Below are 72,089 nucleotides of genomic sequence, written 5' to 3' on the forward strand. Positions count from 1 at the left end.
GGACTCAGGGCGGTTTACAGGGTAATTAAAAACCAAGATACAAAAGTTAAAAACAAATTTTAAAAAAAATTATATTTGTCCCTGTATAAATAAAACCCCAATTAAAATAAGATTAATCCTCAGCCTGGGCCAGAGAGCTCGAAGAGCCAGGTCTTCAGGTCCCGGCGGAATGAACGGAGGTCGGGGGCAGTCCTCAGCTCCACTGGCAGCTGGTTCCAAAGTGCAGGCGCCCCCACTGAGAAGGCCCTATCCCTGGGTGTCGTCCGCCGGCAATCTCTTACCGGTGGCACCCTGAGAAGACCCTCCCTGTGTGAACGCACTGGACGAAGGGAACTTGATGCCGGCAGCAGGTGTTCCCTCAGATATCCTGGACCCAAGCCATGTAGGGCTTTATAGGTCATCACCAGCTGTTATTCTATTATGTCAAGAACCATTCTGTGTTTAGATAGTAGCTTAATTCAATATCCTGGTTCATACAAAAGCAAAAGCAGAGGTTGGATTTATATAACATCTTATACAAGACTAACTACAGGGTTCAGAATAATGAGGAGCTATGTTAGGACGGCCATCCCACACATTTTCTTGAATGTACTTGGATACCAGGAAATCCTATTATAACTTTCCATCAATGGACAAGACAAAAAAAGGTCAGGCTAATTAAGGCCATCCAGGAACCCATTCTCATTTTTAAACAAAATAAATAAAAGACATCCTGTTGCCTATATTGCTCTATGGCTAATAAAGAACAGTAGATGAAATGCTTTGAAAAATCACAAACATGCAGCACAGGTACAAGATAACATGTTCCATTCTTCCATTCTAAACTTTATTCTGAGGCTATTGTTTCAGAGCTCTCTAATATCCTCTGCTGCCATTGTTTTAACATTATCAATCTTAAAACATTTACCTGAGAACAAAAACAGAATTAACAGAAGTGGTTCTCTGGATTTTTTTTATTCTTTAAACTCCCGTCCAAGTACTAAGTGGATCCAACTGTACTCAGTTTTGGCTGTGTGTTACCAGCTGCCATAGTGGCCTACCTGACTGGACATAATAATAATAATAATAATAATAATAATAATAATAATAATAATAATAATAATAACAACAACAACAACAACAACAACAACAACAAACAACAACAACAACAACAACAACAACAACAATAATAATAATAATAATAATAATAATAATAATACAGTTGTTAGGGACCTTGGAGGTCATCTAGTCCAACCCCCTGCTCAGTGAGGAAACCCTATACCGTTTCAGACAAATGGATGTCCAGTCTCTTCTTTAAAACTTTCAGTGTTGGAGCATTCACCCCTTCTGGAGGCAGGTTGTTCCACTGGTTAATTGTTATAACTGTCAGGAAGTTTCTCCTTTGAGAAACTTCAGAAATTGCAGAAAAGAAGGTGACATTTGTAATTCCAGAAGTGCAATTTGCAATTCTAAATTTTACAATTCTAAATAGCAATAGCACTTAGACTTATACACTGCTTCATAGTGCTGTACAGTACTCTCTAATTCAGTGGTTCCCAACCTTTTCTATACCCCACATCCCTAGAACGCTTCTGATATATTCTCGCACCCCTTAAAAAAGTTTGAACTAACGGCAATGAATTATTCATATACACTATAATTTTGAAAACCCAAGTTTTCGCACCCCCTGGAATATCGTCTCGCACCCCTGGTTGGGAACCCCTGGTCTAAGTGGTTTACAGAGTCAGCATATTTGCCCCAACAATCTGAGTCTCATTTTACCAAACTCAGAAGGATGGAAGGCTGAGGCAACCTTGAGCTGGTGAGAATCGAACTCCTGGCAGTGAGCAGAGTCAGCCTGCACTACTGCATTCTAAACACTGTGCCATTAGGGCTCTTGGTTTACTTGTGAATTACATTTTTTTTTTAAATTCAGATGGCAGGTAAAGCCACAGTTAAGCAAATGCAGAAATGATTTTGAAAGTCGTCATTATCACCAAAGGAAAAGTTAGCTTTTCTGTGAAATCCAAATCAACCAACTGCTTAACAGATATTTGTATCTTCAGATGAAGGAAGCTGAATCAGTAACTCTGCTTGTATAAAATAATTCAGTCGTCTCAGAAAATTTATTCCATTGAAGTTAGATTCCTTATTTTAATTAATTCCTTTTTTTAGAATATAATCTTTTCGCCACTCACACTTTTTTCTATTTAGCATTTTATTTAAAGGTATCTTAGGCCATTAGAAATGGGGGTAAAGATATATTAGAAATGTTCCTTCTTTAAAAAGAAAGTTAGCAAATGTAATATGCTTCACTAAAATTGCTAAGGTTAAATATTCATAATTTAAAATCTAATGGACCAATTTACGTAAAATGTACATGTTTAAAATTGCCGTAGAGCCCGGACACAGTGAATTGGTTTTTGAGTTGTAGAAAGTTCTACGTATTTCAAAAGAACACCTAAACTTCAAGATTGAGAAAGGAGGAAAAAGAATACTTAGCACACACTTCCCGTAATATGAATAGATTAAAAGGGGTGCAGTAAACATAATAATATAAATTCCCACTCCGTTTCCTTTTGCTTCAACTCTAATTATATTTGGTTGCAGAGCCAGCCAGATGTTTAGACTGGATTTGGCATTTTTGTCCACCCACCAAGTTTTCCCCAAAGTCCTGGGATAGGCAGATGTTGTTGTATGATGTGTTAAAGAACATAAGCTTTTGCAAGTAAAGTTGGTTTTTGCAATTGACTGACTTATGGTGAGTTTGTTAATGTTCAAGTTTTTTTTAATATTATCATGTTGGATTTTTTAACATTATCATTTCAACGCACATGCTGATTGAGTCCCAGCAACTATATTTATTAGGGATGGCAGGTTCAGTCACACAAAAAAAAAAGGCTTTGGAGTATTCCGAAATACAAATATAGCCTCAATCTCCAGTATCTTAAAGCAGCTTCACCTTTTCACAAAACTGTACAGCTAGTGAACAAACCAAATTGAGTTTAACAATCACCTGAAGTTTAGAATGATTAGGGAAAACCCATACGATGGTAGAATACAGAACTACTTTCTACCAACGTGGTAGAAAGTCTGTATACCACTTACCACACCAATTTTAATATGCCACTTACCACACCAATTTTGTCCATATCTGGAAAACTGAAGCATATTTCAGATACTTTATTTCATTCATTAAACACATTTTTCTCCAGCCACAATCTTAAAGATTCTTAGAAGCTTGCAAAGAACATAAAAAGCCACTTAGAATATCCATGGTGCAAACTTCACAATAGGCACAATAAAGACAATACCAACCAGGTACAAAAATGAAAAGAAGAAAAACAGAATAAAGATGGCATTATAAAATTAATAGATATTTATGCACTAATGATTTCCAGGGTGAATGAATCAAATTCCCCTAATGTACTCCAAGTGTGGCTGACATTAAAGATGCTTAATCTTAAGATGTTCATTTCATTTGAATGAATCAAAGGAACTTTTCAATCATGGTGTATTCCCTTGATCTTGTAAATTTACTCTCTTAATGCTCTATAGAATATTCCTCCAATAAAGCATATCCCAAGGACCCTGATAATTGACATGCCTTTCTATCCACTCCAGCATTTGAAATCCTATGAAGATACTATTGCATTACTTAGGGCCAAAGGCGTATTACTGGTTGGACTGCATTTTACCTTTTTTGTATAGTATTCTTCTTCAAAATGTTGAATACCACACTGAGATTCATTGCACAATAAGTATGTCTGAAATAAATAAATCATGGGTCACAACCATAGGGTCAGACTTCCCTTGTCAGAGATTGAAGGACACAACTCTGTGATAATGTATGTTTACTGCAGATATAGGAGAGCTTTTAATTATGGAGAAAGGTAGCTACCACAAACTAGGATTCCAGCCATTTATATGTCTAAAGGTTCAGATAATTACTCTTCTCCTGGCCTCATAATGGACTGAGAGCCACTTGGTCTGCAAAGTGAGAAGCTGTTGTCATCTTCACTTTGTCACTTCAGGGTCTCAGTTTCATCTCACACCCTTTCTCCTAACCTTGTTTGTTTTAATTCCCATTTATGTATGTCTCCGTGTGCCTAAAGAATCCGATTAAAAGAAATATCTACCAAAGGACATTCTGTCCCTGCCCCAGGAAAGCAGACCTTCAACTGGTGACATACACAATGGTTACAAGTGGCATTTAGTGGCCTCGATTCAAAGTAGGAATAGAATTATTTTACACAGGCATTCTGTATCTGCGAAGACTAAAAGAGCTATTTACGGTATATTTGCAAGCCCTCCTCCCTACCACAGCTTCATCTGAAATACATCACATTTTTAAAGTTATGATAATAAAATCATACATTCACCAGAATGTCTAGTGAGAGAGAAGTTCCCCGAGGATGGGCTCCAACACAAGTTCAAAAGCTCAGAAGACTAAACTTCTGGTCTCAGTGACCAACCCAGATTGGATCCTACAAGTCTCATTACTCAACAGGTTGCTACATATTCCAGCTTGCTGAGTAAAGGACTTGAAAAGGGACCCACATACTTTTAAACATGAGCACAAATATTCCTTACTCCCACATTTTATGGCTGCATTGCTTTCCTATCATGTTGTGTAAGTTACCAGTTAGCCTTTCTGTCTCATAGTTCAAGATGGATGGATGACCTCCCTATAATGAAAGCTATTAGTTGAAGACAACTGGGAGGTGATCGACCATCCAAGCTTAGGCAAGTTGACAAGCTTCACCCAAATTATGTGTACTTGTATGTACAGGTTTTATATTTCAGCACAAGGACAGTATTTTATGGAATCAACCAAGGACCATAAGCCATAGCTCTTCTTCTCCTTGCTCACCTTATTTTGTGGAAGAGAAAGATTAAGTTCTGAAGAATTTTCTGTTCATACTTCCTTTACTTGAAAGAGCAGGCTCTTATTCACACAGGGGCTTTTACATTCATGCCAGGGTGTAAAAGAGCAGCCAGAATTGTATAGGCAAAAGAAATGTGTCTGCCTATAAGAACCTAATACAGTAAAGAGTTTTTCAAACTTGGTAACTTTTGGCTGGGAATTTTGGGAGTTGAAGTCCACACAGTTGCCAGGTTTGAAAAATACTGACCTAGTGTATATTGCTTAATGCTATTTGCTGTCAACAAATTAAATGTAGTGCAAGATCAGAAGATGTGCAGAGACCTGGCTCGCAGAATCGCCAAGAGTCGGACACCACTGGATGGATAACATCATCATACTCAAGTGAAATTAACATGGAAACAGGGACCGCAAATTAATGAAAATCATTCTCTCTACAAATGGATATAAATAAATGAAATCTCTGGTTTTCTCTTATTCAAAACATTCTAAACCTTGAGTGTTCTCTTTACGTCTCCAGAAATGTGACATATTCAAAATATACACCTTAAAATAATTCTAGAAGAGTTATTATTTTTAAAAAGTTGAAGACTTTTTTTACTTTTTTAAGTAAGTCAAAAGTTTACCAGCCAATCAAACTTTAAACTACTATATATTTTTCTGTAAAGTAAGCTGGTATTTATTAAATAAAGAATGAATGAATGAATGAAAACAGTAAAAACTGACACCAAACCAGTAAGTGAAAAACAGATATCTCCTATACGGGAAAAAGCATTTCTGGCAATACAGACCTACCATTTATCATCTACAAGCTTCACTTATTCTCACTTTTAGCAAAGTGTTACAAATTCATTCATCCCCCAAAATGTAGCCAAAGTCCTTTTCCACAAATAGATTTAGATTCAGATTTTATTAGATTTATATACCGCCCTTTCCCGAAGGACTCAGGGTGGTTTACAGGGCATTTTAAAATCATACCAATACAAAATACAAAGTTAAAAGACAAATAAAAGATTAAATTATCCCTGAAAATAAAACCCAGTTAAAATTCTCAGCCTGGGTCAGAGAGCTCAAAGAGCCAAGTCTTCAGGTCCCGGCGGAATGAGCGTAGGTCAGGGGCAGTCCTGAGCTCCACGGGCAGCTGGTTCCAGAGGGCAGGTGCACCCAAAGAAAAGGCCCTCCCCCTGGGTGTTATCCGCCGGCAATCTTTTACCGGCGGCACCCTGAGAAGACCCTCTCTCTGCGAGCGCACTGGACGAAGGGAGCTTGATGCTCACTTGCAATGTGCTCAGAAATAAAGAAAAAAAATGAAAGCAATACTGTGGTAGAATGGAAGATAGGGTGCTATAACTCTTCCCCCCCCCATCATCCTTCTCAAACAATTGCACTTCTAGGGAACAGGATGATATACTCAACACAAAGACCACTGTAAAGATAACTTACAGCCACATAAAACTTTCCCTTGCACTGTGCTTAGTAAGCAAGCACATCTCTTTAAAGAAGACAAGCAAAAAGTTATAAAATATGCTAAACTCGACATGAAAACCGCTAACGTGCATGAGTTTTTCATCAAAAGGAAATCCCATTCCTCACTAATTATATTGTATAGATACCTAGTTAAAGCTTTGTCAAAATAAACCTTTCTATAACCATTAACTATTCAGCCGGAATTGTACATTTATCTTTATAATATATGCCTTGCACAGCGTCTTGTACAATACAGAAGAGAAACTGCATCACAGTTGCTAAAATTTTGCTTCGTTTCCATAAAATCTTATTAGATTATGCTAGCTTGTAAAATATGGGCCTTGCTTATTCACTCATAATAGTAGTATATGTCTTGCTGAACTAAAGCCATTAAAAGAGATAACTTATATATTTACCACCTTTATATACCCCTTCTCATTATTGCAAATTCAGGTGGTCCTCAACTTACGACCACAATTGAACCCAAAATTTCTGTTCTTAAAAGTGAGTTTTGCCCCATTTTACAACCTTTCTTGATACTAGTTGTTAAGTGAATCGCAACAGTTATTAAGTTGATAACATGGTTAGGTGGATATGGCTTCCCCACTGACTTTGCTAGTTGCATCACAAAAGGAGATCGAATAAGCCCTAGGACAATGAAAATATCATAAATATGAACAAGTTGCCAAGCATCTGAATTTATGATCACACGGCCATGGGGATGCTACAATGGATGTGTGAAAAATGGTCCCAACAGCACTGGATAAAGTGAATAATAACTTCAAAAAGTCAATAAATGAATTGTTGTAAGTTGAGGACTACCTGTATTGAGGGGGTTTTTGCAATCAAGAAAAAGAAAGCTCCAAATCCAAAAATTTAGTATAAAACAGTATAAAAAAACAGGTTGAGTTTAGATAATGAGAGAAAGAAGAAATCATTCACAAAACAGTCATAGATGGTCTAGGTCAGGGATCTGCAACCTTGACAACTTTAAGACTTGTGGACTTCAGCTCCCAGAATTCCTCAGCCAGCTATAATAAATTGGATAAATGAATACAGATGACACCAACGAAGGAGAATATTTGTAGTTCAGGGCTGAAATGAGGGGTCCTTGGTGCTTTCTGAGCTTGCTTGTTTTCTTGCAGACTTTTCATTACCCTAACTAGGTAACATCAGTACTAGTAAGGAGTGCTATCTGCTGTCAGTTTATATATAAAGATGACACCTACTACAAAACTCGAGGATGTCCAGTTAACTCATTTGGATATTAAACAATACTGGGGATAATATTAACACCAACCAATAATACACTTCAAGAACTTCAAGAACTCCGCTTCATTGCAGTGCTGTGCTCCCAGTTCTCAACCACAGATATAATCCAGGAGGATACTGCTGCATTGTGCAGTATAATACAGCAGCCCACCTTTTGGGCACCAGACACCAGTTCCATGTGGGGTGGTTTTCCCGAAGATCAGGGGGCAGTGATTTCACGTTCTTCCTGTATCCCGCATAGGCACGGATGTAGCTTTGCTCGCTTCTGCAGCCCAGTGCCTGAGGCCACTGACTGGTGCCGGGTCTGCAGCCCAGGGGTTGGGGACCCCTGGTGTAATATATAAAGCCACTAGGATATCAAGGATGGCCAATCCATCTGACTCTATCCACCAGAGTGCTATCTGTCAGATTGATGATGGCTGATTCTGCCCTAAAATAAAGCCTAAATGCAAAATTTAAATATTGAGATCATCAGGGTTTCTCCAAAAACATCTGCATCAAAAGTACATATTTTGTCCTCTAAAAGGTATATTTATGACAGGATAAAAGTTAATGGAACTATCTGGATTCAGCTTCTTGATGAATTTCTCTCTGAATGCCCCCAGGCTGATCTTCTGCGGTTCAACACTGAATCTTTTATTAGACAAACAGGCATAGTACATGGTGGGCTACTATGTTAGCCCTTCTTTTCCTAACTATAAATAATTCCTTAGGTATCCCTAATGACTGGCTTACCCATTACCCGAAAATTGTATGCCACGTTTAATTACGAGCACTTGGATCGGATGTCCTTTGAGAACTTCTTAGTTACTTTAGGCCTCGTTGCTTTACTATAGACCAATGCATTAAAGAACACATTAACAAACTTACCATAAGTCAGTTTTGGAAATTCATAAGGCCAAATAATAGTACAGAATTGAAGAGAAACACTTTTCGACATAGGTAAATTTTCATTAATAGCAATAGCACTTAGAAGTAGTAGGTAATAGCACTTAGACCTATATACCGCTTCACAATGCTTCGCAGCCCTCTCTAAGCAGTTTACAGAGTAAGCATATTGCCCCTAACAATCTGGGTCCTCAATTTACCGACATCAGAATATGGAAGGCTGAGTCAAACCTGAGCCGGTGAGATTTGAAATTCTGGCAATCAGTAGTCAGCAGAATTAGCCTGCAGTACTGCATTCTAACCACTGCACCACCACAGTAAAAATGAAAGTTTGTCCCATAACAGAAGCTTGCATCCGAGACTTTTTGTAATCCTTGTCACATATTAGGGAGGGAGGCAGAGATAGCAAAGGAATGCAAAAGCCATTAAAAGATAAAAGAGACAGCAAGCAAAATCTCAGTCCTGCGAAAGTGGTAAGCATAAGAAAGAGACTCAAAATAATACCATCGATTCTCTGTGGTATAAGAGTGAAGCAGAGGGAAATTCTGTCACTCTTCCAAATTTCTGTTATTATAACCTACTACAATAAAGCAGAGTTCTAATAGTCCTTGAAGGGTCTGATTTTTGTCAAATGGTAAAGATGCCCTCAAGTTGACTTTGATTCCGAATGACTACACGGATATAACTCTACATTTTATTTCACAACAGAGGTGGTTTCCCTTTCAACCCAATGTGGTTAATGAGCTAATTTACATCTCTGAATTTTCAGGACAATTAAAAACACACATACTGAAATCCATTCTTTCCAGAAAGTTGTGACATGCTTTACAACTCATAAAAAATATCCCATATAAATATAGTAAGGCAGTGCAAGCACAAACTATCACCAACTGTGCAAGCTAGGAAAAAAAATCTTCAGAAATACAAACGTTGATAAAGAGGTATGAAAAATCATTTGATTTGAATTCTGGGTGGATTTTTAGAATGTCACAGAAATAAATAGGACTTGTTTTTCCTGTTTGTTAGGTAAAGATTAGACAGTAAATGAAAGCAATGGCATTAAGATTAACCCATCTTCACCCAGGAAACTGCTACAAATCTGGATATTGAATATATTTCCCCAAGACAAGGACAGTCATTGCTTTTTTTTAGCATACCTTCTTTTAACATTACTTTGAAAGGGAGCTACATTTAGCCCTTGTCAAACACATCTAAAAAGTCATTCTTTTTGCTCTTTTGACCAACTCCCGCATACTATTTCTGTGCAATCAGCCTTCTCCAATCACTGCCTTGTGATCTTAAGAGCTCAGAACACAAAAATGTCAGCATCACTTAGCAATCTGGAATGACCCAGGCATATTTCATTTATCTCAATGACCTTCTTCTGCTTTACTATGGCTGCTAAAAGTCCTCTCCAGAGAAAAGTGAAGAATTCATACAAGACACCTAACAGCTTATCTGACTTCACCTTTCAGCTTGATTTCTGTTCTGGTTGTCAAACTTTAAATGTCAAGAAGTAGTTTAGTGAGTCTTATTCACAGTCCTTCATTTTTTTCCTAATTCTGCTCATACTTTCCACCAAGTGAAAGGTTCTCCTAGGAGTGTGCTAAAGGTATGTACAAATGGATGTAGCTCAAAACAGAGATGGGTTTCCAATACCTTGTTTGCTAAAATTTTGAGAGCCCTTAGTTCAATTCAGTGTCTGAAAGCTTAGAAGATCTGGTTCCTAGATTTATGGGATTTAAGAATACAAACTATTTCTAAAAAAAATAAGAAAGTTCTTTACTACTAAAACAATACATCCTCCCACCCATCCATTCACTCAATAACATATGCTCTAAATGGCTGAAGTTCTCCATGGATGGAAAGTAGAACTTTCTGTTGATCTGTGGTGGGAAAACTATTGACAGGTGCTGGGAAAAGAACCCTGTGCTTCAGTCACTGCCACTTTGTCATATGAATGATTAAGGTAGATATGTATGTGCACTACAGCTGCAATCAGCCAATGGATGCTCCTGACTCATCATCACTATGGTCACTGCTGCATCTGCAAGGCTTATGGATGGAGAAGATGGAAAACATTACTTTAACAATGCATCAAATAAGTAAGAAGCTAGGAAATCTCAGCTATGGACTTATGTATCATCCATCCATCCATAGGTAAAGTGAAAAGAAACCACTGATGGCAAACACATTGCAATACAAAGTCCTGCATCCAGTTTGTGGATTTCAAGATGGCAACAACAGAGGAAGCATGGTTACATCGTGGGGAGAAAGTCTTCTCCTTATGTTCTATGCACAACATTGAACAGTGGCCAAAATCACAAGATATATCAAGAGGCAATAAGCAATCTAACACACAAGACTGACTCCATCAGTAATTATGAAAAATAGCTGCACTTCTTTTCAGATGACAGGACTTCAAGTGACCACACAGCCCTTGAACATGCCATGCTTTGTGAGGTAAAACAAAAGTACTCTGTGCATTTATTTTCTCAGCAAGGTCATTCCTCACCTTGATTGGATCCTACCTGGAAGAGGCTCTACTTAACAGCCACTGTAGACCAGCTTAACTCCTTTTGGAACAACCGTGCCTCCTGAACTCTGTATGCACAAAGCCCTAAATCTTTTGTCTACCAAAACCTTGCCACTTTGAACACTGACTGATGAGTAATCCAAAACACATTTGTACATGTAGAGAGAACATGACCTTGACTAAGAGGGGTAAGATCCATTACCAAATCAAGAAGAAGAAAAACATGGCTTAAGTCTAACACAATTAGAAAGCACAGTGGTACCTTGGTATTCATTGTTAATTGGTTTCTAGAGGCTCAATGAATACCAAAACCAATGAGTACCAAACAATTTTTCCCATGAGTAATAATTTACTAAGTTACAAGGCAACCGGCAGTGACAAGTTCTAGCTTGTGCGTTGATTACCAAACTAACTATGAGTATTAAAACATTTTTGCTTCAAAATGTGTTGAATATTAAATTTGATGAGCTTCAAAGCAGTTGAGTACCAACTGTAAGCATAAGCAACTCACACAGAAACCTCGCTAACTCAAATGGGTATAACAATAATAGGAGGCAATACATATTCCAACTGGCAAGATTTGGCTGCTACAGCCATTTTCAAGAAATGGCTCTAATGCAGGGAAGGTAGAAGCAAAGAAACAAGAACAACCAGCTGCAAGGTGAATAGACTTAGGAACTGTGGAGATTCCAACATTGTTGGAAGACCTGAAAGATCAGACTAGGGATAAAGCACCATAGAGAAAATCTATACGGTTGTGTTGGGAAAAACTCAGCCAGATAGAGAGGAGGTCTCAAGCAGGGAATAAGCCTTGAATCATTTCATAGCTGCAAGAAGTCCAAGAATGATACACACATCCAAGCTCTATGAAGTTTTATCTAGCTTTTCTCAAAGGAAGGCAAGTATCTGGGGACAAAGAGCAGTTAGCTTGAACATTAAATGTGTTATGCTGTTAGCTTGCATCCTACAGGTTGCTATGAGTCAGAAACAGTGCTATGATAGTACATAACCAAAGCAAGTCTTAGTTTGTCTGTGAAATTGATTCTTGGTCTGGTCTACCCAGTGGGGCTGGCAGTATATGCCCTAGCTACATTTGTTGCTTTGGACTCTTGCTACTTGGAGCTTGTTTGCAGGCCAGCTCACGTGTGATTGGGACTTTACTGAAGCAATGTGTTGGTTGCACAAATACTCTGCCTGCCATTGCTTGTACTTGTTTTAAGCCTTATCTGTGTGCATGTGTTTGCAGTTGGCTTGCAACAGGGCAATGATGTCACGACCTACATTTTGTCACTTTGACATCACCCAACTTAGGAAAAAGATGCCTACCCTCTAGCCCACAGGTCTGCAACCCACGGCTCCGGAGCCGCATACGGCTCTTTCAGCCGTCTCCTGCAGCTCCCAGTCTTCTGCTACGTGTAGTCCAAAAAAAAAAAAAGTGGGACTAAAAAAGTTCAACCAATCAATTTAAATATGCAGGGTAGGTGCATATCTCGCCTTGGCTCCACTCTTCAGTCAAACCCTGTTCTGCGCATGTGCACATGTACACGCATGCGCACACATTTTTTGCGGCTCCCAGTTTTTCCTTTTGTGAGGGAACCTGTTCCGAGTGGCTCTTTCACTGTTTCAGGTTGCTGACCCCTGCTCTAGCCATAGGAATTGAGGCTATATTCAATAGTGTTCTGCACTGCGATAGAAAATGTTTCTGTTCATATCATTTGAAGAACCTATATTTTCACACGTACCTTCTCCCATCAATTTAGAATCCTCCTGCAACAAAATAGAATATGTAACATCTATCTGCAGAAGATAAAAGGATTTTGGGTGTAATAGACTCAAGTTGTATAAATAACAGGAATATTGCCTATTGAAGGAACCAATGAATAGCACAAACAAACAAATCTAAGCTTACTTTTTTCCCATTCCTTGTTTAGGCATAGCATGAAGCAACAGGATAAACCTAACATATATGAAAATCCAAGAGTTCTTGAAAGTAGTGAACTGAAATGCAGTCAAGACTGAATTCACACAAACATGCCTGCCTCTAGATTGTTCTACAGTATTATACATAGGATGATTGACCTCTAGAGGAGTGTACAAAAGCCCATGAAGAGCATTGGCCAGATTCAGATAACAGAGTAAATCTAGGTTAAGAAAAACACAATTGCAGTGCTCCCAAAATATACTCTGCCCAATCAAATAAGATATACTATCTGTATATCTTATATGAATGGGTAGAGCATTCAATGTTATAACAGCCCCCCCCCCAAAAAAAAGCTATTAAAACCCAGTTTTGGTTTTGATAGCGTGTCAAGTAACCGGGCATAAGGGTGCTTGGCAACTGGCCTGTATTTATAGTCATTTGCAGTGTGCCATAGTCACATGACTGAGCGCCAAAGAATTGAAGCCTTTGAACTATGGTGCTGGAGAAGACTCCTGCGAGTTCCTTGGACTGCAAGGCCTGGAGGAACATTGTCCATAGGGTTGCGATGGGTCGGACACGACTTCGCAACTAACAACAACAACAACAACAACACAGTCACATGAATACAATTGATGACATTTTTACCAGTGTTTACTTCCGGCAAAATCTGACCCACAGTGAACAATGGATTTGCTTAACAACTGCAGCATTTGCCTAACCACCCTGATGGTGTTCACTTTACAACTGCCACATTCACTTAATAACCACTGGGGGGAAAAATCATAAAATCAGGTTGGTCATGTGATCACCTACTTTACAACCTTTGCAACATACAACTAGAATTGCCAGGCTTAATTTTGCTTGTATGTTGAGGAGTATCTGTATTATGACTTAATAGGGTTGCTTGTTTGATGAAATATTCTCTTATGCTTGCTGAACATAATACTATTTTTGCCTAGCCTAGCCTATTATATAAACCCAGCCGTTATGAGAAGTAATGAATCTGTGTATGTACTGGTGACACAGGAAAGAATAATGAATAGGAAGTTTGTAGGAAGACCACAGAGTAGAACATTTTTCTACTGCTGTTCTGCAATTTTCTAGATAAAACAAAAACTGATACAGAAGAATATTTGTAGTTCAAAGTTGAGCTGAGCTTGGTTATTTTCTTGCAGACATTTCATTACCCAAATTAGGAAACATCATCAGTGCACTGGGTATGTACTAACATGTTACAGAATAAGGCATCAAAAGCATACTGAATCAAAAGCACTTTCTGAAAGCCTTAATATGAGCAGGCATCTTTGATACATTATCTCTATAAAACTAAAAATTCTGAGGGACAAACCTGTCTAAATATTGCAACTATGCTTTTTCTCCTAAACATACTGTTGCAATGATAATATTAGAATCTAGGAATAGATTCTTAATAACAGAGTGGAGGGTAAAATATTCCATATTGGATTTTGATGACAATCATGATGAAAAGTTTGAATTTACTACTACAAAATACCTTGGTTGTGGTCAAAGATCACCCAGGTGCACAAAACTGGAATCAGTGTCCATGTGAACAGTGAAGGAGAGGTTGATTGGGGTTTTGGATATGTACAAAATGAGGAAAAAATGACTGGTGATTCTAGCAATTGTTTATCTCTGCAACTTTAGCTGAAAAGAGTTAGAATTATTTTTCTACTCTGGCAACCTGCAGTTCATACCTATTATAAGTAAAAGGAGCTGAACAATGCAGAGTCTAATTTCCTTCCTCACCAAAAGAAGGATTCAATCTTGTTCATCCAAGCCGTGTTCCACAGGTCCAGCTGTGGGAATTTTAAATGGGAAGAGGAGGTAAATGCTGAGAAGATTGCAACAAGCATTTGTTTCCTCTGCAAAACTTCAGCACATTCAGTGCTATAAAATAATAGCCCTCTCAAAATACATTTCCTAAACCTTTGCATTTGCATTTATTTCAGTAGATATACTATTTGTGTCTGGTCTAAGAAGTTGCAAATAGATGCAACATAAATGTTCTTGTACACTCTTAAGAACTTTTGCCATGCAATTCTGAAAAAAATTAAAAGTTGCACACAGGGACTATTTGAGCACTCTCACGCACTCCAAAGTATTTTTTTGCCTTTGAGTATCAAGCTGTACAGCCCTGAAAGTTGGTATCAAACTTGGGGGTGGGGAAGGTTAGTTTGTTATTTTTTACAATAAAACTTTCATCAACCCCATTGCTTGGATTAGTTTGTGCCCCAACGTTTTTTTCTTGAGAACCCAAAACAAAATGAGTTAATTCAATCTTCAGACTGTCTGCAGTATGTACAAATCCAAAAGGGAAGCAAAAAACACACAATGCAACAAATAAACCTTCCCACTGCAGCTGTTAAACCATGGGATTGTCCGCCTCTTAAAATCATCATTTGGAGGCTTTCAAGTAAAATTTGGACAACCATTTGTCTGGTCCACATGAAGATTCTATTTTGAGCAAGAAGATGCACTAGAAAATCTCCAAGACCCATTTTATGTTTCCATAACTTGGTACCCTCCAGATGTGTTAGACTGTAACTACTATACTGTTTGGGAGTGCTGGAAATTGTGGTCCAACACATCTGGAGGGTAGCAGCCTGGAGAAATTTAACCTCGTCTATAATATTTGTTATGCCACAATATATATTAACAAAATGAAATTCAGTGTAGAGAAAAGTAAGGTTTTACACTTAGGCAAGAAGAACCAAAAGAATAGGTATAGAAAAGGTGGAACCTGGCTCAATAGCAGTAACTGTGAGAGAGTTCTTGGAGTCCCAGCGGACAATCACTTAAATATGAGCCAACAGTGCACGGCAGCAGCCAAAACAGCCAATGCAATTCTAGGCTAGATTAACAGAGGGATAGAATCAAGATCATATGAAGCATTAATAGTGCTTTCTAAAGCCTTAATAAGATCACACTTGGAATACTGCATCCAGTTTTGGTCATCACAATATAAAAAAGATGTCTGGAAAGAGTACAGAGAAGAGATGAATGAAGTCCTTAATGAAAAGAAGGACTAGGGGTGAGATGAAAGCAGTGTTTCAACATTTGAGCGGCTGCCGCAGAGAAGAAGGGATCAATCTATTTTTCAAAGCACCAGAGGGGCAAGACAAGAAACACTGGATGAAAAGTAAACAAGGAGAGAAACAACCTAAAACTAAAGAGAAATTAACCAGTGGAATGGCATGCCTTCAGAAGTTGTGGGTGCTCCATCACTGGAGATTTTAAGAGACACGGCAGCCAGCATTATTATTATGACTAGCTGAGCTTACATCCCAACCAACCACCTGATTTCTAAAAGCAAGAAAGCATATTAAAGGAATAGAGAAAATGGCTGCATTTTCATCAGTTGTCAGAGCGGGAACATCCAATGATAGCAGCGTTGACACTATACCTGCAAAATATTTAATGTAAAAGGCTACATTATCAATTGATCATTATTTGATCATCACTTGCACACACATTTAAAAACCATAACCCAAACATATTGAAAACAAATAATTAAATACTTTTCTGGACGACTAACTGAAGACAATGATGTAAAGAAATAAAGTCAAAATTATTACGACAAACCCACCAATCATATTACCATGAAGCCTATTTGTAAGTTGTCAGCTATACGGTCTAATTTTAATGAATGCAGGACCATATTAAAATCCAGCATATAAAAAAAGAAATACCATATTAAAAATAACATGCCTTTGTGCAGGATGAATCACATTTATTTGCATTACGCAGATTAATACGTCAGACCAATTATTTTCCAGTTTTCTCAGAATTTAATAGAGCATGAAACAGAACCAAGCCAGCTACATAGCAAGTTGGTGTCAGTAGCAAACAAAACTCGGTAGTAAATCACGTTCTGAATGCTGCAAGCATTTAAGAGCAGGATCTTGCAGACTTAAGTGTTCTTATTAAGGAGTAGCTTTAACTGCACTCAGATCAGTATTTACTTTGGGAATAAACTTCCACTGAAAACTAAAAGCTTTGCTATTCCAATACCATGTCATTAAACCAATCTATAGGCAGAAATGTAATCAACTGGAGCTTATGAACCACATTTAATGAGACTATTTCAATCACAAGGAAATGCAAATTCCAAGCACATTACAAGTAGGTACAAACAGGTTATTCGCATATATAGGTAGTCCTCAATTTATAATAGTTCATTTAGTGACTTTTTGAATTACAACGGCACTGAAAGAAGTGACTTATGACCATTTTTCACTTTTTTTTTAAAATCCCATTTATATCCCTCCCTTCTCCAAAGACTCAGGGCAGCTTACAATCTCAGAAGCACAAATCAATGTGCTTAGCAATAGCCTTCATTCTATGTATATGCCTGCTTATTAGGGCTTTCGCCCCCCCCCAAGCAGCATTTTTACAAAGTCAGCTTATTGCCCCCAACAATCTGGGTCCTTTTGAACATTGCAGCAACCCCCCCCCCCATGGTCATATGATCAAAATTCAACACTTAGCAAATGACTCATATCTATGATGGTTGTAGTGTCCTAAGGTCATGTGATCACCTTTTGAGACCTTCTGACAAATAAAGTCAAGGAGGGAAGCCAGATTCATTTAACAACCATGTTACCAACTTAACAACCGCAGTAATTCAGTTAACGACTGTGGTGAGAAACATCGTAAACTGGAGCAAAATTCACAAAATTAACAACTCTCTCACTTAGCAACAGAAATTTTGGGCCCAATAGTGGTCTTAATTTGAGGACTACCTGTATTAGCTGACCCTATTTCATATCTCAATCAAAAAATAGGATCAACTATGTAAACTGACTCACCTTATTTCTATGAACTTTACTCTCTACACACTCCCAAAGCACATTCCTTTGGAGATCTGTTAAATTTTCTTCAAAATTAGGTACTAATTCGTTATATTCTAATTGATATCAAGTTACTGCCAAATAAATTTCCTTAAGGGTATAGCTTTATTGCTGCATATGCTCCTAAAATGGTTTTGCTGAGCTTAGTTGGGTTTACGGCTTAATAAAGCTTCCACTGAACCATTAAATCCAGTGTCAGGTTTATTTCTGTACAGTCATGTCAGGCTAGAAGTCTACTTATATTACTTTATTTTTTTTATTTTAATTCCATTTATATCCCGCCCTTCTCCGAAGACTCAGGGCGGCTTACAAGCTTAGCAGTAGCCTTTATTCTATGTATATGCCTGCTTGTTAGGGCTTTCACACACACAACCCAAGCGGCATTATTACAAAGTCAGCTTAATTGCCCCCAACAATCTGGGTCCTCATTTTACCTACCTCGGAAGGATGGAAGGCTGAGTCAACCTTGAGCCTGGTGGGACTCGAACCTGCACTAATTGCAGGCAGCTGGTGTTACTTAAGGAGGCATTAGCCCACTGCTCCACCAAGGCTCTTTTACCTAAATATGTTCGTATGATAATATCATCTACACCAGATAAAACTGTGTTTTATACTGTCACATTCAATCATAAACTAGCCACAGATCTGTACACCAAATGCTAAATTGTTGTTGGCTACTTTACAGTTTAATGTATTATGCAAAGAGCAATTGTGTTGGACAAAAGGCATGGCAAAACATGGTTCCACTGGGAATTTGATAAACCACAAACGTTCTGGTTTCCATAACCCACTAAATCACAAAATATGGCTAGCAAACCACCATTGATAGATTGTCAAAATCTAATAAAATATTAATCCCACTGTGGTTTGGCATGTTGAGTAAACCCAACTTAAACCGGTCGTGTGCAATCAAAATCCCTATCAAAAAATGCCCAGGATCACAGCGGATTGGCCAAAGTTGTCGAACTAAACCTAACCAGGGCTTCCCCAGGAAGATTTTTCTGCAGCTCCTGTAAAAGTGAAACAAAAAAATTCACCTTTACTGCAGCAGGAATTCTTTTATGTGCAAAAATGGAAAGATTGATCCATCCTCACACGGAAAGAATGGATGGAAAAAGTAATGGAGCTAGGAAAGATGGCAAAATTAAATGTTTTAATTAAAGAATATATCTAGTTAGGGTTTTTTTTTTCTTTCTATTTGGAAATTCTTTCTAAACTTTGTGCTAGAGACGGGGAAAAATGAGACCCTGACTTTGGGATTTGCCCATTGATTTGTTGTTACGGAAATGGCTAGTATGTAAAAGTAAAAACCAGAGGCTGTAATTTTATTCTTGATCCTATTATGCTGAAAACGTTGGACGTCTATGCTTCTCTTTTTCTCTTTTATCCTGCACTTTTCTTTTCCCATTTTTTCCCCTATTATATCCATACAAATGAAAATTTGTATTTTAAATAAAAAATAAAGGTGACACCGGGTAACCGGCGTGGTCCAGTTCAAGGCTGGTTAAACGAACAAAACCCACAAGAGGACATTGTTCCTATTATTTGTTTGTTTTAGCGGAGTGATTATAATGCTAATTGTATGCTATTTGGAGTATCGGATGTAAATAGCAAGCCTTTTTCTTTTCCATCCATAGTACCTACCGGTAATCCTTGGTCTACTCTATACTACAGTAGGTGGCAGCACCTGCCCACCTTGGCTGATCTCAAGAAAGTTGTGCAGCGCCAGCCTTGCTTAATATTTTTGATGGAAGACCACTAAGAAACCTCGGGATATAAATTAGTCGAAAGATATCCCGGAAGAGTCCAGCAGACAACTACTTCTGAACTGTTGCTAAGCAAGGACCTGTATTTTTTTTTGGGGGGGGTAGGAAAATCGGGAGTTAACCTCTGGAAAACCAAGCTCAGATCAGCTGAGAGGACTGTTTCCTTTCCCGAATTCTGTTGCACAATCGCGCCTCGGTTTGGCCAAGAGAGTCTCAAGTAATCTCAGCGCCCGATTAAGTCGAGAAGTCGTGCCTTTTCCTCTCTAATCGAATCTAGTTTTCTACGGTGTGCTGGACAACTCCCACCCTAACTGTCCGGATTCGCAGAGCGCCTGGTCGCGGAAGGCTGGCTTACAAGGGACGCGTTGTAAAATCCAGAAGCAGTTTGTTAAAAAGTCGGGGGTGCACTGCCTGGATCTATCCACAGAAAGAGGAAACTTCAAAACCTTACTCTCTTTCAAAGTCTTCGCAAGAAAGCCCTCGGACCTCCCTCTGTGCAAAAGAGTTCCGCCGCCTGCATTGGCGGGGGTGGGGGGAGCTCTTCAGAATCTACACCTTCTCTTTTCTTTCCCTCCTTCTCACGACCGGGTCAGCCCATTCTAGGAACGGAGGGGGGGGAAGACGACCCAGCCCCATTGTGCCAAAGCCCCGGCTGCAAACGCTGCTATCTATCATCTATCTATCTATCTATCTATCTATCTATCTATCTATCTATCTATCTATCTATCATCTATCTATCTATATCGGTATCTATCTATCTATATCTGTATCTATCTATCTATCTATCTATCTATCTATCTATCTATCTATCTATATCTATCTATCTATATCTGTATCTATCTATCTATCTATCTATCTATCTCTATCTATCATCTATCTATCTATCTATATCTGTATCTATCTATCTATCTATCTATCTATCTATCTATATCTGTATCTATCTATCTATCTATCTATCTATCTATCTATCTATCTATCTATCTATCTATCTATCTATCTATATCTATCCCTATCCCTATCCCTATACCTATCCCTACCTACCTACCTACCTATCTATCATCTATCTATCTATCTATCTATCTATCTATCTATCTATCTATCTATCTATCTATCTATCTATCCCTATCCCTCTCTCTCTCTCTCTCTCTCTCTCCCTATCCCTATCTATCTATCTATCTATCTATCTATCTATCTATCTATCTATCTATCTATCTATCTATTTATCTATCTATCTATCTATCTATCTATCTCTATCTATCTCTATCTATCTATCTATCTATCTATCTATCTATCTATCTATTTATCTATCTATCTCTATCTATCTATCTATCTATCTATCTATCTATCTATCTATCTATCTATCTATCTATCTATCTATCTATCTAATCTATCCCTATCCCTACCTACCTACCTACCTACTATCTATCTATCTATCTATCTATCTATCATCTATCTATCTATCTACCCCTATCCCTCTCTCTCTCTCTCTCTCTCTCTCCCTATCCCTATCTATCTATCTATCTATCTATCTATCTATCTATCTATCTATCTATCTATCTATCTATCTATCTATCTATCATCTCTATCTATCTATCTATCTATCTATCTATCTATCTATCTATCTATCTTATCTATCTATCTATCATCTCTATCTATCTATCTATCTATCTATCTATCCATCCATCATCTATCTATCTATCTATCTATCTATCTATCTATCTATCTATCTATCTATCTATCTATCTATCTATCATCTATCTATCTATCTATCTATCTATCATCTCTATCTATCTATCTATCTATCTATCTATCTATCTATCTATCTATCTATCATCTATCTATCTATCTATCTATCTATCTATCTATCTATCTATCTATCTATCAATCTATCTATCTAAAAAATGTGGCTGCCTCTGAAGAGCGGCGGCGGCGGCTGCAGCAGCAAACGGCAGCAGCGTCTCGCGCGCGCCCTCCTGCCGATCCGCTCCCGGAACATCGCGCGCCGCTACTGCGTAGCCCTTGCCGAGGGAGGGAGCGAGCGCGCGCCTCGCCTGGAGTTCTTCCAACTTTCCGCCCGCCAATTACGGTCTTCGGCTCTTCCCTGCCCCCCTCCCTCCCACCCACCCATCCCTCGGGGTCGGCTGCATTTACCTTAAAAAGGGAGGAGGCCGGACGCGGTACGGCGACACTGGGCTCTCCGGGCAAGGGAGGAGGAGGCGGGGGGGGGGAAGCAGAGGAAAGGGGTTTCAGCAGCCGTAAAGCGGGGAGGGTGAAAGATGCGCTTTTCCCCTCGCTCACCCTCCCGCCGCTGCCCCGTGCTTATTACGGAGGCTCGAATTGGCAGGAAAAAGCCCAGCCGCGGCGAGGGGCCGAGCGGCAGCGGGGAAGTTTCCTCAGCGAGCCGGGAGAAGCTGAAAAGCAGGGAGGGGAACGGCTTGCGGAGCAAAGCGGAGGCCGGAGCAAGGGAAAGAAGATGCCCCAAGTAGCAAAGCCTTGGCTCCTGAAAATGGAACACGTTGATTCTTAACGTGGGAATGTTCGGAGGGGTGGGTGGGGGAGACGACTTGATCAGAGGGACGGCACGGGTGGGATTTTATTTATTATTTATTTATTTATTATTTTTATTTATATCCCGCCTTTATTTTTTTATTTATTTTATTTCATTTTGTCTTTAAGGCCTCTTTAAGGAAAGGGTGGAAGAGTCAGGATCAGAAAAAGGAAAGAAGGTGAAGTTGTCAGAATACAAGCGAATTTGAGGGCTAATCCACATGGAGCCCCATTTCCATCTGTCCTGTTTGCCATCCAAGAGACTAAAATGGACAATGTGAAATTTGAGCGGGCCCCGAACGAGGACTATATACCGAAGGTGTGGTGACCCTTTGAGAGCTGTACGCAACGAAATTTCATTTTGATGTATGCCGATTGGTATACATTCAAAGTGACAATAAAGTTATCATCATCATTATTATCATCATCATCTTATTTTATTTTAATTTTTTTCGTTTTATTTTTAATTTTTTAATGTATTTTTTTTTAAAAAAATGATTGATTTATAAACGTGGCTTCTGTAAGGAAACTGTCTAAACCAGGTCTTGAGCCTTTTGGAACCCGGCCTCAGAAGTGCCAGGTGAGGGTGTGTACCAGGGGTAGGCAACCTCGGCTCTTTTATGACTCATGGACTTCAACTCCCAGAATTCCTGAGTCAGCATAGCTGACTCAGGAATTCTGGGAGTTGAAGTCCATGAGTCATAAAAGAGCTGAGGTTGCCTACCCCTGGTGTGTACAAATAAAGCGGCATGTCCGCTCGCCTGCCACAAGCACAAAACCATCCCCTCCCCTCATCCCCCCCCCACTGGTCCTCAAGGCCGAAAAAGTTGGGGAACTCTGCTCTAAAAAAAAAGTGTGTCTTTGCTATGAAGCATCCTTACCTGTATTGGATTGACACAGCTGTAGCATAGAGTCCCATTCGGATTGGTAAAAGAAAAGGACAAATTACTATTATTGTTGGTTACAACGTCGTCTAGGATGTTTAGACCGGATCTAGCGTTTTTCTCCATCTTATCAAGTCCTTTCCAGTACCTGGGATAAGCAGGTGGTCTGTTTGATATTATTATCAGAGCAACAAAATACAGTAAGTGGTGTGGAAATTAAAACATATGAGGAACGGTTGAGGGTATTAGCTATGTCTGGCCTATTGAAGAGTAGAATTGGAGGTGGGGGCGGCGTAAAAACTGTCTTCCAGTACTTGAGGGACTGTCATAAGAGGAGAGGGAATTGACTTATTCTCCAAAGCTGTAGAAGGCAGGACATTTAACAGCTGGAAGCCTGTTAATGAGAGATCCAACCTAGAAGCAAGGAGAAATTTTCGGAGTGAGAAGAATTAATGGACGCTTGCCTCCTGGAGTTGTGGGTGCTCCACCACTGGGGGTTTTCAAAACTGGACTGAAGAACCATTTGACTGGGATAGTATAAGACTCCTGTCTTGAGCTGGACAGAAGACCTCTGAGTCCCTTCCAACCCTACGATTCTATGAATTTCATAAGATTGTATGAACTCTTCATATTTGAAAGAATAATCGCAACAGAGATTTTTTTATTTTTATTTTTATTTTTATTCCATTTATATCCCGCCCTTCTCCGAAGACTCAGGGCGGCTTGCAAGCTTAGCAGTAGCCTTCATTCTATGTATATGCCTGCTTATTAGGCTTTCACACACACACACACCCAAGCGGCATTATTACAAAGTCAGCTTAATTGCCCCCAACATTGTCCTCATTTTACCTACCTCGGAAGGATGGAAGGCTGAGTCAACCTCGAGCCTGGTGGGATGCGAACATGCACTAATTGCAGGCAGCTGGTGTTACTTAAGGAGGCCTTAGCCCACTGCTCCACCAAGGCTCAGTAATACATTGTGGAATGGAGAAGATGGATCGAATATATTCAGAATAAATACGGGACTAAAAAGTTTCATTTAGCATTTGAATAAGTATTAGTTTTATATGATGTATTATTAGTTATTCATTATTTGTTAGTAATTTAGTTATGTTTAAGGGGAGATAAAAGTGCGATAGAATTTAATGTGTTTTTTTAGTTAGTTAGCATATTTTAGCTTAGGTTTGTAAAGTTAATACCCTGTATTCAGCTCTGGGAAGTCGGGGGGTGGGGAGGGGAAGGGAGGGGGAGGGAGGGAGTTTATGTTATTAAAAATGTATCTTAAAACTTTTCATTAAAAAAAGATTCTATGAACTCTTGTGAGGCACTATCTTAACATGGTTGTCAGGCTTGCATGCTCTGCGGAAGATGAGAATTGTGCCAGAGGGTCAACCATACTGGATAGGTCTCAACAGAGCCAGGAAAAGGGTGTCTCCCATAAATTTATTTATTTATTTATTTATTTTATTGCATTTATATACCGCCCTTTCCCTGAGGACTCAGGGCGGTTTACAGGGAGTTAAAAATCAATAAACAATACGGTGAAAAGTAATTTACAAAAACTCATACTGGATGGTCATTGTCCAAGGCAACAAAGACCAGGCTAGATGATGGAGTGACAAACAGGCTACTGGACTTAGGAGCTGCAGGACTACTGGAAGAAAAAAGTGTTTATCCGTCTCAAATAAATAACAACAAAATAATGACGTGCTATTACAAATCAAATCCAATGAGAAGAGAATATCTGAAAAGAATGTGTCAGTTCTGGAAAGAACAACATTGAGAATCAAATCATCAGATCTGACTGGAATAAATGCAAACTTTAAAGACGATATTTGACAGAAAAAAATACTACGCACACAAATGTTTCAATTACTGGAACAGCACGCAATAAAGTTCAACTTCTGTTTTGCTACTCCCCGCTCAGTTACTATTTCTTCATCTCCTTTTCTTTCTCATGTACTAGCCACTGTCTCCTACATACTCCAGTCTGTTTTATCCTTTAAAATCTTTGTACATAATTGTTACGGCCCATAATTTCTTCAAACTCTGAAAAAAATAATAAAAAATCATGGAAAATGGCTATATGTGGTGCTCTGGGGCGAAACATTTTTTAAATGTAAAAGCAAATTCCTTTGGAGTCAGTGAAATTTATTCCCAAGTAAATACAGTTGCTTTAAAATAAATTGTGAACTACCTCAACCTACTGGATCTTGATTTACAATTCCGAATGCCTTCTGTTTTATAAATTTCATTCATTGCTGCTAAAGTTGCTATTCAAACTTGCTACTTATAATGTACCTTAAATTTTGAGTGACACAATGGGACACGTTTAAGTAAAATGAACAGTTATATAACTAAATCAATACTTTAAAAAAAAAACTACCTACATACATTGATTTCAGTGAAGCAAATTAATTTCTCACTGCATGCTAAAATAAGGCATTCTTATTTGTAAAATTAATTGGTCTCACCCCCTTCCTGCCTCCAAGGAACCAGTATATTCTTTCTTGTCTGAAAACAACTGGCTGACTAATCACTGGATATCACAGTGTGTTGTTGTATCCTGGAGTTCACGTTCCTTTGAGAAAAAGGAAGTTCTTAGGGACTGAAGGAACAGTGAGACTGAACAGTGGAGTTTGACAACGGAATTCAATAAATGGAAGGGACAGACGTGTGACCCGAAAAAGCAATATATTTTTAGGGATTACATTATGTGCTCACTGTGAGAAATGAAAATGTCCTTTCCTGGTTAGCTGCTGATTGTCCTCCCTATCCTATTGTCAATTGTGGAGCTGCTTAGCAAGCTGAGGCTGCTGCAAGGCTAGGACTGTTTCAAAGGAACAGTTGAAGTAAGAATATTAATAGGAGTTTGCTAGGTGATTTTAAGTGAGATATTATTATTATTATTATTATTATTATTATTATTATTATTAAAATTTATATGCTATTCCTATCATTGTAACAGTGACTCCAGGTGGTTTACAGCAGGGGTCCCCAACCCCGGGTCTGTGGACCAGTACCAGGCCCCGGCATGCCAGCAACTGGGCCGCACAAACAAGCAAAGTCCCATCCACGGGATGCAGGCAGCACACAAAACCATGCACCTTCCAGTCCATTGAAAAACCTCTTTCCACGGAACTGGTCCCTAGTGCGCAAAAGGTTGGGGACCTCTGGTTTACAGCATAACAAAAAGATAATACAAAACAATTAAAAATTAAGAAAAAAAAATAAAACACTAAAAGGACAAGGGGTAGAGATCTTTTAACCCATCAATCGCTACAAGCATTGAGCACCCTGACAGTATAAGATATTGTGATATTGGACCCTGTACTAAAGTAGTACGAAAATGCTAAATAAAAAATACGAAAGAAAAAAGCTAAAAATGAGAAGTAGTAATACAAAGTTATAAAGTTGTGACTTTAATGTCTATATAAAATTAGAAAACAATTTTAAAATATATATATAAACTTCATGTTAATACTGTAGAAGTGCCTATACATTTTAAACGGAATACAGTGATACCTCGGTATTCAATTGCTTCAAAACACCTCGAATTTGGTTCTTGATGCATTTTCACATGAAAATGTCCCAGTACTCAGCCTTTATTTAGTACTCATTGCACTACTATAGAAAGGGGGGGTCATCCTTTTTAGTACCCATTGTACCTCTTAGAATGAATTAACCTGACTACTGAGGTACCAATGTAATAAATCTTTGGAAAACTATATACTAATAAAAAGGGAGAAATTTGTTAAAGTGTTGACAGTACAAAATACTAAAATAATGCCAAATAATACAATATATGAGTATAGCCTTTATTCTGATTATCATAGAGAGTAGTTCATTTCATACATTACTGCAAAATCCTGGCAATCTTATATATTTTTCACCTGCTGTCGGCGTCAACTTCCCTCCGCCCTGTGCGTTCCCACAGAGAGGGCCTCCTCAGGGTGCCACCGGTCAGAGAATGTCGGCTGGTGGCACCCAGGGGGAGGGCCTTCTCTGTGGGTGCCCCGGACTTATAGAATCAGTTGCCGGTTGAGCTCCGGATGGCGCCTGACCTTCGCTCCTTCCGACGCGATCTGAAGACCTATTTATTTGAACAAGCTGGCCTGGCCTGATGGGGGATGTGTTGGGGTTTTTATTGTGGTTTTTTTATACTATTATTTATTGTTTTAGCTTGGGCTCCTGTTTAATTCTCTTTTAACTTTTGTATTTTGCATTTTATATGTGCCCTGTTCACCGCCCTGAGTCCTTCGGGAGAAGGGCGGTATACAAATATAATAAATAAATAAATAAATAAATATTATAAAAGGAGAACTTGGCAGCCTTGAAAGTCATGGAAAAATCAGAGTGCTTTGAAATTTGAAGAACTGGAGAAGGATATATTCAGTGGATTCAGCCTTTCCAGATTCGCGGGGCATCCAATGATCCAAATAAGGGATCTTTTGATGTCTTGTGTCAAAAATAGCCAAAAGAAGAGCGTTAACAGTGTGCCCAGCATGAAATCTCTTTTGTGCTTAGAGACGCCTAACTTCATGTAGTAACCAAATGTATCTACAGTTGTCAATGATAGGAAATTTGGAAAGCCTTATTAAATGATTTTAGCACTCTACATCCACCATTTAAAAAGTATTCTTTGCTGCATATATTGGAAAATAAGCAGGGAAGGAAAAACCCTGCTTTCACCATCGATTAGTTCCCTGCGAATGTTAATATGGAGGACATTTGAATTAACAAAACGTGAGGAATAAATATTTATTTATTTAGTGGATGACATCTACAGAGGTCCAATCCCTGATATACAAATGTAGTTTAAAGAAAGCATCAGTGTGTGTGTGTGTGTGTGTGTGTGTGTGTGTATAATACACATACACACACATATATATACACACACACATACATACAATACAGTACTATACAATACAGTACAATACAATACAATAGATAAAATATTACATTAAGATAAAAGCATAATATCACCATAATATGGAACCATAGAATTGCAGTGGGATAGATGTTATCATCTGGTATCTAAGGAAGCTAACCATTTGTCTGAAATGGTATAAGGTTTCCTGCTTGAGCAGCGGGTTGGACTCCAAGGTCCTTTCCAACACTGTTGTTGTTTGTTTTGTATCAGCCTGCTACCGGCCCTGCAGAAAAGGCAGGGACAACCCCTCCACAAACGGCAAGAGGCTGGAACTACGCCTGCCAAATTTATAGCTACAAAAACAAACAAGACACGAACCAAGAAACCGGAGCTTTAAGAAGCATGAACCATCCGAGCGGTTGCCTTCAGCAAACCAGCCCTCCCCACACATTCCCTTTATAAAGAGTTCAGGGCGTGGCTTCTCTCTGCCTCCTTCCGAGAAGCCCCATTGCCTTCCTCTGTTTACTCCTAATTGACTGCCTCCTGCGTCGGGCGTCCTTGACCCAGCTGTGGGTCATCGTCATCCACACTTTCAGGCTCACACAGCTGGGTCTCCGTGGTGACCAAGTGGGAGGGGCCTGGCTGAGGGCTATCATCAGCAAGATCGTCAACCCCCTCAGCAAGGTCTTCCACACACCCCTCCTCCTCTGAGTCGTCCGACCCAACTGCCGAACCCACAGGCAGACCCTGAATCACAACATTGTTATCTAACTGCTTCTGTTGTAGCTACAGTGAGATCATCCCAGGTACCTTGAAATTTCCTGAGGAGATGTTCTCAAACTATAAGTGTTATACTTTGTTCTGGTGCATCACAGTCACATTGCACCCTTTTGACCATTCCCCACTTAAAAGAACTCTGCCTTAGTTCTGGCATGGCCTATCCTGATTCTATACCAGTGGCTCCATAAGAATAAATAGAAACAGTGTTGTTGGTGTGTTTTATCACCTTCTCAACGAAGGAGAAGTTGTAAATAATACTTTCAAAAAGCAAAGAAGTATGAAATCGCAGTAGGAAAATTTAATTACCTTGACATCTCCCGTCTGCCAGGAAATCTTCAAGAAATTCTTGCTTTACTTACCCACAAATTTTGTCTTTCACACAGTGAAGGAAAGTATTATGCTTGAGTGTTTGAGTTTTGAAGAAAAGTAAAACTGAGTGTAGCTAAATACATGTTTGGAGTTCAAGAAACTCAAAGCAATCATAAAGAAGATTATATGGGGGGAAAATTAGAAGGAAAAAAAAAACCCACGGAACCTGGAAAGAAGCTCCTTAAAAAGAAAGCACTAAAAGCAAAATTGTAAATTCTTTCAGTGAAGACAAATGGAAAGCAGTAGAAGAAACCAATGACATCACAAACACATTTAGTAAAATTCTGAAAATGAAAAAAAAAACAGCAACAAAGTATAGATAATGTAAAGTGGGACAGATCTCCAAGGAAAAGTAGACAAGTAGCCTGGAATTGTACAGATGGTGTTTGGATGAGCTGAGGTTCATGAAGAATAATAAAAACAACATTTTAAAACAAAAAGGAGAGAAATAGTAAGTATACCAGCTGCTCAGCAAAAGAGAAAGATGCTAAGAAATTGCAAAGAAAAGCAGGAAGTCCTCTTATTTAACACAGTTCTGAGAAGAGAACACACGCTCTAAACAGAAATTTAATTTTAAAGAAAAGGACTAAGGGTTGAAATTAATAAACATAAGGAAAGCATGTCTTCTTGGATAGCTCTGACTCTAGATGCCCTTTGAAGTTCCACAAGATAAGAAAGTAGTGCAGGGTGATGACAGAAATAATTCAAGCTGACTTTGAATGTGGGATTATTGTATAAAGGGAGCCAATGATGTAATACTGATATCCTTCTATTAAGGTAAAGGTAAAGGTTCCCCCGCACATGCGTGCTAGTCATTTCCGACTCTAGGGGCCGGTGCTCATCTCCGTTTCAAAGCCGAAGAGCCAGCGCTTGTCCGAGGATGTCTCCATGGTCATGTGGCTGGCATGACTAGACGCCAAAGGCGCACGGAATGCTGTTACCTTCCCACCGTAGTGGTCCCTATTTTTCTACTTGCATTTTTACGTGCTTTCGAACTGCTAGGTTGGCAGAAGCTGGGACGAGTAACAGGCGCTCACTCTGCTACGCAGCACTCGGGATTCGACCCGACAAACTGCCGACCTTCTGATCGACAAGCTCAGTGTCCTAACCCACTGAGCCACCGCCCCTTCTATCCTTCTATTACAGACACCCAAACACAACAGCAAACAATCAAATTGATGAGAACTTGGACCCAATGAAATTATCTTTTGAACCACATTTTCATCTCCCTTGTTGGTTCAACCTAGATACTAGTATATTATGAAATACAAGAGACTTTTTCAGCCTACATGAAATTCTCAACTTACCACCATTCATTTAATAACTCTTTGAAGTTACAAAGGTGCTGGAAAAAATGACTTACAACCAGTCTTCTTACTTACAACCATTGCAACATCTCCACCTTTGCATGATCAAAATTTGGATGCTTTGAAGTGCGAGACAGTTGGGAACATTCTGGCTGGTCTGATGAACCACATATATATAATGGTTGCAGTGTCCCAGGTTGTGATCACTATTTGCATATTTCCCAGGGAACTTCTGGCAAGCAAATCAATGGGTGAAGCTAGATTCAATTAATGAGTGAATGATTTGCTTAATAACCTTGACAGAATAAACCTCATAAAATCTTTTGTGACTCACTTTATGACCACATCAGGTAGTGGCCAAAGTTCCACTCTCAATTATGATCATACGTTGAAGTCTACCTGCAGTTACTTGTACATTTCCAAGATAATAGACACTGCCAACAAAGTAAACACGTTCCCACTATCCACAAAGATATTTAAATATAATTTATTTGGTAATAAATTTCTTGCCATTTATGTTTTTATGGACTGAAGTCCTTAGTTTCATGTGATAGGTACAAAAGTAGAATTTGAACACAGTAGGATCCAAAACTCCACCCCTAAGCTTATTACCATGAACCAGTTTTGGTCACCACAATATAAAAAAGATATTGAGACTCTAGAAAGAGTGCAGAAAAGAGCAACAAAGATGATCAGGGGACTGGAACTCATAAAACATATGAAGAATAGTTGCATGAATTGGTACCTTTAGTCTAATGAAAAGAAAGACTAGGGGTGACATGATAGCACTAAGGAAAAATTTCCTGACAGAACAATTAATCAGTGGAAAGATGCTTCTTCACTGGAAGTTTTAAAGAAGAAATTGAACAATCATTTGTCTAAAATAGGGTTTCCTATGTGAGCAGGGGATTTGAGTAGAAGACCTCCAAGGTTCCTTCCAACTCTTTTATTCTGTTATGAAACACAAGGACACAACACATGCTTTGCTAGCAGACGTTTCTTTGTCAGGGTGGAAAAACCAGAAATTACGAACAAAAGTGAATTGGATGAATCTATGATCTGCTTTGTTGTAACGAAGCTTCATGTGTAAATGATACATCTGGGAAGGGTTTTTGTTTTGCTTTGTTTTTACAAAGTGCAAATGTAGAAAAGAGAGCGATTGCAATATCAATAATTAACCGTGGCACAGTTTCAAAAATGATATTTTGTTATCTGAGACTTAGTAGGAAGCAGCACCTCCATTCCAACTGAGCCCTTAATGGCTTTCTAAAACCTAATATCCACTCCGGCAACTGTTGCTGAAACAAAGCAATGTTACAATAATGTAACCCGCATGTCTCCAGCATTTATCACTTCTTAGGCCAAAACAGCTGGAGAGAAGCTTTCAGCTCAAAGAAACCTAAGTCGAGCTAAGAAATGTTAAAATCTCTTCAATTGCTTTGAAGGCTGACAGAAAATACAGTGCTTCTTTCTTCATTTGAAATCAATTACCCATTAATCAATTGTCACCCAGGTTAGACAAGGCTTAGAAGCAAATGCAGGAATGTTTATACTATTATAGCAACCCTCCCTGCAGTATATTTATTAACTATTAGCAAGAATTTTATTTATTTTGTGTATTTATTCATTCAGTTTAAACAGTTGTGCATCTCTCCGCCCAGAGATGTATGACACATATGACTTTGGGCCTGTTCTGTACCAGCCTGCTACCGGCCCTGCAGGAAAGGCAGGGACAACCCCTTTTACAAGAAGGCAAGAGGCTGGAATTAAGCCTGCCAAATTTATTGATACAAAAAGAAACAAGACACGAACCAAGAAACAGGAGCTTTTCAAGCGGTTGCCTTCAGCAAACCAGCCCTCCCACGCATTCCCCTTTTATACAGTTTAGGGCGTGGCTTCTCTCTGCCTCCTTCCGAGGTGCCCCATTGCCTTCCTCTGTTTACTCCTGATTGACTGCCTCCTGTGTCGGGCGTCCTTGAACAGGGCCAGCTGTGGGTCATCTTCATCCACGCTGTCAGGCTCACACAGCTGGGTCTCCGTCGTGACCAGGTGGGAGGGGCCTGGCTGAGGGCTCTCATCAGCAAGCTCTTCAACACGCCCCTCCTTCTCCTCTGAGTCATCCGACCCAACTGCTGAACCCATAGGCTGACCCTGAATCACAACAGGGCCACTAACAGAGATTAAAACAGCATGATAAAACCATTATAGCAAAAAATAAAAATAAAAGAATAACAAATATAAAAGCCAACATAAAACTAACAACACAGTCAACATAACCAAATAGGGGCTCAACCACATATCCTTGGCCCTAGGATCAGCAACAAAATCCAATGTTAGGATTGTACAGAAGGCCAGTAGGGTTAGGTTAAGTCTAATCTTTAATTCCAAAGGGCAGCATAGAAGAAGCCCTTTTGTTGAACCTGCCTAATGGACAGGCTGTGGGACATTTCTGTTCTGCTAGATCTCACATGAGGGGAAGGTACAACTGAGGAGATACATTTCTCCAAGAAAACCACTCTTGTGTCATGTAGAACTTTACAGTTCACCACCAACGCCTTGAATTAAATCTGAAGCATACTGACAATGAATGCAGCTTGCAGAGTAATGGTGTCATGTGCCCCAAATAAAATGTGCACCCAAAATCACCTGTGTTGCTGCGTTTTGTACTAGCTGAAGCTTCTGAATGGTCTTCAAGGGCAGCCCCACAGATCCTGTTGCAATAGTCTAATTGGGGAATAATCATGGCATAAATGAATGGACAGCCTCTCCTGGTCTAGGAATAGGCATAAATTGCATATAATATACAGGCATGCAAAGGCCCTCCTAACATGGCTACCATCTGCTATTTGAGCAGGAGCCATGAGTCTAAGGACACCCTCAAATTGCTCACAGATATTATTCGGTAATTCATACAGTCCTATCCAGAAGAAAAGATGGACGTTCCCTAGATCCAAGGCATCTAAAACTCAAAGCCAGGTCCCCAGAACCCGAGTGAATTTAAACAGACATTGAAATGGGACCTCCATAGCATCATCAGATATCATCTGCATACTATAAAGAAATGCTGGAATGACATTAGGAGACTGGGCAAAGAGATACAACCAAGTCTGGTAAAAGACAGTGTAGGCCATATCTATGGGGCAAAAGACTCAGAAGAGATCCTCCCAAGTTTCTCAGGCTATACAACAGATGGAGGGGAGAATTATACTTTCAGACTAGCCAGATTCTGTTTCACAATAAAGTAAAATTAACCCATCTTTTTGGTTGTTGTCTTCTATCTGATCTGCCCTGCAAGGCCAACATATACATACTCATTCTAAACTATTGGATAGTCTCACTCAGCAGCTTCATGGAGATGTTTAATTAGAGAGGATCGTACCCCTTACTATAAGCAGGATGATTTGAGTTACAAACGTGGAGACACAGAAAACCAAACAATGGAAAGCAGGCCCATTACTGCATAGCCTTTTCCAATTTGGCATATTTAGATGTGTTGAGCTTCCATTTTCATAATTTCCAATTAGTATAGGCAAAGACCAGCTGGCTGGGACATTATGTCTCGCTGAGCTTGTCGATCAGAAGGTCGGCAGTTTGGCGGGTCAAATCCCGAGTGCCGCGGAACAGAGTGAGCACCTGTTACTCGTCCCAGCTTCTGCCAACCTAGCAGTTCGAAAGCACGTAAAAATGCAAGTAGAAAAATAGGGACCACTACGGTGGGAAGGTAACAGCATTCTGTGCGCCTTTGGCGTCTAGTCATGCCGGCCACATGACCACGGAGACGTCCTTGGACAAGCGCTGGCTCTTCGGCTTTGAAACGGAGATGGGCACCGGCCCCTAGAGTCGGAAACAACTAGCACGCATGTGCGGGGGAACCTTTATCTTTACCTATTAGACTTTCTAGATGGCAGTGCTTTTTTTGGTAAAAGAAAAAGGTGCCGGAACTCGCACATGTCATACAACCTGCCTTGCCTACCCTACAAGGTTCCATCCAAAAAAGGTGCTGGAACTCCATTCTGAGCGTTCTATGACAAAAAAACCCCTGCTAGATGGATTAGAAGCTTTCCAATACCAGTACAGCTTTAACTGAATCTTTATAATAACTGTTGATGGCATCTGAAATTTAAGGCTGAAGCTTCACTTTATATCCTCCTGACTTAAATTTGCACTGAACAATGTATCCCATTTTGCATTTTCCATAATCATGTTCGGTAGTTTATAATCTCTACATATCTGGCCTGGGAAACTCTAGTTCCTAACATAGTTCTGATTAGCATCAAATAATATATGGTTCTTATTATATGTCCAAATTATTGATTCTCTTGGTGAACTAAAGTTGCCTTTGATTTGCACAAGAGTCCTAATGACTGCATCAGTACCGCATCAATCAACATTATAGAAATAGTTTGACAGTAACTTCTTTGAGGATGTTTACTTATCAGTTTAAATTTTACTCCCAGTTTAGGGTGCAGCCTTGGGATTTTCTGGTGGTCTCTTATTATTATAAACCAGAGCTGACCCTGCTTACCTTTGGAGATCACTGAAAGTTGACTACCAAAGGCAGGTGTCCAGCCAATTAAAACTTATTAAAAAGTACAGTTATATAAAATACGTAACACACCATAAAAACAATATAAACACCAATCAGTTGTAACCTTTATTTCTGTTCATGGAAAGGACATGATTTCACCTTATTTTCTTTTTCTTCTCCCTTCAACATCTAAATATTATATTTTGCATCGTAGAGGTGCAAAGATATGGACTACCTTATTATTAATCTTCATTTGTTGTTCTGTGGTATGACTCACTATTTTATTTTAGATAAAAATAAAATAGTTTGCTCCTTGCTCTGTAAAGCCTATTTTTTAAATGTCTTTTCTGCAACATCAGCTGCTTGTTTCAGATTTATCTGTAGGTGAAAGTTCCAAACTCTCTTTGGAGTGGTTTTTTTTTTAGTTGACATCTCATACTAGTTCTTTACAGTTAAATAATTCTCAGCTAACCTCTCTAGATAGAAAAAAAACAGCTTTCATTTTTCATTCATCGGGGCTGCTGAACTCTATCTTACACATTCAGTTCAAATACTGGAAGTGCAGACTCAGGCAGGAGTGAATGACAAAATACTTTCATTAATCTGCCTTGAGGAAATTCTTTTCATGCAAATGGAGCGTGCTATAATAGGGTTTGTTAGATTCAAGATCACATTTTATACACTGACATTAAGGGAATTCCTGCTCAGCAATGAAACATGTAGCATTTTATAGCATCGTGAAACCATGCATAATCCATAGAGTCTTGGATGGTTGGATATTCTGGTTGCTGATTGATTGCCATCATTGCAGATGGAATTTAAGGATTCTGATGGGGGTGTGATTCCTTATGGGTTCTACTCATGTGCATACAATATGTAGAATTACCTCTAAAAGAAGGCAACGTTTATTGACAAACTTCCAAGACATTCAAGGTATCTACCTCATTGCATTATATATCACTAAGCTAAAACTTGTCTCCTAATTGATTGCCTCTTGCCATATATCACAAATGTAGTAATTCCAATGAACCATCCAGTTTTGTCACAGAAGTGTAATAAGGCAAGGGGGTTGGAATACAAACCCATAAATATCAAGTGTTGACACATTAACTGCGAATAAATCTTGGTTACATATGGCTAAATTTTAGAAACAGATGTTCATCCCATATTTCTAAGGTCTTTGGGTAGGTAGCAATACATTAATCACAAAGCTACTAACCAAATTAAGCCATAGATTTGGGGGGAAAAGAGAAAATAAAAAACAGTATATATGATAATAATAACATCAAAGAAGGAAATTAGAATGATGAGGAATAATTGAATTATTTCTCAAGGAGAAAACAATTCCTTAGACAAGAGAAAACAACTGTCTCAGTATGTACTTTTGGACTTGAATCTGAAAGACTGAGATTTTAATTTCTAATGAGCCACAGTTTAAATTTTGGAAAATTTACCACACATATTTATTCTGAAGCTGACCTAGAATGAGTTTATGAATGCTACAAATTAGTTTCTTGGAAAAAGGGCTCAAGTAATTATGTAAAGAATGTACAATATAAAAACAACAACAAAGTGACAAAGAAAACTGGATATGTTATTCAAGGGACCAAGAATTTTTGTCAATTATTTGCCCAACTGAGAAAACTAGGCCGTGACAATAAACATCAGACTCATTCTCTCAAAGAGATTTATCTTTAGTTTACGATTACTTCTCACTGTCCTTGTGAATTTCTAAACCTGTAAAAAGAAAGTCTATTACCATTAAATAATTTTAGGGTATTTTTTTTAATTGAGCAGCAAAGCAAACATTCTCTAAGTCTTCATCACTGCCAGCCATCAGCATCTTGGAGGTTGTTGATATGAAGAACAATTGAAGGACTTGGGTATGTCTAGTCTAATGAAAAGTAGGGGTGACATAATAGCACTGTTCCAATATTTGAGAGACTGTCACAGAGGAGAGAGGGGGGTGTCAACCTATCCTCTAAAGCACTAGAAGGCAGGATAAGAAACAATGAATAGAATCTAATAAAGGAGAGAACCAACCCAGAACTAAGGATAGATTCTGACAGAACCATTAATCAGTGGAATGACTTGCAGAAATTAAGGAGGTTTTAAAGAAGAGATTGGACAACCATTTGTCTGAAATAGTATAGGGCAGGGGTGTGAAACTGCCGGCCCATGGGACGGATGTGTCACATCAAAACCATGCCCATCCCTTGCCAGTGATGGGAAAAAAGTTACAATATGTCACTGCACGTCACGTGACGTTGTGAGTTTGACACCCGTGGTATAGGGTATACGGTTTCCTGCCTGAGCAGGGGTTGGACTAGAAGATCTCCAAGGTACCTTCCAACTCTATTATTCTGTTATTTCTTCTAATTTAAATTTAAATTTAAATCTAATTTCTATTTCTTCTATTCCAGAATTTCTGACAATATATTCTGCAATCAAATTAAATAAATAAGAATACAATCTTCTCTAGCAACCTCAGTTTGGGCAGAGAGATGTGAACACACCTGTGTTCTCCCTGTCCCCCAATTTATTTAAACACTAAACTAAAAAAATCCATTGTTCAGTCCTATTGTTTCACTGACGGAAAGGACCCAACTTAAATTTCATTGGTACAGTAAAAGATAATCAAACAGATATTTCTAATTTGAAATGATCCCTTGAGTGAGGGAGAGAATGAAAACTGGACAAAGGACAAAACTTTGAAGGACTGTTTAGCTGTTAATGCTAAAAAGACAGTATGTGTCCTTTAATAGAAGAATGTGCTTTTGGTAGCATCATTGCAAATTGCAAATTGCAAAATGAACCATGTGCAGGATCAGAGGGAATTAAAGTATATCTGTAGAATTAAAATGCTGCAAACCTTCCAGTGCTTAGGCCACGTGGGCTGTGTAAACTTAATCACAGAAAGTGCAGCATTTAATCTTTAATTTCAGCCTGGCTGGAGTTGAATGCCACTCTTCTTGACTTGTCTAGTTTCACATAACTGGTGCATTAAACCTTAGTATGAAGTTCCAGTTACTGGAATATCTTGTGATACCTCCCTGTTCCCATTCAAGCACAGAGACAAATATACACATACTTTAGTGATGGAGTTAGCAAATTACACTAAAATCATCCTTGTCTACAACTTGGGAAATGTATTGTTCCTACAGCCTAATAAAAAGATGAATTATTGATTCTTGTGCGACTGATTGCCAAGAAAATATTTGCTTTCAATAAAAAAAATGATTTGAAGTAAATTAAGTCTCAAAGTCCCTTCCACTTCTGTCACAGAGCTCATATACTGTGCTTTGTACTTCTGATTCATCATCTAGGACTTTAGCCAGTGTAATTCATAAACAATGGTTTATGATTTATTGTAAACCATGGATTCTGGCTTATTTAACAAAGAGGGTTTATAACAAATTGTTGCTCAGTGTGAAGCATAAAACCTGCTTGTGTTTTGGTGATGATAAGAAAATATAGTAGTACAATATGACTGGGTAAGTTTAGCTGGAAATATATCACTGATGCTGTAGAGAGTATCTGAGAATTGTCATTTACTAGATTGGAATGCCTCTGAAGAAGTGTATGAATTGAATGGCTGGGATTATACATTATAAACCATGGCTTAAGTTGGCTATGGCTGGTTGAGCAAATCTAATTGACTCTAAAACACAATTTTGCAAGCCCCAATGGCTAAATATATACATTGCAAACATATAACATTATGACTTTGTGTTGGAGTGCTGTAAGTAACCTTTTGGGATGCTGGGTCCATTTTACAATTTTTGAAAGGACGTTTATTAACTTGTTAAATTTATTTGCTGTCCATCTTGCCCTGGGGCTACTCTGGGCAGCTTACAACAGTAAAAGTGGGGGAAAATGATAACAATGTAAATGTAAAAATAGTAATGCAATAAAATAATGAAAATAAATAATGAAAATGCAGCAATATGAATTAAAAGATGGTCAGGGAGAGCAGAAAGCTCGGGAGAGGCAGGGGTCAGCTGAATGTAGATTATGTTTTAAGAACATTATTTACAATTTATTAATTCTCCAGATGGAATTAAAGGAAAGATGAAAGAAGAAATTTTAAATGGGATGAAAGGTGGGGGGGGGGAGTTTTAAAACATTGAATGGAATTTACTAGCATCAAAAAGGCATTCAGTCTAGTGGTCAAGGTCACTTCTGAAACCAGGAGACCATGAGTTCTAGTCCCTCTTTAGCCATAAAGCCGGATAGTAACTTTGGGCTAGTCACTCGCATTCCAATTTACCTCACAAAATTGTTGGGAAAATAGAGGAAGGAAGAATATTAGATATATTTACTGCCTTGAGTAACTTATAAAAGCAGTCAAGATGGGGTAAAAATCTAATGAATAAATACCAAATAAATAAATTATAAACTTTACTGCAAAATTTCAGAACAGCAGTGATTGAAATCTGTATATCAGGACGTCATATCAGCTTAAAGTTTAAGTCAGCACTAAAGTAAGTCAGTATTAAAGTTAGGTTATTATACAATAAATATGTTACCTAAAATATGCTATAATCTGAGATAAAAGAACTGCAGTAATTTCTGTCTAATCTAGAAAGTTTTGTAAGTTTTGCAGATCATTTTAAAAAGTCCAGAATATTGTAATTTTAAATTAGGGAAAACTGAAACTTTGTTTATGATAGAAATCTGGTAAGATTGTCATTCAAAAATTTCTTCTTCATTATTAACTTCTTTATCAGATTCTTTTTATCAGATAGTTTTCTGATGCATATTCCATAATTTGTCATTTTTATTGAGAAGATATTGTTCATAATTTCCAAGAAGGCAAGAGAAAAAAAACCCTAGCAGCTGTTACTACATACCATGCCAGTTCTGTAATCATCATAGAAATATAAGGTTTGGTAATATTAATCAGAAAAAAAACACTCTGAAAGAGAAATCCACTTTTACAGTAGGTTCCAGACTGTTATAAATTGATTTCCAATATTGCTGAGCTTTATAACATTATCACCAATATAAAAAACTGATCTTACTTCATTGCTACATTTCCAACAATTTCAAGGAAATGAATTATCTGTTTTTGGAATCAATACTGGAGCAATATGCCATCAGTTAAATGTCAATTTTCTCTAAATTTTATGTTTATCAATAACTGATTTTCCTGTTGTTGCATGTCAATATATACTTGAATTCTTCAGCTATTTAATCCTAAAGTTTTTAATACTGTAACTAACTATAGTCCAACAGCAACTTTGCTAAGCACATTGATTTGTGCTTTAAATTGTAAGCCGCCCTGAGTCTTCGGAGAAGGGCGGGATATAAATGGGATTAAAAAAAACTTAAAAATAAGCCCCAACAAATGATCTGAATTATAGTGTGATAAATTTTTCATACCAAGTAAAATCTCTCAGTATTCTGCTTTATTTTTGTGATTCTTTTGGGACGGTAGTACTTATTTGTAATAATGAAATCAGTGAGGTGGTACCAAAGTTTCTGAAAGGAAAAAAAATCAAACTATTTCATCAGTGACATTTTAATGTCTATCTGCCTATCTAAATTGTTGTCCTTCCGTTGTTCCAGTTTTATACAAATAGAAAATCACAAAGTTTAAGGGGATATTTCTATAATAAATATTAAGTTCTAAAAGTATGGGACAGTAGAAAAACAATCCAGATCTTTCACCTCTTGATTGATATTTAAAAGATGATTTTCATGAAGGAGAGTATACAAAGAAAATAAACATAAATATTATAAAATGTCATCATGTATTTTGCAATATATCCTGAGGTAAGAAGCTGGATTCCCTTACCATTGAGAGAACTCCAATGAAGTAGGTAGAAGATGCTCACTCAAAGTAAGCATCTCTATATATTCTACAATTGTTTTGGTATTTCCTCTGTGAGACACGAAAGCTAAAAAGGCCTATCCAGTTTGCGTGCAACACAACAATGCTTTTGTTTTGGTGTGTGAATTGAATGGAATAAAATTCTGCATTTTTTTGTTAGTTCTGTGTTCTTTCAATTACTCTTATTTAGTTATGTGCCAACCAAAGGGCAGAGTTACATAACCATAATTTTGAATTCATTGGCAATATGCAGCATTTGGCCCTTCCTTCCTTAAATCTGATGACATTATAAAGAGAACTCCTTTCACTGGGGACTTTCCATATTGAGATATGTAGGCAATGAGGAAAACCACAAAGTGATGAAAAATTGCTTAACAGAAAGCAAAAACACCCCTAGTAACACCTATTACTTTCAATGATACATTGCACATTTATGAGCTTACAAAATTATCATTAGTAAACTAGCTTATTCTGATGCCATGTTATGTATGGGAAAGACGCAAACGTTCATTTTGGCACAATATTTAAAATAAATCAATGCCACATGTTATGAGAAATTGCTTTTGTTTCTAAACAAATAGAAGGCATGATACATAGACCGCCCTTCCAATATAATGGAAACAACATGTTTCTTAAAAAGTAAACTTTGATGATGTGTGAATATACCCACCTTGTATGTCCATCATCAGCAGGTAGGATTAAATAGATTCAGATTTAGTATATCTTTTTCCCCCAGCTTCATTTTGGACCATTAGACTTCTTCCAGTTATCTTCCAGACCTATGTGACCATATTAATTGGGACTGATGGGAATTGTAATTCAACTTACCTGAGACCACCATAAGGAGAAGGATGACATGTTACAGAAAGTCCTTGACTTATGACAACAATTGAGCCCAAAATTTCTGTCACTAAATGAGACATTTGTTAAGTGAATTTTGCTCCATTTTACGATCTTTCTTGTCAAATTTATTAAGTGAATCACTAAAGTTGTTAGTCTGATATCACGGTTGTTAAGTGAATCTGTTTTCCCATGGACTTTGTTTGTCAGAAGGTCGCAAAAGGTGATCACATGACCTTGGGACACAACAATGGTCATAAATATGAACCAGTTGCCAAGCTCCTAAATTTCAATCACGTGACCATGGGGATGTTGCAACAGTCATAAGTGTGAAAAACAGCTGTAGGTCACTTTTTTGAGTGTCATTGTAACTTTGACGGTCACTAAATGAGTCACTGTAAGTCGAAGATTGCCTGTATTCTTCTCTGAAGAACACATATTCTGGACTATGATCCATATAGTCTTCCCACCTCTCATTTCATGTCTGAATTTTTTTTCTAGCCCAATGACAATCCTCACCTTGTTTTCTCTTTTTATTTAGGATAATTTACAAGGACTCAACTTCAGCATAAGCATTAGCAGATTCCTTGGAGCGAATTGACTGCTTCAAGTCACTCCCTTTAAACATCAGCCAGAGATGCTTTTCATGCATTCAGCAACGAATATTGGCATTTACATCTTTTCGATGGCATGCATAATCACTTCCTGCCAAAGCCCTTAGAGGCCAAACTGGTGGAAATGACTCCAATTTTGTCAACTTTATTAAACTTGGATCTGTACATGTCAAGTCTCAATTTTCTCCTTTCCTTCATTGCCCTTTCCCAATGTCACTCTCTTCCCCAGCCAAAATTAAAAGGTAGTTTAGTCAATTTAATCTGTTGGGGTTTCTTCCCCCCACCCCCAAGAGTTTCTATCCTGACTCGGTGATCCTGATGCAGTCTAAAGCAATTGAACTCTTATTAAAGCCTTATAATTTCAAGCACACTTCTGTGATTGCTATTTAGATGAGGACGCTGTTGTCTGAATCCCACTTTATTTTTTTGTTCTGGCCTTGGTAGAAAACATACTGTAGGAACCATCAAGATAACAAATTGCTTCCAGGCTGATGGTGAGCTGGGAGAAGGTATGTGTGCTTTAAAATACACCCTTCTCCCTCTTCTTTTAGAGTATTAGGATTGGCAACTGGAGACATGTTGTGTTTCCAGATGGTGCAAATGAAATGTGGAAACGATCTGAGAAAAACAGAGGAGCAGGAGGCTCTTATAACATCCCATTGGGAATTAATCGAATCTCCAAATCTGATATTGGTTGGCTAATGAAGGTCATTTAGTAATTTCCCACAATTTCCTTCAATTTGTAATATTTGTAACAGGATTTGTTTTTCTTTCTGGGGCTAAAGATACAGCAAAAGATATGGTTGATTAAGATTTGTTCCTTTGTTGTACCAATGCATTAAAAACAGATGATACTTATGAATTCCTTTTGGTACTGTCCATGGGGTTTTCATGGCAAAGATACTGGACTGGGTTGCCATTTCCTTTCTGTCATAGCAAACACTCTTTTCCAACAACCCAAGAGACGGCTCTACACATGGACATCACCAGACGGTCAACACAGAAATCACATTGACTATGTGCTCTGCAGCCAAAGATGGAGAAGCTCTATACAGTCAGTAAAAACAAGACCAGGAGCTGACTGTGGCTCAGACCATGAGCTTCTTGTTGTAAAATTTAGGCTTAAATGAAGAAAGTCGGGAAAGGTACTAGGCCATGCAGGTATGAATTAAATCATATCCCTGATGAATATACAGTAGAGGTGACAAATAGATTTAAGGAATTAGATCTGATAGACAGAGTGCCTGAAGAACTATTGATGGAAGTTCACAACATTGTACAAGAAGTAACAACTAAAACCATCCCAAAGAAAAAGAAATACAAGAAAGCAAAATGGCTGTCTGAGGAAGCTTTGCAAATAGCTGAGGACAGGAGGGAAGTGAAAGGCAAGGGAGAAAAAGAAAGAAACACCCAAATGAATGCAGAATTCCAGAGAATAGCTAGAAGAGATAAGAATGCCTTCTTCTTTTTTTAATCCCATTTATATCCCGCACTTCTCCGAAGACTCAGGGTGGCTTACAATCTAAGAAGCATAAATCAATGAACAGTGCAAAGAAATAGAAAAAAGCAATAGAATAGGGAGGACTAGAGATCTCTTCAAGAAAATTGGAGAGATGAAAGGAACGTTTCATGCAAAAATGGGCATGATAAAGGACCAAAATGGCAGGGACCTAACAGAGGCAGAAGAGATTAAGAAGAGGTGGCAAAATTACACAGAAGAACTATACAAGAATGAGCTTAACATCCCTGATAGCCACAATGAGGTGGTCACTGACCTCAAGCCAGACATTCTAGAATGTGAAGTGAAATGGGCCTTAGGAAATCTGAGCAACAACAAAGCTAGTGGAGGTGACAGTATTCCAGCTGAGCTATTCAAAATCTTAAAAGACGATGCAGTAAAAGTGCTACACTCAAGTTGCCAGCAAATTTAGAAAACTCTACAGTGGCCACAGGATTGAAAAAGATCAGTTTACATTCCAATTCCAAAGAAAGGCAGTGCCAAAGAATGTTCAAACTATTGCACCATTTCACTCCTTTCACATGCTAGTAAATTTATGCTTAAAATCTTACAAGCTAGACTCCAGCAGTATGTGGATCGAGAACTACCAGAAGTACAGGCAGGATTTCAAAGAGGCAGAGGAACTAGAGATCAAATTGCTAACATACGTTGGATCATGGAGAAAGCTAGGGAGTTCCAGAAAAACATCTACTTCTTCTTCATTGACTATGCTAAAGTATTTGATTGTGTGGATCACAAGAAACTGTGGCAAGTTCTTAAAGAGATGGGAGTAACAGACCATCTTATTTGTCTCTTGAGAAACCTATATGCGGGTCAAGAAGCAACAGTGAGAACTGGACACGGAACCACTAATTGGTTCAAAAGGAGTCCGGCAAGGCTGTATACTGTCACCCTGCCTGTTTAACTTATATGCAGAGCACATCATGAGAAAGGCAGGGATAGATGAATCGAAAGTTGGAATTAAGATTGCTGGAAGAAATATCAACTATCTAAGATATGCAGATAATACCACTCTAATGGCAGAAAGTGAAGAGGAACTAAAGAGCTTCTTGTTGTGGGTGAAGAAGGAGAGTGCAAAAGTTGGGTTGAAACTAAACATTAAGAAAACCAAGATCATGGCATCTGGCCCTCTCAATTCCTGGCAAATAGATGGGGAAGGAATGGAGGTAGTGACAGATTTTATTTTCTTGGGCTCCAAGATAACCGCAGACAAGGACTGCAGCCAAGAAATTAAAAGACGCTTGCTTCTGGGGAGGAAAGCCATGGCAAATCTAGACAGCACACTAAAAAGCAGAGACATCACCCTGCCAACAAAAGTGCATATAATCAAGGCTATGGTTTTTCCAGTTGCAATGTATGGCAGTGAAAGTTGGACCATAAGAAAGGCTGAGCGCCAAAGAATTGAGGCCTTTGAACTCTGGTGCTGGAGAAGACTCCTGCGAGTCCCTTGGACTGCAAGGCGATCAAACCGGTCAGTCCTAGAGGAGATCAACCCTGACTGCTCTTTAGAAGGCCAGATCCTGAAGTTGAAACTCAAATACTTTGGCCACCTAATGAGAAGGAAGGACTCACTGGAGAAGAGCCTAATGCCGGGAAAGATTGAGGGCAAGAGAAGAAGGGGACGACAGAGAATGAGGTGGCTGGATGGAGACACTGAAGCAGTAGGCGTGAGCCTAAATGGACGGTAGAGGACAGGAAGGCCTGGAGGAATGTCATCCTTGGGGTCACGATGGGTTGGACATGACTTCACAACTAACAACAACAACTTGTGAATTTGTTCATCCCTATAGGACTTATTTGTATAGTAAAAAGATCGTTGTGTGACTTGATTTATTTATATAATGGGTAGGAATGCTCAATAGAATGCGACTAGTTTTGAAGAGGAGGGATCATGTCATAAGTATCTGAATATAGAACATTATAGAATCATAGAACTGTAAGTGACCTCAGAGGTCTTCTAGTCCAACCTCTAGCCCATGGCAGGAGACCTTATACAACCCTGGACAAATGGTTGTCCAATTTCATCTTGAAGACCTCCAGTGATGGAGCACCCATAATTTCTGGAGGCAAGCTGCTCCACTGATTGTTCTCCCTGTCAGGAAATTTCTCCTTACTTGGATCTCTGTTTAATGATCTTCCACTGTTATTTCTTGTCCTGCCCACAGGTGCTTTGAAGAATAGGTTGACACAATCTTCTTTGTGACAACACCTCAAGTACTGGAAGACTGCTATTATATCCCCCCCTAATCCTCTCTTCAAACATATTTGGCTCCTTCAACCATTCATTGTGTGATTTAGCCTCTAGTCCTCTAATCAGCTTTGTTCCTCTTCTCTGCACACTTTCTAGAATCTTAGAATCTTTTTGTATTGTTATGACTATCCAGAGTTTTTCTTGGCCAAAATCCAGAATAAAAAATGTGGCCATGCCCCAGTCTCTCATCTGAACTACATCTTCCATTTCATGCTCATCCCTACCAGCAAAGGACGGGCCAAACCCTTAAAAAACAAGAGAGAAGTCCCATTAAGCTGCCTTATTCCAGGCTGAATCATTGTCTATCTAAACTAACATTGTTCAGCAGGCTTTAATATTAGAGCATTGGGATAGACCAGGGGTCTTCAAACTTGGCCCTTTTATGACTTGTGGACTTCAACTCCCAGAATTCCTCAGCCAGGAATTCTGGGAGTTGAAGTCCACAAGTCATAAAAGGGCCAAGTTTGAAGACCTCTTGGATAGACTCACAAGGTAGTTCTTTTTTAAGTAAAATCCCCATTTTTACTATTCCTATATTTGCAGGTAGGTAACTTTTAAGCAAAGCAAGGAGACAGTTGGGTTAAAAAGAAGTGAAGTCAGAAGGAAAAATACTTGTTTATATTCTGGAGAAGTGCTAGAGAAGAAAGTATTTTTAACCTTTCAGTATTTTATTTCTTTGTTTAATTATCAGATGTATAATACCGCCTTTTCTTCAGAAGCTCAAGACAGTTTAGACAGGAATGTTTCTTCCTTATAACCACATAATAACCCTATGACATAGGTCAGACTGACAGTTAGTGAGTGGCCCAAAGTATCCAATGTTTTCCCACGATTAAGGAGTCATTAAGTACTACACTATGGTGTGCATGTCTACTCCTACAAATAACCACTTTTGAAGACTGAAATTCTAAATTTACCAGACTTAAGCCCTGGTGAACACAGTGTGATAGCTGAATAAGTACAAAGAATTTTGCTGAAATCTTCTGAGTAACCATAGTTACAGTTCTAGATGCAGTTACCCTAAAGTAAGCTCCTTTCAATTTAATGCGATTTACCTCTTAGTTACCAAGAATTTCTCAAAGGAAACTATAAAAAAGATAGCAGCTAATAAGTCTTATAACATAGCAAAATAACTCTTTTGTCCAGTATCCATTTACTGGAGAGAGGAAGCAAAGTTGCCAATTTTTCAAGTAAGTTTTTTTTTCTCTGTCTTCCTTAACCTACAAGTAGTTTGTCAATTTAAAGATTACCAACATATCCTGTAATTTGATTTACAGTTTTGGTAGAAAAGAGGGACGCGGTGGCTCAGTGGGTTAGGACGCTGAGCTTGTCGATCTGAAGGTCGGCAGTTTGGCGGGTCGAATCCCGAGTGCCGCATAACAGAGTGAGCGCCTGTTACTCGTCCCAGCTTCTGCCAACCTAGCAGTTCGAAAGCACGTAAAAATGCAAGTAGAAAAATAGGGACCACTCCGGTGGGAAGGTAACAGCGTTCTGTGTGCCTTTGGCGTCTAGTCATGCCGGCCACGTGACCACGGAGACGTCCTCAGACAAGCGCTGGCTCTTCGGCTTTGAAACGGAGATGAGCACCGGCCCCTAGAGTCGGAAACGACTAGCACGCATGTGCGGGGGAACCTTTACCTTTACCTTTACCTTTGGTAGAAAAGGCATTTTATCTTGCTTCTTCTCAAGAGTTTTGGCAGTAGCAAAATCTTTTTTATTATTTTTATATGTACTGGACATTTATCTGCAAAAAGAAAGACGTGTCTGTGTGTCTGTGTGTATATATCCCTCAAACAGGTTAGTCATTAAAAGACAGGACCAAGTTATTTTTGAACTTTTAATTTTTTTTAACCTTCTTTTAAAGAATCCAATTACAATTTTATTTTCATTTTGGAAGCCTATTACTTAATTTCTTCTACACCATCCTCTCTATTCACATCACTATATATGTGTTTCCAAAACACAGTTAAAGACTTCTAAATTATGTTAGTCTTTTGAGAAAATAATAATAACTTTATTGTCACTTTGAATGTACACCAATTGGCATACATCAAAATGAAATTTTGTTGCATACAGTTCTCAAAGGGTCACCACACCTTCGGTATATAGTCCTCGTTCGGGGCCCGCTCAAATTTCACATTGTCCATTTTAGTCTCTAGGGAGTGAACGATGGCAAACAGGACAGATAGAAATGGGGCTCCATGTGGATTAGCCCTCAAGTTAGCTTGTATTCTGACAACCTCGCCTTCTTTCCTTTTTCTGATCCTGACTCTTCCACCTTTTCCTTAAAGAGGCCTTGCTTCTTTTCGCCCCTGGAGCACGCTGCTGCCGCCGCCACCAACTCCTCCAAAAGCCTCGCTCTCTTCCTCTGGGCCTGCCGACAGCCTCATCCAGTTCCTTCGCTTCATAAGCTCCAGGTCCTCTCCTCCTCTGCCTCCTCTGGAAACAGCCCTGATTTGCAATACAATCCATCACTAGGCCAGCAGTCAGATCTTGCTGCTAGTAGAACAAATTCAAACAGCGCCAACGACTCATTGAGCTCATTCCATAACATACATTCAAAAATAATGTCCAATGAATATCATACTAAGAGAGGAAATAAAATGCAAGCTGTAGAGTAGACCTGCACACTTGTGATCTACCAAACAATATCATCATACCAGTTGCTTCTTGTGGCCTATTCAGTACTTAGCACTATTCTTAGATACACATCACATAGCAATCAAGAAAACAATATAAGCCTGGTACTACAAGCAGTGAGCTATATCTGTGGGGTTCTTGATGTTCTCTGAGGTTGGTTGTTTTCTTGCAGATGATTTATTACCCAACTAGATAACATCATTAGCACTACAAGGGAGTGTGGTTTGCTCTCTGTTTATATATAACTGACCTGCCCTGTCAGTGCAAAACCCAGTAGCTTTAGAAGAAGAAGAAAAAAAAGGACTAATCTACAATATACAGTTTAAGGTGTCCAAGAGGCACTATTTGGCACAAACAGGGAGAAGACTAGCAGAGTACACCTATGAACACCAACTGGCAGTCAGAAGACCTGATGAAAACTTGATTGCACATTGTCAATCTTCTCCATATCATAGTTTCAACTGGGAGATGGTGAGCATCTTAGACCGAGCTAAGTTTAAAATGTTAGAGAATTCTTGGAAGTCTAGTGCACAGACAACTCAGCCATCAATAGATACATATATCAGTGGGTTAGGACGCTGAGCTTGTCAATCAGAAGGTCGGCAGTTTGGCAGGTCAAATCCCGAGTGCCGCATAGCAGAGTGAGCACCTGTTACTCGTCCCAGCTTCTGCCAACCTAGCAGTTCGTAAAAATGCAAGTAGAAAAATAGGGACCACTACAGTGAGAAGGTAACAGCGTTCCGTGCGCCTTTGGCGTCTAGTCATGCCAGCCACATGACCACGGAGACGTCCTCGGACAAGCGCTGGCTCTTCGGCTTTGAAACGGAGATGAGCACCGGCCCGTAGAGTTGGAAACGACTAGCACGCATGTGTGGGGGAACCTTTACCTTTACCTTTACATACCATTCAAAAGAGACAATCAAAAAAGGTAAGATATCACACCTCCTGCCAGCAATCAACCTAATAACTAGAAATGAACACTAAGCAGTAAGCTATAACCAAATCAAGGAATATACCAACTCAGCAAAAAATAGCCTAATCAAGGAACCCCCCAAAACACTCCCACCAACATTGAAAAGGCAATGTATTTAAACAGAGAGGAATTCCCACTGTCTTACAGCACTGATGATATTATTTCATGAAAACAAGAGAGCACCAAGGATCCACAGTTCAAACCTGAGCTACAAATGTTCTCTTCTATTGAGCTATGTTTGTTCTACTGGACCTTGTGCAGTGAAGGCGTACTTTTGAAATAGCTGGGAAATTACCAAGGGCAAAGAAAGTCAAATAATAATAGTTAAACTCACAAGAGGGTCATTTGAATTTCACCTAGAGAGTAGCCCCAGCAGGCTAAACATTTATACTTGGTTTAATAGCATCCACAGCAGGGATAAGAAGACCTAATCACTTCATTAGAATAACATAATCATTAGAGGATGTTTTTCCAATGAAGGGAATATTTTTAGACAAATTCCCTCAGATAGCATGAAGACAAACATAAAGATGAGGAGTGAAGTCTATAAAGGTTACAAGTCTATGCAAGAAAGTTAGTCAAAGGTAATAAGGTTTTGCAGCATAGTTCATCTTACTAACCAAAATGTTAATAAAATAAGGAAGTGGAGATGTTTAAAATTTTATCAGAGGCTTCTAATTAAGGCTTAGTAAATTGCACTTAAACATTGCATCTCTTTGAAATTTAAGTAGCATATCAATAATTAGTAGGTTGTGAGGCCCTGCTATGCTGTTTCATGCTTTAGTCACCTCACAATTGTACTACGGCAATGTGCCTTGTGTAGCATGTCCTTGACGATCAACAAGTAGCCCAGAATGCAAAAATCACAGGTTCTTATGGATGTCTCCTGCATTGTTTATAAGCTGCACTGATTTAGAGCAACCTTCCAGATGTAATTGAGGGTACTGCTTATCATGTATAAAACTCCACATGGCATAGAACCAAGTGATATGAGGGACAGTCACCTATTCCTATAGAATAAGGGAGATGACATTGACAGGAATAGGCAAGAATCATTCAGATAAAGAAAGTTTAAAAAATACTTTTTAAGTCCTGGGAAGGATGGTAATATTTTGAAGAATTATTGTTATTAGCTGCAAAGTCGTGTCTGACCCATCGTGACCCTACGGACAACATTCCTCCAGGCCTTCCTGTCCTCTACCATCTTCTGAAGTCCATTTAAGCTCATGCCTACTGCTTCAGTGACTCCATCCAGCCACCTCATTCTCTGTCGTCCTCTTCTTCTCTTGCCCTCAACCTTTCCCAGCATTAGGCTCTTCTCCAGTGAGTCCTTCCTTCTCATTAGGTGGCCAAAGTATTTGAGTTTCAACTTCAGGATCTGGCCTTCTAAAGAGCAGTCAGAGTTGATCTCCTCTAGGACTGACCGGTTTGATCGCCTTGCAGTCCAAGGGACCTGCAGGAGTCTTCTCCAGCACCATAGTTCAAAGGCCTCAATTCTTTGGCGCTCAGCCTTTCTTATGGTCCAGCTTTCACTGCCATACATTGCAACTGGAAAAACCATAGCCCTGACTATACGCACTTTTGTTGACAGGGTGATGTCTCTGCTTTTTAGTGTGCTGTCTAGATTTTCCATGGCTTTCCTCCCCAGGAGCAAGTGTTTTTTAATTTCTTGGCTAGAGTCCCCATCTGCAGTGATCTTGGAGCCCAGGAAAATAAAATCTGTCACTACCTCCATTTCTTCCCCATCTATTTGCCAAGAATTGAGAGGGCCAGATGCCATGATCTTGGTTTTCTTAATGTTAAGTTTCAACCCAAGTTTTGCACTCTCCTTCTTCACCCGCAACAAGAGGCTCTTTAGTTCCTCTTCACTTTCTGCCATTAGAGTGGTATCATCTGCGTATCTTAGGTTGTTGATATTTCTTCCGGCAATGTTAATTCCAACTTTTGATTCATCTATCCCTGCCTTTCTCATGATGTGCTCTGCATATAAGTTAAATAGGCAGGGCGACAGTATACAGTAAAAAAAATCCCCTGATTTATTGGGATGTAAGAAAGGTACAGAACAATGAGGCTTATAAGATTTTGTTATTGTGACTATCATAATAAAATATAGTTTTCATTTTCCGGTGGGGTTGGTTTTTATGGTCTGCTCTACCTAATGAGACTGAAAGTTCCCAAAGGTATAATAATAATAATAATAATAATAATAATAATAATAATAATAATAATGATGATGATGATGATGTTATTTATATACCGCCCTTCTCCCGTATCAGCTCATTCTAAGTGCAGTTGCCTCCTGAGAAAGCACCTTTGGGACAATCATGACCTGGATGACTGAGAATCTCCATAGACATTTTGCTATGCACTTTGGGATGAATACTCTTTGAATGGTGCGGGAGTATGAACAGATTTACAGAAAACATTGCAGACTACAGGAACCATTTGTGTTTCAGTTTGAGATTCAGACAACACAGACTCATCCCCACAGCCTGCTCCTGTTTTCAACAGTAAAGGGACATAGGACAGAAAATATCCTTCAGCCAAGAAGGCTCCACACATATTTGCACTACTCAGGTGACCCTGAGGACACAGGTAAACCTCCAAATAGCCCCAACAACTCTCTAAAAAAATTGCAAATGACCAGCTGTCTGCAAGCAATATAAATCCTTTCACTCCCCACCACTTAGTCAGAGCTGAAGAAGCTTCTTGGATGAGAAGTGAAACGTCTTCAAAGAAAAACAAGTAAGTCCAGCTGCCTCCTAAAAAAGCACTTTGGGGGCTCATCCTATATGTTGCAACAAGGAGGAAGGTTTATGATATATTTCGGCCATTTTTTTCCCATTGATTGCTGCTTGCTTTTAATGACATGCTTTTTTTGTTTGTTTGTTTCTGCAAGTTTTGTCTTTCTTTTTCTCTGTGCATCACAAAAGCCTCATTGTCTGACCTAGGAAGCTACTTAAATATTTTATAAATAAATACTTATGGAAAGGTAAGTAGGTTTTAATGTGGGTGCACGTGCGTAAAAAGTTTATTAAATATTGTAGGTTTGAAATATGGTAAAATATAAACCAGTCAAATATGTTTGAATTGTACATTTTTGGAAATAAGTTGTCTGGATCTGTACCTGTTTTGATGCGAGATGTCTTAGATCTATAGTGCTATCATGATAACTTTTTAGTGTAAAATAATTTATATGCAGAGAGAGGGAAAATAGGGGAAAAGGTTTTGGAGGATGGCCCTCACAGACAGAAAGAAGAACCATTTCGAAAACAACAATACAATAAATTGAACCCATAGCATTAATGTTTTTAATGTTTTAACATTCATACTTGCTTTTATGATTGTGTAAGGTGCCTAGATTCACTTGATGGTGAGATGGGCAGTATATAAATTTAATAATAAATAATAAAGATCAAGAAAGAGATTTATAAAACATTTCAGACAGTCTCCTGATTCATCAACACACATGAGAGGAAGCAATTTCAGAGTTGCAAGATTGTTACTACAGCTGCTCTAATATTACTCGTTTTAGCTTCACATAGTGTCTGCTTCTCCGTCAGTTCTACCTTTCAAGGTTGACAGTATGTTTTATTCTTGTCTTACCGACACTCTCATGACTGAAATGTGTAAAATTATTAATATGAAACTTGTTCAGTCACTTTGGGGTTTAAAATGCACATATCTTTTTCAGAGCATATCAAATCATCAGTAATTGTGGATTTATCAGGCAGAAAAAGAATGATTATGCAATTCATTGAAGATGAAATCTACCCCTCAGCTGCAACAATGGATTGTTCATAGCATTTTATGAATTTTATAGTTCATAATTGTATCGCATAATTATAATTGTATAATCACACATATAAACACACACACAGTGTATGTGTGCATGTGTGATTGTTACATTACTTTTTAATATTGTTGAAGCTCTTGCTTTTTCCTGTTAAGTACTTTGAAATGATAAAATAAATCACATTTTAAACCATACTTTCTGGGGTTCCTTCAGAACAGTTTAAGGAACACTTGGGTCTTTACATATACACTGCCCTGATGTGACTTTTATTGCCCTTTGAATGACCTGCAAACTCATTATCCTTATTTTTAAGCTAGAAGTTACATGAGCTTATTTCACTGCTTTGTTTTCTGGAAAACACCTGCTTTAAGTTGCTACTGTGTCATGGTGTATAAACTTTATTACACTTTTTCCAAACTCTCAGCAAGTTGCATTAATGTGAAAAGATCCATTTTGATTGTCTTCTGTAGAATTTCTTAAGGCATTACATAAAATGCATGCCGTTGACTAATTGTCTTTAAATCTTCACCTGCAGTGTTCATATTAACTGCACCAATACAGACAAGTCCCTTGGTTGCTATCCAGAACAGCCAAGAGGGCTAGAATTCTATGTCATTAGGTCAGCAAGATTACAGCTTTGGTTTCAAAAGCAAGAAGGTGCTTTGGCACACGTGGGTGTGTGCTTAAAGCACCTGCCAGTAGTTCCTTAAAAGAGCTGTATCTTTTCCTGGGTTTATATCACTGTCCTCTGCGGCTGCATCCTAATTCTAGGGGAAAAAACTGGATTTGGCTTCAGGATTCACAGGCAGCGGCTACATTCATACTCCAGCTCATTCCAAATCATCTTTGGGTCTTTTGAAAGTGCCTTATATCTCTAACATAGATATATGAAGGACTAGAATAGTAAAGAAATAGGAAAAGTGTAGGAATTGTAAAGAATAACTAGTGGGGAAAAGTTTACACACCCCTTTACTGAGTCCCTTGGATGGGCTTGTGCTTGGCTCTGCTTTAGCCAAGGCTCATGATGCTTGAATGTGCCCAATAATTTTCACCTTCACTTCTGCCTCTCCTTTGGTCCTTGCAGTGTATCTATTAAGTTGTCAGCCATTATTTCAAATGGTGAGCTGCACTGACACAACAAACTATAAATCTAATAAGAAACCAACCAACACATTTAAATTGCCCACTGCTTGCAGAAAGATGGCTGCCTGCCAGGGGAGGGAGGGGATGATAGAGTGATTTCGAATAATTTTCCATATCAGATAATGGAATATGAACTCTGTTTGATAAAGCAGAGCCAATTGCATTTGTTTGTTTAGTTTCCTGACTTCAATCTCAAATGTGTTAAATGAGAGAGGATGTCATCTGGCATATTTTTTCAGCAAATCAGAATTATTTGAGGAATCACTGAATATAGAACATGTCTGGTCTTGCTGTAATTTACAGCCGAGATAGTTGTCTCCATACTGATGTCTTTTTCATGCAATGAATTTTGGCTTGTTATATATTCAAGAGATTCCTCCCGTACAGTAAATTATCTTATTTTTGCAGTTAACAATGGTCTACACATAGAAACAGATCGTTGAACCAATAATGTCAGATTAGTGAGTAGAATAACATCCGTATTATTGCTTTTCAATCATCACAGTATGTTGGCATTATTTTAACAGCAAAAATATCTGGAATAATATGTCTGTCTTTTGCTCTTTGCCTCCAGTTCTCTAAACTATATGCAACCTCTGGCTGAACTCTTACACTTGAGAATAGTTCTACAAAAATGTCCCAAGAACCTTTTCTTTATTTATTAAATTGGTTTTGAAATCACAGTAATATAACAATATCAGAAAACTCTCCTATATAACTATCTTTAGATGTTTTTATCTTCTTTTTTATTTTTGTTGTTAGGAGAAATGCTCCTACAGAGAAGTATTTGTGCACAATACTGTAAATGTGATATGGGTCTGTATAATCCAAAGAATAGCAGAGACTCTTTTCCCATCTTCCAATAACATCTCCCAATAATGGGATTAATTAAATAATTAATATACTGTCTTTATTTTCTATTTTTTTACAAATAAGGCAGTAATCACAGAGAATACTCCCTCTTCCTCCTGTTCTCCAAATTAACAGCCCTGTAAGATGAGTTGGGCTGAGAGAGAGTGACTGGCTCTCTAACACTCAGTCAACTTTCATGTCTAAGGCAGGATTAGAACTCATAGTCTCCTGGTGATTGGCCCAAAGTCACCCAGCCAGCTTTCATGCCTAACATGGGACTAGAGCTCACAGTCTCCTGGTGATTGGCCCAAAGGTACCCAGCCAGCTTTCATGCCTAACATGGGACTAGAACTCACAGTCTCCTGGTGATTGGCCCAAAGTTACTCAGCCAGCTTTCATGCCTAATGTAGAACTAGAACTCACAGTCTCCTGGTGATTGGCCCAAAGTTACCCAGCCAGCTTTTATGCCTATCATGGGACTAGAAACTCAATGTCTCTGTGTGATTGGCCCAAAGTTACCCAGCCAGCTTTCATGCCTAACATGGGACTAGAGCTCACAGTCTCCTGGTGATTGGCCCAAAGTTACTCAGCCAGCTTTCATGCCTAACGTAGAACTAGAACTCACAGTCTCCTGGTGATTGGCCCAAAGTTACCCAGCCAGCTTTCATGCCTAACATGGGACTAGAGCTCACAGTCTCCTGGTGATTGGCCCAAAGTTACTCAGCCAGCTTTCATGCCTAACGTAGAACTAGAACTCACAGTCTCCTGGTGATTGGCCCAAAGTTACCCAGCCAGCTTTTATGCCTATCATGGGACTAGAAACTCAATGTCTCTGTGTGATTGGCCCAAAGTTACCCAGCCAGCTTTCATGCCTAACATGGGACTAGAGCTCACAGTCTCCTGGTGATTGGCCCAAAGTTACTCAGCCAGCTTTCATGCCTAACGTAGAACTAGAACTCACAGTCTCCTGGTGATTGGCCCAAAGTTACCCAGCCAGCTTTCATGCCTAACATGGGACTAGAGCTCACAGTCTCCTGGTGATTGGCCCAAAGTTACTCAGCCAGCTTTCATGCCTAACGTAGAACTAGAACTCACAGTCTCCTGGTGATTGGCCCAAAGTTACCCAGCCAGCTTTTATGCCTAACATGGGACTAGAAACTCAATGTCTCTGTGTGATTGGCCCAAAGTTACCCAGCCAGCTTTCATGCCTAACATGGGACTAGAACTCACAGTCTCATGGTGATTGGCCCAAAGTTACCCAGCCAGCTTTCCTGCCTAGGTATCACTAGAACGGACAGTTTCCTGGCTTCAAGCCTGCTGCCTTAACCACTACACCAAACTGGCTCTCTTAATGCTATTTGTGTGAATGAAGTCTTTTATTCAGGCTCCCTAATTTTTAAGTAGATCTGAGTTGGATATCCTTCTGGGAATATAGGAGAACAGGCCTGAGAACCACACAGTGCTATTCTGCCTAGACAGTACTGACCAGGATGAACCTGGAAATATTTTATATAGCAAAATTATACATGACAACTCTGGAAGAAAAACATGCACGCCCGGAACAAAAATTCCTGCTCCTGAACACTTGGTGCTTCTTCAGATTTCATTGCTTTTTTAGCATTCAGACAAAAGCTCTGATCAATGACTGATATAATTAGAAAGATTATTTAAAACAACAGCAGCAGCAATAACTGGGATTCTGAATGACTTTGTACAACATGCTAGATTTCTCATATTGCTCTGAGCTGGCATTGTGAAAATGATTGCTGGCAGGGAAAGCGAACACTTGTAAGGAGAGTCATGGCTTGGCTCCATGTGTGAGCAGCTGAATCATTTGCTAAGCGATATGTTACGGGAACTGATCAAGTGAAGGAATGCTAGTCGGAAGGATGCTTCTCAGTGTCTTTAATGGATGCATGTGTATCCATACAAACAGTTCCGATGTTATTTCAATATTGCTCAAATTGTATTCCTGAGAATCCAGCATTTCCTGGAATCTTTATCAGCTTTGCCATTGTGAGGCGAGAGGGAGGGGTAATGGAGGGCAATGGCAGGCACTTTGTGGAAGGAAAATCTGTCTTTAATTCTTTCTTTCTCTCTCTTTCTGGCATTGCTTCTACTGGTTTTTGTTGTTTGTTTGTTTGTTTTTCGCTAGTGGGTAGCATGTAAATCCATTGCACCTTCCCACGTTGTGCTTTGATGTGCCTCTTCTTCTTTTTTTTTTCCTCTGAGCCATGTCTCTGTGAAGAAAAAAATGTTTAGCTTTGTTTTAATTTGATTGGTTTCTCTGCTTGTTGCTGGCTGTAGAAGCAGAGGTCCCCAAACTGGCCTGGTCTGATGGGTTTGGGGTTTTAACATTATTTTAACTAACCTACTACATTGGGCACAATCATTTAACTTTAAATCTTGTATCCTGTATTCTTATTTTTGTTGCCCTGTACACCGCCCTGAGTCCTTCGGCAGAAGGGCGGTATATAAATCAAATAAATAAATAAATAAATAAATAAATAAATAAATAAATAAATAAACTTTTGGGCACCAGGGACCGGTTCCGTGGAGAAAGTTTTTTCCACAGACCGGAGAATGCATGGTTTTGTGTGCTGCCTGCATCCCACGGATGGGACTTTGCTTGTTTGTGTGGATTGGTTGCTGCCCTGGTACCGGTCCACAGATCGGGGGCTGGGGACCCCTGCTGTAGAGCTTCCAAAACACACATTTCCCTCTATCTCCTCCCACACCTGCTTCAAGGTTGCAACTTTTACAAGCCACTATGCCATGCTGAAATTGGCTGAAATAGAAGACAAGGAAGGCAGCATACGTGCCTGACATTTTCTTAGCAGCCTATTGTACCACCCAGTCTTCCCATGAAGACAGTACCCTTGCAAAGTGAAGGGCAGAGAAACACTCAAAATGCATGCCTGCTTTTAAAAGAATTATATGTCAGTCAATAACAATGGTCATAGAGTGGAGTGTATATTGGTACTTGGTAGGAGATCAATGTAGATCTTGTAAAATGTATTTAAACAACTGGAGCACCACTTGAATACCATCAACCCTGACAAATTCAGCATCAGTCAGTTGCAAAAGTCGACTTTATTTGGCTTACATCCTGCAATAATATCAAACATCAACTCATTTTTATTCTTGTGGTTCATTGTATCTTAATGGGATTGGAGAACTCTTCTGCAAAGTGATAATTGAATTAACTTCAGATGCACTTAAAACTTCGTTTGTGTTGCCCTCTAACGTTTGGAGTAACATGTTTTCCCGACGCAAAAATAGGATGCTTCTGCATTCTTATTAAATGCATGTTTTCTCTTTGAACAGATTAACAGGAAGTTCTCATAAATGAGGCTAGTGTGCAATCTGGAACATGTTGCTTGATTTTGATTTTGCAATGTGTGCAATTCTGTGAAAAATGCTGTTAATGTCCTTAATTCCTATCAATAGTACAGCCAAAATAAGCACACATTGACCCTGAAGACAAACTACTATATAATTGTATATTTCAAAGTTTTTTGTGTGTTGGTGGGATGGAGTTGATGTGAGAGAGAACAAATGAAAAATCAAGGAAAAAAAAGAAAAAGTCCGTTTCTTCACTTCAGGAGCAAAATTGAAAATCATATGTGTGATGAAGTTAATGTTTTATCACAAGATGCAATTTCCAGTCAACCTTTACCCCCTGGATCAGTCCAAATAAGGTTTTTAAGTGAGGTACTTGCTCTGTTAAATTGCACATTCTCACTTTGCCTCTCCAAAAAGACATATAAAGACTTTCTACACCAGTTGTTTATTATGCTAAGAAATAGACAGAGAAATTCAGCAGAAGAACTAAATTAAAAGTATGGAACCAATTATGTGACCTGACTTCCATCCAAGTTCTTGAATTAAATGGAAAATTAGGAAACCTCCCGTATAGATTACTGCAATGCTCTCTACATGGGTCTGCCCTTAAAGACCACCCGGAGGCTTCAGCTGGTGCAGAATGCGGCCGCGCGGTTAGTGATCCCGATACTCCCATATTACACCCCTCCTGCGTGAGCTGCATTGGTTACTGGTGAGATTTAAGGTGCTGGTACTTACCTTTAAAGCCCTACATGGCTTAGGCCCGGGATACTTGCAGGACTGTCTGCTGCCGGGAACGACTTCCCATTGCCCAGTGCGCTCACACAGAGAGGGCCTCCTCAGGGTGCCATCGGCTAGACAATGTGGGCTGGCGACCCCCAGGGGGAGGGCCTTCTCTGTGGGAGCGCCAGCCCTATGGAACCAACTTCCCCTTGAGCTCCGGATGGCCCTGGATCTCCGGTCCTTTCGCCGCGGCCTCAAAACACTTCTTTTCCATCAGGCTGACCTGGACTGACAGGGATTTTAAAATGTTTTTTTTTAATTTTTAACTTTAATTTTAACTTATTCTATTGGGGCTATTAATTCAATTTCTTTTTTAACTTTTGTATCATTGTATTTTATTGTTGTTAGCCGCCCTGAGTCCTTCGGGAGATAGGGTGGCATATAAGTCCCAATAATAAATAAATAAATAAATAAATAAACAGTTGGTTGTTTTTTTTAAAAAAAACTTATCTGCAGATTGAATGTATCAATCAGCTCTGATTTTCAGCTTTTCTTAATTCTTCATACTGGGGTCTGTAATCTAGATTCCATCAGAAGTTCCTCTTCCTAAAAGTAGCCTATTTGAAGTCTACACATTATGCATTTTTGTTTAATTTGCTATCTCTAAATTCAAGGAGATCCAGATTAAAGATCCCTTTAGTGCTAAAAAAATTGGCTAGGTAACTTCAAGCCCTCTTAGTCCATCATACCTCTAAGATTGCTTGTGTGGGTTAAAAAGATGGAAGGTGGGACCATCACGTGTAGTCAGGGCTTTTTTTCTCATAGAACACTCAGAACGGAGTTCCGGCACCTTTTTTGGATGGAACCTTGTAGGGTAGGCAAGGTGGGTTGTATGACATGTGTGAGTTCCGGCACCTTTTTCTTTTACAAAAAAAGGCACTGCGTGTAGTAGAATGCAAAACAAATCTATCTGCTGTTATATTTTTAACACTCCCGTAATTGTCTTCATCTTAACTGAGGGCAGAACTAATTCCCTTTTCAAATCTCACTGGAAAGGTTTTAACTTCACAGGTCTTCTGAGTTCTCAGCTTCCTTGCCTGGCTCAACTTACAATTGTTTTCCCTTTACTGTTTTCGTTGTTTTTGTTTTTTTTTACTCTCTCCGGTTCTCTTTCACCACCACCCCCTTCTCTCCCTTCTTGGTTGTCTTTGAGTTTTCAGTACCTGCAACTTGCCCTTTGTCATCCGTCTACCCACGCCTTAACTCTTCAACTTTTCTCCTAAACAGTTCCAGCTGTGGAGATGAATGGCATGCATCATTTGATTCCTCACAGATGCACATTGCCAAAATTGGTCAAGCAGTTTCCTGGCATTCTGAGGAAGAAGACCCAAAAACAAAGAGCATGAGGTGGATAATGGCTATTGAGTGTCTTTATGAGGAGCTTCCCTCCCCCCCCCCCGGGACTATTGTGGAAAGTTAGGGATTGAAGCTACTTTTCTCTGACCAGCGGAAAAAAAATGCGTGAAACCTACATTGTGATCTTGAATATACTGTAGTCCTAACCTTCTTTGAAATGGGTCAAAAGGAAACTTTCTCCAAAAGTCTTCGAAAACCCAGCGAGGAAAAATGAAAATCAGACTCTTGCTTATGTATAAAGGTAAAGGTAAAGGTTTCCCTGTCCAGTCATGTCTGACTCTGGGGCATGGTGCTCACCTCTGTTTGTCTATGAAGATTCTCAGTCCTCCGGGTCATAGTTATCCCAAATATGCTTTTTCACAAGGCAACTGGACTTTCTTGCTTTTCTCTGAATACGTTTTGCTTCTCATCCAAGAAGCTTCTTCAGCTCTGAATGGATGGTGGGGACTGGAAAGGTTTATACTCCTGCAGACAGATGTTCATCTGCATTCTTTTAGCAAGTTGTTATAGCTACCTGGAGGCTTATCTGTGTCTTCAGGGTCACCTGAGTAGTGCTAATGGGTATGGAGCCTTCTTGGAACTGCTGAAAGGACTGTGTTGTAGATTGGAGATAGATGATGTCGGATCCCTCCCCCACTGTTGAGAAAGAGCTGCTCATTTTTGACATAGATGGCCTCTTGGACTCCTTTTCCAAACCAGCAGTTGTCCAAAGACATTTTCCAAAAAAAAGGGTGGAATGTTGTTACCTTCCACTGAAGTGGTACCTATAACTCTACTTGCTGGGAGCTCACCCTGTTGTGCAGCACTTGGGTTTCAAACCCAGACTGTCAGCTTTCCAGCTGACAAACTTAGTGTCTTTGTCAACTTAGTGTCTTTAACAACTGAGCCATCATGCCCCTGACTCTTGTATAGGACATGGTATTAAAGACAGTACTATCAGTTGTCCATATGCAATGTATCCATATAAAGTATTGTATAGGAAAGAAAGGGTATTCTGAAGGACGAGAAAATGCTTTTTATGTCATTCCAATAATCACCTCTCTCTGCAAGTATTTATTTATTTGTTTATTTGTATCCTAGCTTTATCATTTTTATAAATAACTCAAGGCAGTATCTTCACTCCATTTATACTCTTCAGAGAGGACCGATGTCAGGCTCATTTGCACACATGTTTATTTGCTTTTACATGCACATTGTTTGCCAGCTGGGGACTCATAAGATCTGGGGTTCACAGGCAATACAAGTATAGAAAAGGTAAACTGAAAAATAATATCAGTAATAAACAAAGCAAACTTTATTCTTGGCCAGTTGAAGAACTGCCAGGAATGATAGCAGACCCTGAAGCTGGCATGGGCATAGCACCTTCCCAGGTGCCAAGTCTATAGTTAGGCTCATCTATGCTATGATTTCTTGCTAACGTTTTTACTTTTCACTGCTCATTCCCCATATCTAATGATAATCAGGTGATAAGCTTAAAACTTATATTGAGCAGGAATGAAAGATATTTCATCTAGAAATATTTTCCTGGGTTTGCATTTGCTTATTGCCCATTTTGCAGGTCAGGGGTGAGCAGCTATGGCCCCTTTACAACCTGTGGACTTTATCTCCCAGAATTCCAGAGCCAGCCATGCTGGTTCAAGAATTCTGGAAGTTGGAAATCCTCAGGTTATAAAGGAGCCACAGCTGCCCACCTCTGATCCAGGTGGTCATCCTTGAGGTGCATCAAGTTTTACTAAGCAAGTTCTTTAAATTAAGGTAAAGATTTCCTCTGTCCACTTGTGTCTGGCTGTAGAGGGCAGTGCTCATGTCTGTTTCCTAGCCAAGGGAACCAGTGTTGTCTGAAGACATTTCTGTGATCATGTGGCCACCCTGTCTATATGCTGGGGCTCACAGAATGATATTACCTGCCCACTGAAGTAGTACCTATTTATCTATTTGCACTTGCATGCTTTCAAATTGTCAGGTTGACAGCAGTTGGGTAAGGAACTTGTCACTTGGATGTGGTACTTGGATCTCAAATTGCCCACCTTCCGGTCGACAATCCCAGCATCTAAGTGACAACTAAAGAGAAAAGTTTATTTCCAAGGCTAGAGAGATATCTACAAAACCCTTTTATGTACAGAGGTATCTTTAGAGATGCATCCCACTAAACCTCTTTGCCACTCTCCTGCAGTGTCAGTGCACACATTTTCATATATAAATGATCTACCCTGCACAGCATTAAGGCTTTAAAATTTCCCACTGGGAAGATGGGAGAGGCTTTCTGTTTTAAATCCAATTTCTACATCATTAGATGAATTCCAGAGAGATCACAGCATGAGAGGAGCAGAGGATTAATTTATAACCCTTCCTTCCCCAGCACAAACATTCACAAAATAAGCATTTAAGAAGGTGACAAAAAGTTTTTGCATTTTTATTTCCCTTTCACCTTCAGAATGAAGGCTATTGCTAAGCACATTGGTTTGTGCTTAAATTGTAAGCCGCCCTGAGTCTTTGGAGAAAGGCGGGATATAAATGGGATTAAAATAAAAATAAATAAATAAAATAAATGTTGATAGGACCAGGGAAAGATGGTGGACTGAAATAAGAAACCTATGGCCTTGATTGGGGAACCTCCAGAGAGAGAGTCATATATGAACCATAGGAGAAAGCTTTTTATAGGCCAGTTTAGATGATAGCAGAATATTTCCAATCATATGTTTTAAATTATGATGTAAATTATGCTATCTATTCTAGTTAGATATCCTAGAAGCTGAAGAGGTATAGCACCACTTTAGGTGCTTTTAGCTTCCCCCATTTTCTGCCTGCAAAACTTTCTGATGCAACAAGTAAAAACCCAGGTAGAATTCAGGTAGCGCTGATATTTGAAAGGGCATCACCATTTATTTCCCACTGATGGTAAATAAAATGCAAAACACAATGGAGCTTCTCTGAGGACAATGTAGTGATGAGGTAAGATTAAACTACATCAAACAATGATGAGAAATAATACCATCTGACATATTAATAGATCTTAGGGAAGCCTTGTTACTCAATCAAAAATGAGTGGATGTTTCCCTGAAGAATTGATAAAATGAAAGCAGGGAATATTTGCTGCCCAGAGAAATTTTCATGCCCTATTTCACATGGAGTTTGAGCAAGACAGGCTGTGGAAGCAACAACTATCCTGCCAGGGATATTTACTTATTTTATTTTTTTAATTTATTTGGAAAGCCGGCAGCCTAGATTTGAGACCGGAGCTCCCATCCTCACCGCAGCTCCTGCCAACCTAGTAGTTTGAAAGCATGCAAATGTTAGTAGATAAATAGGTACCATTTTGGATCAATTTATTCTCCAAAGCACCAGAGGGCAGGATAAGAAACAATGGTTGGAAACTGATCAAAGAGAGAAGCAATCTGGAATTAAGGAGAAACTTCCTAACAGTGAGGACAATTAACTAGTGGAACAGCTTGCCTCCAGAAATCATGGGTGCTCCATCACTGGAGGTTTTTAAGAAGAGACTGGACAGTCATATGTCTGAAATGGTATAGGTTCTCCTGCTTAAGCAGGGAGCTGAACTAGAAGAAGTCCAGCCCCCTGCTCAAGATGGGTAGTCTAGTGAAGAGAAGGACCAGGGGAGACATGATAGCCGTGTTCCAATATTTGAGGGGCTGTCACAGAGAGGAGCAGATCAACCTATTTTCCAAAGCACCTGAAGGCCAGACAATGAATAATGGATGGAAACTGATCAAGGAGAGATTCAACCTAGAAATAAGGAGAAATCTTCTGACAATGATAACAATTAATTAATGGAACAGTTTGCCTTCTGAAATTGTGGGAGCTTCATTACTGGAAGCTTTCAAGCAGAGACTGGACTGCCATCTGTCAGAAATGGTGTATAGGGTCTCCTGCTTGAGTGGGGTGGGGGGGTTGGACTAGATGACCTTCGAGGTCCCTTCCAACTCTGTTCTGATTCTGAATCCATGATGCCATGCTGGCCGCACGAATGTGGAAATGTCTTTCATCTTGAAAATGGAGATGAGTCAGCAATAGCTAGCAGAGTAAAATCAGCAGGGATTCCTTTGACCTCCTTCTTTCTATTTATTTATCTATCAGAGTTACATAGCTACCCTTCTCACAAACATGTCTCTGGGCATGTGAGAAACTTTGCTGTTGAACTGCCTGTGGTTTTATGAAAACACCAGACTCACTGCCCAGCTATGAAGATGAGAAGAAATCTTCTCACCAAATCATTATAGATTTTACGGAGAAACAGAAGGAGACAATAGACCTAGGGATGTCTCCAAGCGACGTATGGCCTATCCCCAATCTGTGCTGTGCAGATGCTGTATTAATTTTCTACAGTGCTCCCATTGTCAAGTCATTATTTTTTTAGGGGGAAAAGTGGGGGTGGTGGGGAGAGAAGGAGAAGATAATAAGGACCTACTGCTGCTTCCACACATTCAGGTTTGATCCTAAATGACATGAAAAATGGACATGAGAATAAATAGGTTCCAGCTCATCTCTAATTATTATCTTATTCCATTATGACAGGAGATGTCTTAAGTGTGTGTCTGAGCCTAAGAACATTTTGGGAATGTTATTAGCAGAGATGCAAAATAAAGCAGAACTGTTCCAAAGAAGCACACCAAAGGAGTCTTACCATCTGTCTCGCCTAAAGCAACTTTTGTAATGAGAGAACAGCTTTCCCCCTCTCCCTGAATATTTTAACAGGAGCTCTATAAGGGGAAAATGCTTTATTACAAATCGCCATATTTCTGAGGTCTTCAAAAAGGGCTCTTTCATGTTTTAAGGAAAGCAAGAGCTTTCTCAGCTCTTTTCGTTGCAACAGTCTTGGCATTTATTCCAAGCCACTTCAGTTTTAAACAGTTTGTTCAGACTTCTTGTATATTTAGAAAAAGCCTTACAGCAGTGCAGGATTCAAATTAACTTTTCTTTTCTTTTCTTTCTTTCTTTTTTTTAAAAGGCTTAATGTGCTTAGAGTGATTTTCTACTTCTGCCTGCTTTAAGCATAACCTTGGCTTTGACTTTTAGAAAAGCAGTTCATACATATCTGAGTAACCCTCTACATAATACTTGGCATGATTATCTGACCCATCTGGAATCCTGATCATCTATTCTGTCCTCTTGAAACAATTTTGCAGTCATGAATAAGAAGCACACATCAATATTAATCATGCAACATGTATAATGGAAGAAAAGTAGTAAAACCGGACAATGGTCTAAACCTCTGATGGGGAAATGTGCACATAGATCTCAGCTTCTCATGTGTGTTTTGATAATTTCAAAAATACTATGGTTAGTTATTTAGTATTTGCTCTGTTAGTTACTGTACCTTCCAGAGGTGTATATGGATGTTGGTCAGAAAAGTCAAGGTAATGGTTGCACAAACAAAACCCCAACACCAATTCCTGGGTGATTTTCTATATTATTTTTTTTTCTTGTATCAGCTTTAGATACAACATTCTGTGCAGATCACACTACACACAGTCTCAGATACTGCAAATAAATAAATAAAATACATTACGTGCTAGCATTAACAAATATCCAAGGCAGGAAAAGCTTAACAGACATGACATATGATTGGAGGACTGGAGGCTAAAGCATATAAAGAACAGTTTCTGGAATTGGGTATGCCTAGTTTAATGAAAAGAAGGACTAGGGTGACATGATAATGGTCTTCCAATATCTAACGGGGTTACCATTAAGGAGAGGGAGTCAACCTGTTTTCCAAAGGCACCTGAAGGCAGAACAAAAAGCAGTGGATGGAAACTAATCAAGGAGAGAAACAAGTTAGAACTAAAGAGGAATTTTCTGACATTGAGAACAATTAATCAGTGGAATGATTTGCCTCCAGAAGTTGTGGGTGCTCCAACATGGGAGGTTTTTAAGAAGAGATTGGACAACCATTTGTATGAAATGGTATAGGGTTTCCTGCCTGAGCAGGGGATTAAAATAGAAGACCTCCAAGGTCCCTTCCAACTCTGTTATTCTGTTTATCTCTGACTCTTTATAATATGTTAGTGACCTACAGTACTTGTCAATATACAGTAGCTGATTTTTGGAATCCATTATTGGACAGCAGTATAGGAGAATTAAATCCAATCAGGAAAAAAAATCAGTTTCAATTATCTATGTTTCAAAGAAGAAAAAAATTCTTTGCAGACCACAGATGGAGGGCTAAATGATATTTTTAATTTAAAGTGAAAGAAGAAACATAATTCTCACCCATAGTTGTAGCATGAATCTTGACGAGTTAGCAGAAAGAATAAGATTAACACATGCAACCTTATATTATACACCAGCTCGGTTAGGAAGTTTCCACACTTTTGATATTTATTTTGGAACAGCTGTTTTCACACAGATCATCAAATTATCTAATGTGTATCTACATTGGATTGCAAACATCTATGATGCCATAATATTCACAAGTAAACCAACTAAAGGCTAATATTTTGAACAGGAAAAAGCATTTACAGAATATGAAAAGTTAAATCACAACAATGGTGGACATCTTTGGATAAGGAGAATCCTTCTCCTTATCAAAATATTTCTGTTAAAATTTTATGTTGAACCAAAGGATTGTCTCTGTTGCAGTGTATTTAAAACTCTTTGCATACATTGAAGTAATCCTTTATTCCAAGACCCTAATCTATCAGTCTGTCTACCTATTTTTCTAGGAATGCTGAATAAAATGCACACGAAGAAAAGTCTACTGTTCAATTGCGAGGATTCTATTTCTGAATACCTTTATGGAGAATTAGATCTTCCAGGTCATCCCCAGTCCATCCACCCTTGCAGGAGAAATAATGCTATTAAAATTTCAGTTTGTTTAAAATTTCTAAAATGCAATTTACTCAGAGACAAACCCAGCATATTTACCTGAAATTTCTTGTTTACAGTATATAACCATGCTGTATCATAGCTAAAGGGGTTTTTTTTTATGACCCCACAATCCTTTTTTGGGTGGAGTCGGGGGCGACTGAATGGAGCTGGCTGGATACTCTTTCTGACTCCTATGTGGAGTTTACAGCAGATATTTTCTCTTTGCGCCCTGATAGAGAAACTTCTGCCGCTGCCTAGATTGAACCCACAGCCTTCCAAGTGGGAGGTGAGTGTTTTCATCTCTAGGCCACAGTGCCTGTAGATATTTGTTTTCTTTATAAGCTTAGACACTAAATACTGATTTCCTGGATGTGAAAACTCAGGAAGCCTTTATACCCTGTGTTTCTCACTTGTGCTAGAAGCCATGAGATAGATTGGATGTAATTTTGAAAGCATTTAGTTTGGTCACTAAGTGAAGCATTGGTCAAAACCAGTTCAACTGAACAATAAAGCAAGTAGCAGAATCAAATGAGGTGGTATCCATGTTGCACATTTCTCAGTTCATTGGTGAGGGTTATTCATTAATGTTTAATCACTTTTTTTGCATACAACAGCACTCACATCCATTTCATTTTATCTAATGATATGAACCCAATTTCACACAGGATGACATAGAACTATTGGAAGCAAATCTTTTACTGTTTACCATAGCAATAGCAAATGTCTTAGACTTATAGACCACTTCATAGTGCTTTACAGCCTCTTCTAAGCAGTTTGCAGAGTCAGCATATTTCCTCCAATAATCTAGGTCCTTATTTTACCAACCTTGGAAGGCTTGAAGGCTGAGTCAACCTTGAGCAATTAGCATCAAACTCCTGGCTGTGGGAAGAGTTAGATTGCAATACTGCATTATAACCACTGTGACACCATGGCCCATATTTTCCATAATCTTTCAATGAACATAAAAATTCCCTTACATACTTTCAAACAGATTTTTTTTGAGAGGAATGACAGGGAAGGCTACTTGATTAACTTAATTGTTATAAACTTCTCTTTTTTTTTGTTAGGGAAACAGGTAGCAAATAAGTAAGGAACAGCTATTTCTGATCTTTCCAGTGTTCATCACTAACTTTTGTAAGCTAGTAAAACAAAAATGATTTCTATCTTGTTATATGTTGCCTACTGCTAATGTAGTAATTTGATCTTCAGTGGCTTATAAAGCAGTTGTTTTTCATTATTTCTGCCTTACAAATATAAGTACAATGTCAACATGCTCATAGGTTCTTTACTTCAATATCATTATTTCATTAGTGTAAGAGGGAGAGAGATAAGGCTTTGAATGGTTAGTTAGAGAAACAAAACCTCTCCAGTTCTGCAGACATTTGCTGAAAAAGGATGTATGGAAACTTTTCAAGGACATTCTAGCTGGTGTGAAGAAGATAGCAGACGGTTCTCATAACAATAAGAATTTATTTACAAGAGCTACATGGATATCTGGGAGGTTTGTCTGGGAATGTCATTGTTTTATTGGTTAGATTGGTTAGATGTCTTAGGATTTTAGAATTAGTTTTCCATGTATACCATGTCATGTATTCAATAAACCAGTAAGATTGTCAGAAATGAAAGAAATCCTGGACTTTATTTGGATATTCAAGCTGGAGGTTGACACCCGTCTCATCCAACTTTCTGGTGTCAGGTTGACCAGCCAGAAAGCAACTGAGAAGGCTGCAACCAGTCAATAGTAGTTTATGGCTTGAAGGCCACAAGACGGATAGAGAAATGTGAAACAGTAGCCATGGTGATTTTGGATGGGTGAACACCACATAGGCAGGGGTTTCCTGATATATTGTGACTCCCATTTTGCACTGCTACTACACGATGATGAGTGTTCATCAGTGTGAATCACCATGGTGGTGGCAGAGATTCATTTGTACTGATTCAGCTTGTTTTTGTCATCAGCGGCAAAAAGAATCTAGTCTCTATCACATTTTCAGCCTGTTAGGTCTCAGAGAGACAGAATCCATTTGAATAGCAGCAGTGAAAAAGAGGTAGGTCAAAAAAGATTTTGGGCTGTTTTCTTACACTTTTGTTTTTTTGGTGGTTTGTCTCATTCTGGGGTGGAAAGAATTTTGTTTAGACGTTTGCTTCCTTTCTAAACTTGTCCAGTTAGTCTTCTATCCCTTCCATACATGTTTTTTTCCTTATTTGTCTGTGCGTCAGGACATGTGCATCAAGAGGGTGCAGTGGCTCAGTGGTTAAACAGCTGACAGTTCGGGTTGAGATCCAAGCACTGCTCGATGGGGTGCACTCCTGTTATTTGCCCCAGCTCCTACCCACCTAGCTGTTTGAAGGCATGCAGATGTAAATAGATAAATAAGTACCAATTCAGTGGGAAGGTAGCAGCATTCCATGTGCCTCGGCATATAATCAGGTTGGCCAATGACCATAGAAATGTCTTAGGACAACATTGACCCCACTCGGCTAAGAAATGGAGATGAGCACTATCCCCTAGAGTCAGCCATGACTGGACAGAGGAAACCTTTACCTTTATGTGTGCATCATATATGCATTTAAATAAAATAAATAAATAAAATAAATTTAATTTTCATCTTTGTGTTTTTTTGTTTTTTGTTTTTTTTTTGCAGCTGGAAAACTGGGTTTCCACCCTGTTCTTAAATTTTCTCCTGTAAGGATTGTAGGGCCTTATTTTCAAAATACCGTAAAAGGGATTGGAGGCCTTGTAACATCACATGGAAATGGAACATAAGCTGTTCTGTGGTTTTCCTGCTGGGAAGACAGATTGCCTTTGCTGTTTTCTCGGCTGAGCAAAAGACAGAAAGGGTGGCCTGCATGAGAGGCCCAACTAAACCAGGTGTTCCTGGGACAGGCTTCAGGGAAAGAGAGATCTTTTTCCTGTTCATTGACATCTAAGAGCAATCTTAGTATGGAAGCCATCCCCAAATATGATTTCAAAGCTGTCACAGAAAATGATTTCAATTTCAAACAAGCATATATTTTTAGTATTTTCAATGCCAAATATGATCTTTGTTGGGTAGAACTCAATAGAAAAGGGGCAGTGGTGGGCTTCAAATACTTGAACAACTGGTTCTCTGAGTGGATGCAGGCCTGGGCATCCAAGGCCTAGAACAGACTTCCATGTCCTACACACTTCAGGTGGGCCATTCTAGGCCTGGGATGCCTCCTCTATCCAGTTTCCTGAACTCAAAAAAATTTAGCTACTAGTTCTACCAAACTAGTGTGAATTGCCTGAATCCCACCACTGTAAAAGGGGCTTCACTCTCCAAAAACACATTAAAATCAATCCAATCAGTTTTTTTAAAAAATGTACCTCAGGCAAAATATGCAGAATTGTTGGATAACAAGAAATATGATGGTATCTTCCTCATCAAAGAGAGTAACGGTGTTTCTGGTGGTTTTATAAACCGACAGACATTGAGAAGTATGGTCAAGTTTCCAAAACACAATGTTGGCGTATTTGAAATCATTATTCAGAAGATTAACTTCCAGAAAACCACTCTCACATTTCTAAATGTCTGGTTCAGTCTAGCTTAGGAAAGAAAGAGAATGTTCCATAGTTCTCCAGAATATTCCATTCCTCAAATGGAAGGATTTGCCTGAACTAGTTTTAAAGCGTTTTAGGATGCACATGTGCATTGGGTTCCCAAGCAAAGTTTGGATAAATCAGGCTGTCAGACCATCTTTATAAATGGGGTTTCATGGCATCTTTTATATTGCAATGTGTCTCCTAGATAGTGTCTTTAATTTTCACTACAACTTTCCTAGATAATTCATTTAGAGTACAAAGCTTTTAACATCTTATTTTGCAAGACTTTGTCTGCAATATAAATCTAAGGGTTTTTGTATGGAGTCACTGACTGCTGTGTTGTATTATGCCTCCACATCCCTTCAACTGGCTTTCCAATATAGTATTTAAAAAAGAGATAGCGATTAATGGTTAAGATGTGAGATGCAGATTCATATTGAACTGGCTAATTTTGGGGTAGTCTTAACTATCTATCCAGATGTCAAGCAACCGCTTATTAAAGCATAAAAGCTATTGTGATTGGTAGCCAGTAATAGCTGCATTTCTCATAAATTGATATCAATTTCTTTTAAACCTGCCCAAGTTGGGGGATGTCAGTTCAGATTTATCAGGCTTTCCTTTTTTAGTCACTTCATCAAATGATCCAAAGCTGTAGCATCATAGTTTCGTTTCCATGACATACCCAGAGTTAACTCCTTGATGGTTTATGGAATCAACCAATTTCATACAATCCATCAAATAATAAACACAGGGTTGGCTCACCCAATGCACTAGACTAAAATGCAGCTAACAATTTTATGTTTTAATATGCCATGCAAATCAATCTTTTGAGAAGAAAATGCTTAATGTTAATTCACTTTCTAGAAGTTTCTTAATTT

Source organism: Vipera ursinii, assembly GCF_947247035.1.
Source record: "Vipera ursinii genome assembly, chromosome: 5".
NCBI lineage: Eukaryota > Metazoa > Chordata > Lepidosauria > Squamata > Viperidae > Vipera > Vipera ursinii.